This window comes from Bos mutus, chromosome 13, assembly GCF_027580195.1.
Source record: "Bos mutus isolate GX-2022 chromosome 13, NWIPB_WYAK_1.1, whole genome shotgun sequence".
In the NCBI taxonomy this organism is placed as follows: domain Eukaryota; kingdom Metazoa; phylum Chordata; class Mammalia; order Artiodactyla; family Bovidae; genus Bos; species Bos mutus.
Window position 1 is genome coordinate 37,977,004 of NC_091629.1, and position 72,089 is coordinate 38,049,092.

General features: G+C 42.9%; 1 protein-coding gene and 2 pseudogenes across 1 annotated transcript; 2 read left to right on the plus strand and 1 right to left on the minus strand.

Moving 5' to 3' along the window:
* Window positions 1-546: 546 nt before the first annotated feature.
* LOC102285368 (tyrosine-protein phosphatase non-receptor type substrate 1-like) lies at window positions 547-36,815 on the plus strand. The gene is made up of 6 exons (XM_070381343.1): window positions 547-693; window positions 18,424-18,780; window positions 24,364-24,684; window positions 25,482-25,811; window positions 29,295-29,400; window positions 30,035-36,815. Exons 1-5 carry the CDS (start codon window positions 624-626, stop codon window positions 29,396-29,398), a joined length of 1,182 nt encoding a protein of 393 aa, XP_070237444.1. The 5' UTR covers window positions 547-623; the 3' UTR covers window positions 29,399-29,400; window positions 30,035-36,815.
* Window positions 36,816-49,320: 12,505 nt separating this feature from the next.
* LOC102286792 (alpha/beta hydrolase domain-containing protein 17C-like) lies at window positions 49,321-52,062 on the plus strand (annotated as a pseudogene).
* Window positions 52,063-63,657: 11,595 nt separating this feature from the next.
* On the minus strand, window positions 63,658-64,651 carry LOC102285657 (melanocortin receptor 3-like; annotated as a pseudogene).
* Between the last annotated feature and the right edge of the window lie 7,438 nt (window positions 64,652-72,089).

Here is a 72,089-nt window from a genome sequence, read left to right on the forward strand (position 1 = left end):
AGTTGTGAGGTCCACATTGCACTGTTCATTTGGGCTAAGTTTTGCCAGTTACATTGATAAAATGTTGGAATAAGAAATCATTTCAAAAGTACATCTGGTTCCATCCCAAAGTTGAGAAGGCCCTGGTGAGCCCCCTTCCTTTATCCAGGTCAGTCAGTAGATCTTCACTGAGGCAGGTGCAGAATGAGACTGAAATCCAGCTACAACCTAGGGTCCTAGAATTGGGACTTCGGAACTCAGCCCCCAGCCACATATCCTTCCTGGGGTCTGTGAGTTTGCCTGGGGCTCCCATTTGGGAGTCACCATAAATGTGGAGAGGAACCCAGGGGAGGCAACAGAGGCCCGGGGTGGGGCCAGAGTTTTATTTCTGCTAGGCCTGTTCAGTCTCTGAAAATGTAAGATGAGTAACTAGCTATATTTTCTGCCTGATTTCTATTTCACATCTGAAGCAGGAACTGTCTTGAACCTAGAAATATATTGCAATCTCATAGCCATTTGACCCTATCATAGGCACTTCCTCTTATACCATAGTGGGTGGGGCTTCTTTCCTTTCCACAGAGCACAGAAGTTCATGTTCTCCTAGCTCACACATTTGGACAGAGCAGATTCCTCAGGCCTCCACGATGCCCATCCTTGCCTCCTCATTACACACTCCTCCTTGCCTGCTAATGATTCTACTGCTGGGATTCATAGGTGAGCATTTCTTGGGATAGAATCCCTTTCCCTGCCCTCTGGACCTCCCCACTGCCCTGCACTTTTAGAGTTTCCATGTAAACATGGGTGTGCCACCAAGGACAGCCGCAGAAGGCCAAAGACTGGGCATTATCTGAAAGCATGAAATCAGGGATTTGAGTGTTTTCTCTGCGGATCCATCACCTCCAGCTGCTTAGCAGAGGTATCCAAACGGATGATGCTTCAAATACCAGCAATGACAAATTTATGTGCATTAACTTGTATAATCCTCACAACATCCCATATGATAAATGACCATTACTCCTGATTTGCAGATGAGGAGATTGAGGCAGAGAGTAACTTGCCCGATATTAACTGACCTAAGGCATTGGCAGCATGAGATTCAAATCTAGAGTGTCCGGCTCAAGCTGATTCTTTTAATCATATCATGCAACTCAGCTTCTCAGAGAATCCTAATGGCAGAAAAATCAGAAGATACTGAGAAATAAACAATAGATTAGTCTTCACCCATCATGCTACTAAGAGAACAGAAGCATTCAAATCGTGCATTGTGTACTCCCAAGTTTTGGTCAATGATGTGTTGAATGGTTCCCATGCGTTGAAGTTTGCACTAAGTCTTTAACAGGTATTGTAATTTCATTTGATTCTCAAAACAACCTGTATACTACAATGCTAGGCTATTCTCTAATACATGTTTGTGGATGCATGTATTTATGTGTGTGTGTGTGTGAGTATGAGGAAGTCTTTTCAGACACATGGGATTTCAAAAAGACTTCTTTAATTTTTAAGTCTATATGAAATGATATAAATATATGTTAAGTTTTTGCTTTCAACAACAAAAAAAGTGTTTGCTTTCTACTTCTCTATAAACCTCTCTCACCCAAACTGTTACTTAAGACAAGAATACTTTTCTCCTGGTAAATGAGCAGAATTTTATGCATTGCTATCTTAGAGTCCCCTCTTTCGTGCTGGTTAAGGATGAGGAGGAATGGAGGCTAAAAAGAATTCAGAGACTCTTGCCTATATGATCTGTATATCCGTATCTATATCTGTAATTATAACCACATCCCTGTCTATAACTTTATCTATATCACCTAATGCTAGTTGAAGCTTCCATTCCTCAGGACATCTAATGAGTAATAACAATTCATTTTCTTAAACATACATCATGGGCCAGAGTTGGAAATTCCCATGGTTGCTAACTCATGTGATTATTATATCCAAGGTGGATCCTCTTGTCATCCCTACCTTACAGATAATAAAACTGAGCAAGGAGAAGTTCAAGAACACTCAGTGTTACCTGATATGGTTTGAACTCAAGACATCTGATAGTAGAGCACATAGGTTTAACCATTGCTCTTCTAGATACTGTGACCCTTCTTCCACCCAAGATACTTCTGTGGCTTCTGCCAGTGGGTCTGATGAAGGGGAAGGGTGGAGTAGAGGGTTTGTGGTTTTCTTCTCCTTGGCCCTTTTTTTTGCTTCCTCATACAAGCAAGTTCCTTTTTTTCACCAAGTTATTTACATGGAAAACTCAACTTCTGACATAATTTCTACGGAGATTAACTGCTTAAAATAGAGCTCATTGTCTTGGGGAGTTGTCACACTGGGCAGTTCACATATCATACATATATTACTTTGATATTTAGTATATGGCAGGAAGGAACTTGGGTTAAATTGTTGAATCAAAGAGACAAACTAATTGCCCTCATTGATGTTTATCTTAGTGAAAGAAATGACAATAAACAATAGACTTATAATTCAGCAAATAATACAGAATATTAGAAAATGCTACATGTTAGGAAAGAGTAGCTGACATGTAAAAAATGAAATTAGTTTGTTCTTTAACTTCATACCCAAAAATAAGCTCAAAATGCATTAAAGACCTAAATTTGAGACTTGAAACTATAAAGCTCCTAGAGAAAAATATAATCGGAACACTCTTTGACATAAATCAGAACAATATCTTTTTTGATCTATCTCCCAGAATGGAAATAAAAACAAAAATAAACAAATGAGACCTACTTAAACTCAAAAGTTTTTGCATAATAAAGAAACAACAAACAAAATGAAGGGCAATCCACAGATTGAGAGAAAATATTTGCAAATGATGTGACTGAAAATGGGCTAGTCTCCAAAATTTACAAACAGCTCATGACACTTAATAGAACCAAAGCAAAAAAAACACTCAAAAAATTAGCAGAAGACCTAAATAGACATCTCTCCAAAGAAGACATACAGTTGGCCAATAGGTACTTGAAAAGATGTCAATGTAATAAAATGCAAATCAAAACTAAAGTGAGATATCACTTCATATTGGTGAATGGCTTTCATCAAAAACCCACAAACAATAAATTCTGGAGCCAGTGTGGGGAGATGGGAACCCTCCTGCACTGTTGGTAGGAATGTAAATTGGCACCGCTACTACAGAGAACAGTATTCACTCAGTTGCTCAGTGATGTCTGGCTCTTTGTGACTCTTGGACTATAGCCCACCAGGCTCCTCTGTCCATGGAATTTTTCAGGCAAGAATACAGGAGTTGGTTGCCATTCCCTACTCATGGGATCTTCCTGACCCAGAGATTGAACCCATGTCTCTTGGGTCTCTTGTGTTGGCCTTTACCACTGTGCCACCTGGGAAGCCCCAGAGAACAGTATGGAGGTTCCTTAGAAAACTAAAAATAGAGCTACCACCCTGCAATCCCAGTCCTGGGCATATATCTGGACATGAGCTACCATATGACCCTGCAATCCCAGTCCTGGACATGATCTGAAAAGATACATGCACCCCAGTGTTCACTGCAGCACTGTTTACAATAGCCAAGACATGGAAGCAAGCTAAACATCCATCAGCAGAGGAATGGATAAAGATGTGGTATGTATATATGGTCGAATAGTCCTCAGCCATAAAAGGAATGAAATAATGCCATTTGGAACAACATGGATGGACCTAGAGAGTATCATACTGAATGAAGTAAGTCAGAGAAGGAGAAATATCATGACATCTCTTATATGTGGAATCCATAAAGACATGATACAAATGAACTACAAAACAGAAACATACAGACTTCAAGAATGAGCTTACGGTTGTGGGAAGAAGAATGAGGGGAAGGGATAGTGGTACAGTTTGGGATGGACATGTACAGTCTGCTGTACTTAAAACGTAAAATCAGCTGTATAGCACATGGAACTCTGCTCAATGTTATGGGAAGCCTGTATGAGAGGGGAGGTTGGAGGTGAATATATGCATATGCATATATGGTATATATACATATATATGCATATGTATGGCTGAGTCCCTTCACTGTTCACCTGAAACTATTACAGCATTGTTTTTTAATTGGCTGTACCCCAATACAAAATAAAAAATTAAAAAGAAAACAAAACAAAGAATAATTGGATAACTGAATTGGGAGAATTTGTTGGGTGGGATGTATTTTAAACCTGGTAGTCTTGCATGGGCATCACAGAGATGGGGCAGTTTGAAAGAAAGTTCTGGGATGAGCATTGTGGTTATCTCGGGGAGGAGCCTTCCTGACAGGGAGCAGCATGTGCAGAGGCCCTGAGAATAGAATCATCCTCCTGTGCTGAAGGATTTGGGCTTTTGCTCTGAGTGAAAGTATTGCCATTGTGGCTTTGAAGAGAGAAGTGACTTGATCTGACATGAGTTTTAATTTATTTGAGCATTTGATTGAGAATAGACACAGGGAGCTTCCCTGTAGCTCAGCTGGTGAAGAATCCACCCACAATGCAAGAGACTCTGGTTCAATTCCTGGGACAGAAGATCCCCTGGAGAAGGGACAGGCTACCCACTCCAGTATTCTTAGGCTTCCCTGGTGGCTCAGAAGGTAAAGAATCCACCTGCAATGAGGGAGCCCTGGGTTGGGAAGATGCCCTGGAAGGGCATGGCAACCTGCTCCAGTATTCTTGCCTGGAGAATCCCCATGGACAGAGGAACCTGGCGGGCTACAGTCAATAGGGTCGCAAAGAATTGACACAACTGAGCGATGAAGCACAGCACAGCACAGCAGAGACTATGCAGGACGTTGATAGAAGCAACTAGAGCATTTGAAGTCATAACATTCATTCAAAAAAAGTAAAAATGGCTTGCACTGAACAGTAGTTAGTAGAGATAAGAGAAAGAGGTCAGATACTGGATGCACACTAAAGAGGAGGCAATAGGATTTTCTGATGCATGGGACTTGGAATGGGAGAGAAAAACTTCAAGGTTTTGATAACTGGGCATCTGAAAGAAAAACTGTGGCTCAGCTGAAATATAGAGGGTAGGGGGGAAATTCACCTCAGTGTTAGACGTGTTAACTGTGAGATGTTTATTTCTGTCCAGAAAGTATGACAAGTTGATAGTTGGACATGCAAGTTCAGAGTTCTGGAAAAATGCCTGGACCAGAGAGGTAATTGGAGAGTTGCTGACATACAGTTGGCAGAATGTTTGCAATCTCCTGGCGCCTCTCACCCTTCTGACCCCTAGTCTCTTCTACCTCTTCCTGTCCCTCCATTTCTCCCTCCAAAGTTCTCTCACGTTTCTTCCCACTTTTGTCTTAGCAGTTCAACTTCCCCAACCTCACTTCTTCTCTCCAGACTTAACAATCTAAATCATCTGAAGCTGTTGGCACATCATAAGACCTGCCCTGTAATAGTATGTCCCCTCCTTGGGAGGTATGACTGGTTACAAGTAGTGCTGAGTGCATGGGTTTATCAGCTCAACTCTGCAAAGTTGAACTACAAAGGAATAGGGAAGAAATAGAAAAGAACCCAGGTTTGTTTTGGGGCCAAGCAGCCTGCTCCTCTTATTTACATCCCTGGAATGAAACCCATGCTTGCTTAATACAACATTTCAGATAAGAGGGATTGTGTTTGTATTTCTCTATATCTTCAGAAATTGGATAGTCAATGAGGCAGAGAAATCAAGTGGATAGCTTGAACCTGTAGTGAAATAATTGGCCCAATGGTGACTCCTGGCTATTCAACTCATAACTTGCTGTCCAATCATAATCAATCACCCAGATTCTTTTTTTAAACGTTTTGTTTTGTATTGGAATATACTCAATTAACAATACTATGATAGTTTCAGGTAGACAGTATAGGGACTTAGCCATATGTACATTTGTATCCATTCTCACACTAATTCTCCTCCCATCCAGACTGGTGTATAACATTGGCCAGAGTTCCTTGTGCTATACACTTGCATATATACAATGCAATACATTGCATTAACTCTATAAATTACTTTGGGTCAGTCAGTGAGTTCAGTCACTCAGTCATGTCCGACTCTTTCCAACCCCATGGATTGCAGCATTTGAGGCTTCCCTGTCCATCAACAACTCCCGGAGCTTGCATGAACTCATATCCATTGAGTTGGTGATGCCATCCATTTTATCTTCTGTTGTCCCCTTCTCCTCCTGCTTTCAATCTTTCCCAGCATCAGGGTCTTTCCAGTCAGTGAGTTTTTTGCATCAGGTGGCCAAAGTATTGGAGTTTCAGCTTCAGTATCAGTCCTTCCAATGAATATTCAGGACTGATTTCCTTTAGGATTGACTGCTTTGATCTCCTTGCAGTCCAAGGGACTCTCAAGAGTCTTCTCCCACACCACAGTTCAAAAGCATCAGTTCTTCCTCACTCAGCTTTCTTTATAGTCCAACTCTCACATCCATACGTGACCACTGGAAAAACCATAGCTTTGACTAGATGGACCTTTGTTGGTAAAGTAATGTCTCTGCTTTTTAATATGCTGTCTAGGCTTGTCATAGCTATTCTTGCAAGGAGCAAGCACCTTTTAATTTCATGGCTGCAGTCACCATCTGCAGTGATTTTGGAGCCCAAGAAAGTAAACTCTGTCACTGTTTCCATTGTTTCCCTATCTATTTGCCTAAAGTGATGGGACCAGTAGCCCTGATCTTAGTTTTTTGAATGTTGAGTTTTAAGTCAACTTTTTCACTCTCCTCTTTCATTTTCATCAAGAGGTTCTTTAGTTCTTCTTCACTTCTTGCCTTAAGGGTGATGTCTTCTGCCTATCTGAGATTATTGATATTTATCCCCGCTATTTTGGTTTCAGCTTGTGCTTCATCCAGCCTGGCATTTTGCATGATGTACTCTGCATATAAGTTAAATAAGCAGGGTGACAATATACAGCTTTGACGTGCTCTTTTCTCAATTTGGAACCAGTCTGTTGTTCCATATTCAGGTCTAACTATTGCTTCTTGACCTGCACACAGATTTCTCATGAGGCAGGTCAGGTGGTCTGGTATTCCCATCTCTTTCAGAATTTTCCACAGTTTATTGTGATCCGCACAGTCAAAAGGCTTGACATAGTCAATAAAGCAGAAGTAGATGTTTGTCTGGAACTCTTTTTCTTTTTGATGATCCACCAGATATTGGCAATTTGATCTCTGGTTACTCTGCCTTTTCTAAATCCAACTTGAACATCTATAAGTTCACAGTTCATGTACCATTGAAGCCTGGCTTGGAGAAGTTTGAGTATTACTTTGCTAGCATGTGAGATGTGGAGAAGGAAATGGCAACCTACTCCAGTGTTCTTGCCTGGAGAATCCCAGGAACAGGGGAGCCTGGTTGGCTGCCATCTATGGGGTCGCACAGAGTCGGACACGACTGAAGCGACTTAGCAGCAGCAGCAGCAGCGTGTGAGATGAGTGCAATTGTGTGGTAGTTCGAGCACTCTTTGTCATTGCCTTTCTTTGACATTGGAATGAAAACTGACCTTTTCCAGGCCTGTGGCCACTGCTGAGTTTTCCAAATTTGCTGGCATATTGAGTACAGCACTTTCACAGCATCATCTTTTAGGATTTGAAATAGCTCAACTGGAATTCCATCACCTCCACTAGCTTTGTTCATAGTGATGCTTCCTAAGGCCCACTTGACTTCACATTCCAGGATGTCTGGCTCTAGATGAGTGATCACACCATCGTGCTTATCTGGGTCATGAAGATCTTTTTTGTATAGTTCTTCTGTGTATTCTTGCCACCTCTTCTTAATATCTTCTGCTTCTGTTACGTCCATACCATTTCTATCCTTTATTGAGGTCATCTTTTCATGAAATGTTAACTTAGTATCTCTAATGATCTTGAAAAGATCTCTACAGTCTTTCTCATTCTGTTGTTGTCCTCTATTTCTTTGCATTGATCACTAAGGAAGGTTTTCTTATCTCTCCTTGATAGTCTTTGGAACTCTGCATTCAAATGGGTATATCTTTCCTGTTCTCCTTTGCCTTAAGCTTCTCTTCTTTTCTCAACTATCTGTAAGGCCTCCTCAGACAACCATTTTGCCTTATTTCATTTCTTTTTCTTGGGGATGGTCTTGATCACTGCTCCTTGTACAATGTCATGAAACTCTGTCCATAATTCTTCAGGCACTCTGCCTATCAGATCTTATCCCTGGAATCTATTTGTCACTTCCACTGTATAATTGTAAGGGATCTGATTTAGGTCATACCTGAATGGTCTAGTGGTTTTCCCTATTTTCTTCCATTTAAGTCTGAATCTAAGCGACAGTCAGCTCCCAGTCTTATTTTTGCTGACTGTATAGAGCTTCTCCATCTTTGGCTGCAAATAATATAATCAATCTGATTTCAATATTGACCATCTGGTGATGTCCATGTGTAGAGTCTTCTCTTGTGTTGTCGGAAGAAGGTGTTTGCTATGACCAGTGCATTCTCTTGGGAAAATTTTGTTAGCCTTTGCCCTCTTCATTTTGTACTCCAAGGCCAAATTTGCCTGTTACTCCAGGTATCTCTTGACTTCCTACTTTTGCATTCCAGTCTCCCATGATGACAAGGACATCTTTTTGGGGTGTTAGTTCTAGAAAGTCTTGTATTCAGACCTTAGTGGCTTTGTATTCAGACCTTTAGCATTAGTGTTTGGGACATAGACTTGGATTACTGTGATATTGAATGGCTTGCCTTGAGAATGAACAGAGATCATTCTGTCATTTTTGAGATTGCACCCAAGTACTGCATTTTGGCCTCTTTTGTTTACTCTAAGGGCTACTCCATTTCTTCTAAGATATTCTTGCCCACAGTAGTAGATATAATGATCATCTGAATTAGATTCACCTATTCCAGTCCATTTTAGTTCACTGGTTCCTCAAATGTCAATGTTCACTCTTGCCATCTCCTGTATGACCACTTCCAATTTACCTTGATTTGTGGACCTAACATACCAGGTTCCTATGCAATATTGTTCTTTATAGCATCAGACTTTACTTCCATCACCAGTCACATCCACAACTGTTCATTGTTTTTGCTTTGGCTCTGTCTTTTCTTTCTGGAGTTATTTCCCCACTCTTCTCCAGTAGCAATATTGGGCACCTACCAACTGGGGGAGTTCAGCTTTCAGTGTCATATCTTTTTGCCTTTTCATACTGTTCATGAAGTTCTCAAGGGACGAATACTGAAGTGGTTTGTCATTCCCTTCTCCAGTGGACCACATTTTGTCAGAACTCTCCACCATGACCCATCCACCTTGGATGGCCCTACATGGCATGGCTCATAGTTCACTGAGTTAGACAAAGCTATGGTCCATGTGATCAGTTTGATTAGTTTTCTGTGATTGTGGTTTTCATTCTGTCTGCCCTCTGAAGGATAAAGATAAGAACCTTATGGAAGCTTCCTGATGGGAGAACTGACTGTGGGGAAAAACTGGGTCTTGTTCTGATGGGTGGGGCCACGCTCAGTAAATCTTTAATCCAATTTTCTGTTGTTGTGCCCTCCCTGTTATTTGACCTGAGACCAAACTATGGTGGGAGTAATGAAGATAATGGTGACCTGCTTCAAAAGGTCTTTTGCAGGCACTGTTGTGTTCAGTGCCCCTGACGCTGCAGCAGGCCACTGTCAACTCACACCTCTGCTGGAAACTCTTCTACACTCACAGGCAAGTCTGGATCAGTCTCTTGTGGGGTCACTGCTCCTTTCTCCTGGGTTCTGGTGCATGCAAGGTTTTGTTTGTGCCAAAAGTCTGTTTCCCCAGTCCTGTGGAAGTTCTGTAATCAAATCCTGCTGGCCTCCAAAGTCAAATTCCCTGGGGATTCTCTGTCCCTTTGCCAGATCCCCAGGTTGGGAAATCTGTTGTGGGTCCTAGAACTTAACAGTGTGAGAATTTATTTAACATAATTTTTCTGCAGTTTGTGGGTCATCTGCTCAGTGGCTCTATGGTGGGGTTAAGGGTAGTATAGTCACTTAAACAATATTCATCCTTCCAATCTGAGAATGTGGTATATCTTTCCTTATGTGAAGAACCAGAGATCAAATTGCTAGCATTCATTGAATCATAGAGAAAGCAAGGAAATTCCAGAAAAACATCTACTTCTGTTTCATCAACTAGCCTAAAGCCATTGACTGTGTGGATCACAACAAACTGTGGAAAATTCTTAAAGGGATGGGAATACCATACACCTTAATTGTCCTCTGAGAAACCTGTATGTGTCTCCAGAAGCAACAGTTAGAACTGAACATGGAACAACAGACTGATTCCAAATTGGGAAAGGAGTACGTCAAGGCTGTATATTGTCACCCTGCTCATTTAACTTGTATGCAGAGTACATCATGTGAAATGCTGGGCTGGATGAATCACAAGCTGGAATCAAGACTGTTGGGAGAAATATCAACAGCCTCAGATATGCAGATAATAGCACTCTAATGGCAGAAAGTGAAAAGGAAGTAAAGAGCCTCTTGATGAGGGTAAAAGAGGAGAGTGAAAAAGCTGACTTGAAACTCTAAATTCAAAAAACTAAGATCATGACATCTGATCCCATCACTTCAGGACAAACACAATGGGAGAAAGGTGGAAGCAGTGATAGATTTTATTTTCTTGGGCTCCAAAGTCACCATGGATGGTGACAGCAACCATGACATTAAAATATGCTCTTTGGAAGAAAAGACAGCATATTAAAAACCAAAAGCATCATTTTGCTGACAAAGATCTGTATAGTCAAAGCTGTGACTTTTCCATTAGTCATGCACAGATGTGAGAGTTGGACCATAAAGAAGGCTGAGCACTGAAGAATTGATGCTTTGAATTGTGGTCCTGGAGAAGACTCTTGAGGGTCCCTTGGACTGCAAGGAGATCAAAGCAGTCAATCCTAAAGGAAATCAATTCTGAATATTCATTAAAAGGACTGATGCTGAAGCTGAAACTCCAGTCCTAGATCCTGATGCTGGGAAAGATTGAAGGCAAAAGAAGAAGGGGGCAGCAGAAGATGAGATAGTTAGCATCACTGACTCAATGGACATGAATTTGAGAAAACTCTGGGAGATAGTGAAAGGGGAGCTTGGCATGCTGCAGTCTGTGGGTTTGCAAAGAATTGGACACAAATTAGCATCTCAATGACATGTGCCTTCTTTGGTTTCTTTCAACAGCATCTTATAGTTTTCAGAGTACATGTCTTATATCTCCTTAAGAATGTTGATTTTTTGGTATTGTATTTTTTCTGATGTGATGTTAAATGGGATGGTTTCTTTCATTTTTCTTTCTGATCTTTTGTTGTTGTATAGAAATGTAACAGATTTCTATGTATTAATTTTATATCCTGCAACTTTACCAAATCCATTGATGAATTCTATTAGTTTTCTGGTGGCATCTTTTTGTTCATTTGTTTGTTGTTTTTTCACTTTAATGAAGAGAATTTATTACAGTGAGTTCATTAAAGAGTTATTGAAGGATAAAATGCAAACAAACAAAGCAGTAATATGTTGATCATGAATGAGTAAAGAAGCTAGTACACCAAGGGCTTGAGAAGTATAAATTGAACAGCTGAGCATTTAGGGCAAAGAGAATTTTACTGACCAGTATTGAGTCAGATGAGTATTGAGTAAGATGAACAGAAGACAGAAAATAGAGCAGTGATTTCACCCCAAAAGCAAAGTATGCAAGTGTGAGTTTGGATCAGAAACAATATTTTAATAGGCTAAGCTCTATAGTGAGGAGAGACTATATGAGGAATAATTATCAGAAATAATGGGGAAAACAAGTTGCCTATAGCTACAGTAGGCTTTTCATATCTTTACACCTCTGATCTCTTTAGGTTCTTCGGCATTTGCCCTTGATCACTTAGGGATCATGGCATACACACAAGTCACCTTTGAATGAAAGATCTGACTTAGATCAGAAGTTCTCAACCTTGTAGAGGTAGAAGCAACCTAAGTACTTTTAAAATCCTCATGCTCAGTATATATCCAAGTCTAATTAAATTGGAATCTTTGGTGGTGAGACTCAGTGGTCTATAAACTTTTTTTTTATAAACTTTTTAAAATTTATTTATTTATTTTAATTTGAGTCTGATTACTTTACAATATTGTAGTGGTTTTTGCCATACATTGACATGAATCAGCCATGGGTGTACATGTGTCCCCCATCCTGTACCCCCCTCCCACCTCCCTCCCCATCCCATCCCTCAGGGTTGTCCCAGTGCACTGGCTTTGAGTGCCCTTTTAATGCATCAACCTTGGACTGGTCATCTATTTCACATATGGTAATATACATGTTTCAATGCTGTTCTCCCAAATCATCCCACCCTCACCTTCTCCCACATAGTACAAAAGTCTGTTCTTTATATCTGTGTCTCTTTTGCTATCTCACATATAGGGTCATCATTACCATCTTTCTAAATTCCATATGTATATGCTAATATACTATATTGGTGTTTTTCTTTCTGACTTACTTCACTCTGTATAATAGACTCCAGTTTCATCCTCTGGTGGCATCTTTGCTGCTGCTGCTACTGCTGCTAAGTCGCTTCAGTCGTGTCCAACTTTGTGCGACCCCAGAGACAGCAGCCCACCAGGCTCCCCCGTCCCTGGGATTCTCCAGGCAAGAACACTGGAGTGGGTTGCCATTTCCTTCTCCATTTCCTTCTGCCATTTCCTTCTCCTTTTCCATCTTTAGATTTCCTATGTACAATATCATTTTTGTACTTTGTGATGTGCAAGTCTTTCATTTCCATTATGAAATTGACTCCTAGGTATTTTATACTTAGCTAATATGTAGCTATTATAAGTTCTTTTTTGGATTCATTGTCACTAGTATGTAGAAATGGAGAAGGCAATGGCACCCCACTCCAGTACTCTTGCCTGGAAAATCCCATGGACTGAGAAGCCTGGTGGGCTGCAGTCCATAGGGTTGCTAGGAGTCGGACACTACTGAGTGACTTCACTTTCACTTTTCACTTTCATGCATTGGAGAAGGAAATGGCAGCCCACTCCAGTGTTCTTGCCAGGAGAATCCCAGGGACAGGGCAGCTTGGTGGGCTGCCATCTGTGGGGTTGCACAGAGTTGGACACGACTGAAGTGACTTAGCAGTAGCAGTATGTAGAAAAAAAACCTGATTTTTGTGTGTTGACTTTGTACCTCAAAACTTTGCCGAATTTACTTGCTAGATTTACCAGTTTTTAATGTCAGAATCTTTAGAATTGCTACATGGAAATCATGTCACACACAAACAAGATCATTTCACTTCTTTCCATTTTGAATACATTTTATACATATTACTTAATTAATTGCTTTTCTCTGAATTTCCAGTATTGTGTTAACTAGAAGTGGCAAAAATGGGCATGCCTTGTTCCTGACTTTAGGGGAAGCTTTCAGAATTTTACCATAAATGAGGCTGTTAATGTGGGTTTTTCATATACAACTTCATTTATTGGGCAATTTTCCATCTATTCCTAGTTTATTGATTTCTTATCACAAAAAATATTAACTTTTGTTAAGTGCTTTTTCAGCATCAATTTTTTCCTCTTTATTCTATTAAAGTGGCAAAATACATGGTTTGATTTTCATATTGCTGTTTAGTTGCCACATCATGCCTGATTCTTTGTGACCCCATGGACTGCAACACACCAGTGCATATATTTTCATATGCTGAACCATTTTTATATTCCAGCAATATATCCCAGTTTGTCCTGGTGCATAATTCTTTTAATATGTTATTGAATTGGATTTTCTAACATTTTATTGAGGATTGCTGCATCAACAGTCATGTGAGTTATTGGTCTGTGTCCATTCTTCTATCAATAGAGATTTACATTACTTCCATGTCTTGGCTATTGTGGATAGTGCTACTATGAACACTGCAGCACATATATCCTTTTGGATCATGTTTTTCTGCAGATTTATGCCCAGAAGTGGATCATATGATAGCTCTATTTTTAGTTTTCCAAGGAACTTTCATACTATTCTCCACAGTGGCTGTACCAGTTTACATTCCCACCAGCAGTGTAGGAGGTTCCCTTCTCTCCACACCCTCTCCAGCATTTATTGTTTGTGGATTTTTTGATGATGACCATTCGAACTGATATGAGGTGATATCTCATTGTAGTTTTGATTTGCATTTCTCTAGCAATGTTGAGCAGCTTTTTATGTGCTTTTTGGTCATCTGTATGTCTTCTTTGGAGAAATGTCTATTTAGGTTTTTCTCCATTTTTTGTTTGGGTTGTTTGTTTGTTTTGGTTACTGAGCTGTATGACCTGTCTGTAAATTTTGGATTCTAATCCTTTTTTGGTCACATTATGTGCAATTATTTTCTTCCAAAATGTGGTTATCTTTTCATTTTGTTTATTGTTTCTTTGCTGCACAAAAGCTTTTGAGAGTGATTATGTCTAATTTGTTTATCTTTGTTTTTACTTCTTGGAGATGGATGGGAAAAGATATTGATGCTTTTAATTCAAGGAATGTTTTGTCTTTATTTTGCTGTGTTTTATTGTGTCTGGTATTAAATTTATGTCTTTAAACTAGTTTGAGTTTATTTTTGTTTATGGTATTAGAGAATGTTCTAATTTCATTTTTTTTAACATGTAGCTATCCTGTTTTCCCTGCACCATTTACTGAAGAGACTGTCTATCCTCCATTGTACAGTCTTAGTACATATATGCAATGGATCATTACTCATCCATTAAAAAGAATGAAATAATGCCATTTGAAGCAATATGAGTGGCCCAAGAAATTGTCATACTGAGTGAAGTGAGTCAGAGAGAGAAAGACAAATATAAGATAACACTAAAATATGGGATAAAATATGAGACAAATGAACTTATTTACAAAACATAAACCTTATGTTTCTTTCAGACTTAGAGAATAAATTTATGGTTATGAGGGCAGAAGGGTTAGGGAGAGGGATAGATAGGGAGCTTGGGACTGACATATACAGACTGTTGTGTCTAAAATGGATAACTAATGAAGAACTACTGTATAGCATATGAAAATCTGCTCAATATTATGTAGCAGCCTAAATGAGAAAAGAATTTGAAAAAGGGAGATATTGGTCTGTACTTTCTTGTTATGCCTTTATGTCACTGTGATATCTGGAAAATGCCAATAGAACTCTGAAAAAGTTGAGAAGTCCTCCCACCTCTTAAGACTTTTTTGAAGAGTTTGAAGAAGAATACTGTTAGTTTTCTTTAAAAGTTTGGAAGCATTCACTGGAGAAGACAAGTAATTTGGGGCCTTTCTTTGTTGGGAGGTTTTTTTTTTATTATTAATTGAATCTGATTGCTAGTTACAGGTCTACTCTAATTTTTTATTTCTTCATAATTCAGCTTCAGTATTGTGTCCTTACAAGAATTTGTCCAATTTATCTATGTTATCCAAATTTTTGGTGTTTAATCATTCATAGAACTGTTTTAAAAATCCCTTTTATTTCTTTGACATTATTAGTATGCTTTTTATTTCTGATTTTAATTATTTGGGTTGCCACACTCTGCTTTTTTCCCTTAGGCAATCTAGCTAAATTTGCTTAATTCTGTTGATCTTTTTGAAGAACCCCTCTTGGCTTGTGGATTTTCTCTGCTATACTATTCACATTTTACTTTTCTCTTCAATAATCTCAGCTATTTTCTTTCATTTGCAAACTTTCAGTTTAGGGTTTATTTTCCTCTTCTTTCTCTAGTTTCTTGCAGTGTAAAGTTCTTCAATGCCTGCATTTTCAGCTATAAATTTCCCATTAGGGCTGCTTTCTGTGCATCTCATATGTATTCATAGTATGTATTTGTTTTCATTTGTCTCCAAGTGTTTTTTAATTTCTCTTGTGATTTCTTCCTTGGCATGTTGATTTTTGAAGAGAATGTTGTTTGATTTCTATGTGCCTGTGACTATTTTATTTCCTCTTCTGTCACTGACCTAGTTTAATTTTACACAGTTTGAAGAGCATTTCTTTCAATTTCAATAAGTTGCCTTGTCATTCTTCGTGTGTGACAATGACACATATATAGATTTTTTGTTATGGCAACTGGTTTATGTAACTTGAGACACAAAATAGCCCCCTGACATAGGAGGAACATCAAAATTGCTGAGTGCTAGGATGTGAAGCTCACCTCCTCCCACAAATACATCAAAAACACATCTACATGTGGAATGATTCTCACAGAATGTCTACTGAATGCTGGCAGAGGATCTCAGACATCTGAAAGGGCAATAAAATCTCTTTGTATCTGGGTAAGACAAAAGAGAAGAAAAGAAGAAAGAAAGGAATCAGGATGGGACCTGTACACTTGGGAGGGAGCTATGAAAGAGGAAAGTTTCCTGTAACCTGGGAAGTACCCCCAATGGCAAGGAGATCAGCTGGGATATGGGGAACCTCAGAGCCTTGAAGGAGAGTGTAGCAACCAGTTTGCAGCAGCTAGAACATTGAGAGATACGCACAGATGGTCACTGCAACTGCCCTACGCTTCCCAGCCTGTTTGTCTGCTGGTAAGGACGGGGCAGGGTTTGAAGCTCACCCCCACTTTGGAACAGTTGTTTTGCCCCTGTCAATCCTGGACTCCAGGTGGAGTCATGAGCTGCTTCTACTCCCATCGAGTGCTCTGGGGGCACGCGTGAGCCACCACTGCCACCAAGAACTCCAAACTGGGTATCAGACACCACATGGGCACACCCCCATAAGGGAATAATAGCCAGCTCATGCTGAGGAAAGAGGTGACAGGTATATGTACTAAAAACAGCCCTTGCACCAGAAATATTAAACCCACACAATCTACACATGGATGTTCCCATGTATAAACAGCCCTCCAAGACCACAGGAGATAATTGTTTCTCCTAAACTTCCAGTAAAATAAGAAGCAGAGGAACCATGCCCAGTTAAAAGACAAGACCAAGAAAATTCACCTGAGAAAGAAAATTAAATAGACCTCTTTAGTCTAATAGACAATAATTTCAAAAAGAAGATATTGAAAATGCTGAAGAAAACAAGAGAGAACTCAAATAAACAAAATAAGAAATGAAAAAGGAGACATAAGACCAGTATTACACAAGTATAAGAAAAAATAAGGAAATCTATGAACAGTTAAATTTGAACAAATTCAACAACCTAAAAGAAATGGAAGTTTCTAGAAAAATGCAGTCGACAAGCTGCATATTGTGGCCAAAGAGAGATAGAGAGACAGGTGTACCTATGTATGAGACAGAAACAGATTCACGGACAAAGAGAACGGAGTTTGAGTTGTCCAGGTAGGTGGGGTAGAGGTTAGGTAAGCTGTTATATATGGAAAGGATAAAAAACAAGATCCTGCTGTACAGCACAGAGAAGTATATTCAGTATCACATGATAAAAATAACAGAAGAGAATATATTAAAAATGTGTATGTATAACTGAGTCACTTTCTATACTGCAAAATTAACACAGCATGGTAAATCAATACACTTCAATTAAAGCAAGTTATAAATCAAGTAAACAAAACATAGACCACCAAAGAGCTCTATGTCCTAATACTCACCAGTGAATGTTTTACTTTACATGGCAAAAAAATTTTGTAAAAGCGATTAAGAATCTTGCTATGGGAAGAATATTCTTAATTATCAATGTAAGCCTAGTATAATCTTATAAGAAGGAGGCAGGAAAGCCAAAGTTAAAGGACAAGTGACAATGGAAGCACAATTGGAGCCATAAGAAGATAGAAACCTTGAGAAAAAGAATGTAGATAGTCTCAAGAATTTGGAGAGACAATGATCAGAGCCTCTAGATGGAATGTAGCCCAGTTGACTCCTTGATTTTAGTCCAGTAATTCTGTTTTTGGTCCCTTCATATCCAGAATCAAAAGACAGTAAAACTGTCATTTTTAGTCACTAAATTTTCTATAATTTATTACAGCTGCCTTAGGTAACTAATATAACATGACTGTGTCATGGGAAAAAAATCCCAAGGAGTTGAAACAAAGTTTTACTTTCTTCATAAGCTAAGCATTCATTGTATGTTGGGAGCTCTGAACATCACTGCCACTCAAGTATCCAGGCTGTTGGAGCAATTTTATCATAAGTATGTGGATCTCTGGGAAGGAGAGAAGCTGGCCCATAAAGGTACTTGCAGTTTAATGAATAACATACAAAATACATGCATCACTTCTCCTCACAACTCGGTGATCTAAGAGGTCACGTGGTCCCACCTAATGCAAAGGACAGAATGCAGCACTCCCTGAAGGCACAGTGAACACCCAGGAATATTGGGTCAATCATGACACTTTCAGAGAGGGCTCAAGTATTCAGTCCCAGTCTCTGCCACATCACTGACCTCTGTGCCTCGGTTCCCCTCTTGGATTAGTGTCTTACATTACAGGCTCATTGTGCAAGCTTCATGCAATGTACATGCAGTGTGCTGAGTTTAAGGCCCATTCATGGTGCATTCAGACAATGAAAGCTATTATTGATCGTTGATAAACATTTGAGAGAACCTACAGGATCACATGAGGATGAATAAATAACTACTTTGTGTTTTCCTCCAGGAGCGGCAGGTGACGGGGAGCTGCAGGTGATTCAGCCTGAGAGGTCAGTGTCAGTTGCAGCAGGAGAGACGGCCACTCTGCACTGCACCGTGACCTCCCTGAGCCCTGTGGGGCCCATCAAGTGGTTCAGGGGAACTGGGCCAGGTCGGGAGTTAATCCACAGTTCAAAAGAAGCCCCCTTCCCCAGAGCAACAAGTGTTTCAGATGCCACAAAGAGAAACAACATGGACTTTTCCATCCGCATCAGTAACATCACCCCAGCAGACACTGGTGTCTACTACTGTGTGAAGTTCCGGAAAGGAGAAGGTGTCGACGTGGAGTTTAAGTCTGGACCAGGCACTCATCTCACTGTGAGCGGTGAGTATGGCCAGGGTGTCCTTCGTCTCCCGGTCTCTGACAAGTCAACAAGAATGCCCTTCACTCTTTGAGCAAAAAAAGGAATCTGGTACAACAGTGATCTGGACATGATCTGATTTTACTCTCTTCTACAAATCAGAGTATTTGAGGCCATGACCGTTGTGCTATTTGCTCCAGGCCCCACAGCTGGTAAATGTGGGAAAAGTCTGGATCCCCCATCTACCTGGTTCCACAGCCGTTGACTTTTCCATCACATTCAGTCCTTTGATTCCAGGGATAAGGGAAATGAAAGTCTGAGTGACTTGATCCTTTAATGGCCAAGCCTCACTTCTTATCTCTGGACAGTGCACCCTCAGTGTGGCTGAGTCTTCTCTTTATTCAGCACTTATTGAACACCTCCTGTGTGCCAGGCCCTGCCCTGGATGCTGTGGAAGCAGCAGTGAACAAAGCAGGCGAGCGCTCCTCTCCCGTGAAGCTTATGTCCTCTTCCTCCCAAAGAGGAGAAGTCCATCCAGGGCAGGGAGGGGTTTCTTTATTTTCTATTCAGACTATCGCACTGAAAAGAGATTCTAAGAGACACAGTTTCAGTGTTTATTCTGATGGCCCTGATTGAAGACTATGCCGAGAGGTTCGGTGTTTCCAGAGGATCTGTTGAAAAAATTCTTCGGTCATTCACGCATTGACTCACATAATCACTGAAGTCTCCCAGCATCTCGGAATGTCCCTCCTCAAGGAAACAATTCTCCATGTGGGTGACTTAGGAGCTGGAGCAGCCCTATAGAGGCAGAAAAGGTGTTTATTTAGATTTTTTCTGACAAAGACCCTGAATCCTGGACTCTCAGAACAGGATGGGTCTCTAGATACCATCCTCCCAAACCCCCATGTATAGATGGTGGCTGAGGCCAGGAGATGACAGCGGTCCAGACCACAGTCACATAGACAATGAGAGGATCCATTAAGAACCCAAACTGATTCCAAGCCAGTCTCTTTCCTGCACCAGCATTGGAACTCCTTTCATGAAAGAGACTTGCACACACAAGTTGCAGAATAAAAGTTCCTTGAGTTAACCATGAAACAGGCTCTTTTCATTGCTTTCCCAAAGGTCCAGAAGGTCCCTCACATTCAGACCCTGAGCCTGAGGTGACTGGAAAACTGTCCATACTTTCACCCGCATGATCCCAAATCCCTCATTCCGTATCAGCACCTAGAGCTGCCCTGGTTTTCAACAGCTACTTAACACTCAGCATATGGCAACACCATCATTCATCTTAGAGTCTTCTGTTGATGGACATTAAGTTGTTCCTAACCTTGGGCTACTGAAACAGTGCTGAAGGGATAACTTTCCACGTGTCACTCTCCTCAGAGAAGAAATATCCACTGGAAATGGCATTGCTAGTTTAGACAGTATAAGGATTTTAATTTGTGTGACAGTATTGCCAACTTTCCCTTCTAGTCATGGTAGCAAATGAATCTCCCCAAACCTCCAGACATCAGCAGGCCAGGTGGCTTTATCATGATTTTGCAGATATTACTAAACTTCCCAGATGGTGGGTCCCCTGCTCAGTCTCAATACAGCTAGTAAGTGGCTCCCCCACCTCTCAGATCTGCTGGCTCCCAGAGTTGTTCATCCTCTTCTCAGGCTGCCTGCCAGATGATTCTCTGGATGAGAAAGGAGGGAGGGGAGGGGAGGAGCAGCCTGTCAGATGGTGAATCCTCCTTAGGCATTTACTCATTTTAAACAGTGTTTAGAAGGAAAGGTTGTCTGTTTTCCATTTTACAGATGAGGACCCTGAGGTTCAGAGAGGGGACTTGATTTGTGAATAGCTAAAGGAGCCAAGATTGAACCCTAAACACTCACAGTGTCATGGCCCTGCTCTCTGCACACCCCACTGTGCTTGTCAAAGTATGGAGGAAGCTCCAACCTCATCCTCTTAAAATCTTGCTTTGTCCTCTCCTTTAGAAATAAACATTTTAACAAGTCCTGTAAGAGAGGCAAGTCCAGTTTTACAACCCAGATGAGATAGATCATTCAGTGTTGTGTGATGTGCTAAAATGTTCCTCAGTGACAGGGATAAACACCCTTAAAAGCATCAGGAGATTTTTTCCACATTGTTGTGATGTTGCCCCTTCACTAGGCCCCTGTGGAGCAGGTCCGGGAAGGGTGGTGTGGACAGAGCCCAGAGGGGCCACTGCAACCCCAGCAGTGCCAGACATGCCCATTCCTGGTTCTGCAGACTGAGGATGAGGAGAGGGAGGTGTTCCCTAGAGGAGGTGGGGCCCCGTGTGAGCAAGAGTTGCTAGTCTAGACTTTAGGTGTCAGGAGTCCATGTCTTCCCTGTGGCTTCAGGGTCCCCAGGCCTGGGCCCTCAGAGGCCTCTCCTCCCTGTAGTCTTTCGAAGTCAAGAATCTGAGGGAAAGGGGAGGGTGGTGGTCAGTCTGGGGGCTCCTGAAGATGGGCACCTGCTCTGTTAATGAACCTGAAGCATGATTCCAGTTCACTTTCATGGAAAGTGAAAGTCGCTCAGCTGTGTCCAACTGTTGCGACCCCATGGACTATACAATCCATGGAATTCTTCAGGCCAGTGGGTAGCCTTCCCCCTCTCCAGGTGATCTTTTCAACCCAGGGATCGAACCCAGGTCTCCCTCATTGCAGGTGGATTCTTTACCAGCGGAGCTACAAGTGAAGCATGGAGGTGACAGGAAATTCTGGGACACAGTGGGGAGTGAGAGGAGACAGTCTCTTCATTTCTCTCAGCGTCAGTTTTCTCTTCATAGAATAGTGGTCCTCGTGGTCTCCTTTCAGGAGAATTAGAAGTGTTTGAGGTGCTCTGTCTAAATCACCAGCACAGAGTAGGTTCTCCTAATTGAGGTGTTATTTCAAAGCTGAGACCCAGTTCCCTGTGCTTGTCCCCGTTCCTCACCTGTAGAAAAAGGATAATCACACAACCTTTGCAGGGTGTCCTGAGGGCACAATGACCTGGTGACCACACCACCCCTCAGAGGGTGATGGTGCTGCCCATCCCAGGAGGGCAGTGGGATCCTGGGAAAGTCTCAGTTTCCCTATCTGTGAAATAGTTGTAATTACATTACCATTCAAGAATCTGTGATGACTGGAGAGGGTCTAGAAAGCCCTGGGCTCAGGGCACTGTGGTTGAGAGCCTGGACCATACCCCTGCCTGGGCCCCCATCCCAGCTCTGCCCCGTCCCGGCTCTGGGACCTCTGATGAGTCCTTCCCCACACTGCATCAGAGTCCTTGTCCCTCAGTGACAGCCCCATCCTAACAGAGTAGCTGCAGGGATTGAATGAGGGACGCATGTCAAGTGATTAGAGCAGAGCCTGGCATGTCTTCCACCAACATGAGCTCTGACATGCCAAAACCAGAGGATGTTCTATGGGCCACTTTCCCTCTCAGACTAAGTACAACTAGGGTTGGTGTGGAACCAGGTGCCTTTCAACTTCAACCATTCATGGCATCACCAGGAAATGGTGAAAAGATCCAGACCCAGGCTTCACCCTAGAAATTCTGATTTGAGTGCACAGACATGGCCTAAGCAGCTGAGTGTCTTAATTCCTGCAGAGGATGCTGGTGCCCAGTCAGGGCACAGGAGCCCAGAGCTACGTGTTTTCTGGGGTCACAGAGGGAGAGCTGCAGTATTTCCCTGATGGACATGGACCCTTCTGGTGCCTGGATTGAAAGAACAGCTGTCCCGGGGTGGGTGCTTCAGAATAGGCTGTGATGTTGACAGATCTTAGGAGGCCCAAGAAAATCAGCCCAAGTGGAGTGACAGGAACAAATCCCACCTCCAACCAAGCTCTCCTGATCTGAGAGGATATTCTTCCCCACTCAGATCACCCTGTGCAGACCTGAGCTTCATCCCTGGGGAAACCTTCCCGACTTTAAACACAGGAGTCTAAACAGGTGCTGGAATCCCTGCAAACACTCTGCTCAGCCAGGAGCCCTCCTGCCTCAAACACCAGAGAGGATCTGATGAAATCCATCCTCCTTCCTTTCAACTTGCTTGCAGATTCTGTAATGAGTTGATCTGCAGGAAAAGTGCCTGTGGTCTCTTATGTGTTTTGAAAGCCAATTTCCCAAACTTACCTCTTGAGGGAATTATGTTTTTTAAAGGGGTCAGACTCATAATTTGGTGTTCCTACTATTTCTTTTCATGTTGATTTTTGCAAGGCAGCTGTAGGGAGCAAGACTTGAGACTCTCTTTGGTGCTTCTATTGTGCTTTTGTTTTGCTTTCTTTTGCCTAAAAATGTAGTTTCAGAACTAGAACTATCAGATCATAGGATAACAATCACAGGTGTTACTAATTAAGCCTACTGTATGCTAGGCTCTATATCTTACATACATCCTCACTCATCTTACAGATGGTGTTTGTACCCACTTTGTCCAGGAACAGTGAGGCTCCAGGATAAAAAAACAACAACACTAAAATCAGTATGTCCTGTGTACAGTGAGGTGAGCTCTGACCTTACCTGCTGGGTGCCCTAAGCCAGCTGCATCCTTCCTGAGCCTCATCCCACATATAGGGCCACTCTCAGGCCCCTCCTCAGGGCTGGTGGGAAGATTAGAGAGCTGAGGGTGGTCAAGAGTTCAGCCCATCTTTAAGCTCTGAACAACTCTGGACAAGTGGCATCTGATCACAGTACTTTAAGGGGCATCCATGATGCTGGTGTTTGTTGGATTTGACATATTAAGGTAACTCCTAACTATGTCCTCAAATGTTTGAGTTTTAGGAAGCAAGTTAGATGTTTAGAAATGAAAATGTTTGTTACATTTGCTGTCTGACAACATATAAGGGGATGTTGCATAATAATGAACAATTAGAGACACCCTACAGCACCTATCAACAGAGAAACCACCCTCACATTTGATTTGCTGATTTGTGTATATACAGATTTAATAACAGTTTAAAAATTAACCAGGCTTCCCTGGATGCTCAGACAGTAAAGAATTTGCCTGCAGTGCAGGAGACTGGGCTTCCATCCCTGGGTCAGGAAGATCCCCTGCAAAGGAAATGGCTACCTACTCCAGTATTCTTGCCTGGAGAATTACATGGACAGAGGAGCCGGGCAGGCTACAGTCCATGGGGTCATAAAGAATCAGAGACAACTGAGCAACTAACACACACACATATATGAGAAATTAACCACCACTGGTTTCTCAGCACTCAGTAATCTTTCTTTGCAATCCAGTACTAACCCAACATAAAAATCGAGACTCAGAAAAAACACCTTTTTGCACCATTCCTTTGAAATTCAGGGATTTATACATTGGTCCTATTGGAATATTCATGGAAAGAAAGACAACTGTGAAGGAAACTCATAAATTCCTGAGAGGAGATTTCTGCATATAAATACATTCTGGGTTAAACAGAGGTCTGTGTTTCTTTAGTTTTGTGAAGCACCTGACATTTTTCTCCCTGAAAAAAAATGCTTCCAGTGCATTTAACCTTCACTGCAACCATGAATTTAAAAATAATGTATTTGCAATTTCTTAACATTGTCACGAGTTTTTTGTAATGATGATAATCACAATCATGTTCTTCATTTATAAATGTTTCTTTTGTAGCCAAGCCCTCTCCTCCGGTGGTATCCGGCCCTGCAGTGAGGGCTACACCTGAGCAGACAGTGAGCTTCACCTGCACATCCCACGGCTTCTCCCCCAGAAACATCTCCCTGAAATGGTTCAAAAATGGCAATGAGCTCTCAGCCTCCCAAACCAGTGTGGACCCAGAGGACGACAACGTTTCCTACAGTATCAACAGCACAACCAAGGTGCTGCTGGCCACGGGAGACATTCACTCCCAGGTCATCTGTGAGGTGGCCCATGTCACCCTGCAGGGGGGCCCTCCTCTCCGTGGGACTGCCAACTTGTCCGAGACCATCCGAGGTAGATGTCCCTTATGTCAGCCCAAGCCCACGCCTGCCTCCCAAGACCCCAGCCTACTCCTCCTTCCCCCCAGTCTGCTCCTCCTCCCTGCCTTTTGCTTCAGGCCTTGAATTGCCTGAAATCTACTTCCTGACAGTCCTGTCCAATCTAGCCCTTCTAGAAAGGTCTCCTAGAAGAGGTGGTCACTCTATTTTAATGAAAGTGCCAAATGTACAACTGCCATGTGCCAAGCACTATGATAAGTAGTTTTCTTTATTAATGAAAGTGAAAATGAAGTCACTCAGTTGTGTCCGATTCTTTGCAACCCCATGGACTGTAGCCTACCAGGCTCCTCCGTCCATGGAATTTTCCAGGCAAGAGTACTGGAGTAGGTAGCCATTTCCTTCTCCAGGGGATCTTCCTGACCCAGGGATCGAACCCAGGTCTCCTGCATTGCAACCAGACACTTTACCATCTGAGTATCTCCAATTACTGAGCACCTATGCTAAGCCCAGGACCCTATGTGCTTGGTGATTTCGTTTATTTTGCTGCAGTCTTATATTCCAACTGCATGCCAGAGGCTGAGCTTGTTGATTTCACACATTATAACCCTAATAGGAGGTCCCTGTCCTTGAGCAGTGTACTTTCACTGTATTCAGTGACTTCATTCATATGCAAATAGACCCTCAGTGTTTGAGCACCTACTGCATGCCTGGCTCTGTCCTGGGTGACCCCTGCTGTGCTGGGAGCTGTTCTCCAGCCCCTCTCCCATGGTGATGTGTGTTATAAGGTCAGAGCTTCTTCCTGTGCTGTTTCAGTTCCACCCACCCTGGAGATTACTGCATACCCCACAACGGACAACCAGGTGAACGTCACCTGCCAGGTGAACAAGTTCTACCCCCGGCACCTACAGCTGACCTGGCTGGAGAACGGAAACATGTTCCGAACAGAAGCAGCCTCAGTCCTCGTAGAGAACAAGGACGGGACCTTTAACCAGACGAGCTGGCTCCTGGTGAACTCCTTTGCCCACAGGGATGCTGTGGTGCTCACCTGCCAGGTGGAGCACGACGGGCAGCCGGCGGTCTCCAGAAACCATACCCTGGAGGTCTCTGCTCCCCAGAAGGATCAGGGCACCCATGAACTTCCTGGTGAGGCTTCCATTACATCTCACAGGGCTTTTCAAATTTTATCTTTTTTACTTATTAAGAATAGTAATTCAAGTTTATTATAAAAGAGTGTAAAAGTCTATAAATAAAAAGTAGAATTTTGAAGTGAGCGCCTCTCCCCCAGATTTCATACTCCAACAGTCACAATTTAAAACAGGTTGGTACATTGTTTATATGACTTTTGACATAAATATAATTAAAGAATGAAATAAGATATGGAAGGAGATCATCTCATTCATACTGTCCTGCTTCTCGCTTTCTTCAGCTATTAGTAATTATGTTCACCATTCCATGTTCGCCCACTTCCCTCCTCCCTGTCCTTTCTAACCTCTGCCTAGTCTGTCTCCCGCCTAGACTTTCCATCCACATCAGGAACATCATCCCAGTAGACGTCGGCATCTACTACTCTGTGAAATTCTGGAAGAGGAGCCCTGAGGACACGAAGTTTGAGTCTGGTTTTGGCACACAGTTGACCGTGAGTGGTCATTGCGCAGGGCTCCTTTGTCCTTTGGTTTCTGACAGTGGACCAGCAGTGATCACAGTCACTCACTGCACGTTTACTAAATGTAGCTCTCAGTTCATTTCCTGCTTTAGCCACCCAAAGCGTTTGGACTTTACAGAAGGGACTCATGGAGAAGTAGGGAGGGGGTGATGTTGTTGAAAATGTGTCACTTTTAGTCCAGATGACTGGGCTAAGACAATCAAGGTGAATCTGAGTCTCTGAGGACAGGGACCACCAGTCTATATAATAAATATGTGCTAATTAGAGACAGGTTCCCCCCTCAGCTGGGGCTTGTCTCAAGGACAGTTCCCCTTTCTATCAATAAAACATCTTGTAGGCTTTCAGGTAACATCAAGAGAGGGTCAAGTCAGGTTCCAGGAATTGTTACTCCAGAAGACCTAACAAAGGCCCACTTTTCTTCCGACATACTCTATGGTGTTGTCCTCATCTGCTGGGTCAATACTGGGTCACCGAGTGTCCATGTGCCTGCCTGCTGGAAGGATAAAGAGAGGTAGGGGAGAATAAAAAACTTCCCTTGAATAATAGATATAGAACAGTTTCATAATAACATCCACTTTAACTTAGTCCTGTGTGCACAACCAGTCAATGGTGTCCACAATAGTGTGGTTATCTGGTGAAGTATATTGACTTTCTATAAAAATCATACAAGTGCACACTTAATATAATCAATTCTAATTGACTAACACCATTTCAAATGGAGCATAAATTCAAATTCCAAAATACTATTATTGTTGTTTTCTGTGCACCAAAATTATTTTCATTTGTAAGTTCTTGGCAAAATTTTGCCATGAAACCATCTGGCCTTGAGAATCTTTTGAAAATTAATTTGAATCAAATATTTAAGAGTATTCAGATTATTCATTTCATATTGAATGAGCTGAGGTATTTTTTTTTTTTGAGGTATTTGTTCCATCATCTCTGAGTTGTCAAATGTCTTTCTGTACAGTTGTTCATGACATTTTTTTTATCCTTTTGTCTCCAGTATCTGTAGTGACATCCTTGGTTTCATCCTAATACTGGAAATGTGCCATTACTCCTTTTTTATTTGTCAGTTGTACTGGAAATTTTTCAATGTTATTGGTCTTTTAAAAAGAACACCCTCTTTCTTCCAGTGATTTTTCTTTATTGCTTCTCTGTTTCCAATTTCATTGGCTTTTCTTTATTTATTATTTTCTTCCTTCCACTTGCCTTGGGTTTATTTTGCTCCTCCTTTTCTCATTTCTTGAGGCAGGAATTTAGGTAATTGGTTTAGACTTCTTTTTTCTAGTGCCACTCCTGAGTCTCCTCTTGTACTGCGGAGTTAGGAAGAGTGAGCCTGGATAACTGACTACTGTGTTCTTCCTCCAGATCTCAGATCCCTAGACAGTCTTCCTCCTCTCCCACCTCAGAGTCCTCCTATGCTTGTTTCTTGTGCTCTTTCTAGGGTTCAAGTTGTACTTAACAGGGAGCATAGGAGAGAAAAGCCCATGCCATTTTGTCTGCAGTGGCTTGGAAATGCTTTTAGTCTTCAATCTCCTGATGGGCTCAACCAGGGCTGCTGTAGGGTGCCTGACTCAGCAGGCCTGCTAGTGTGTTTTTTGGGGCATCTAGGTTATCAGGCTGAAGAGAAGGGTAAGATGCTGATGTTACTTTCCTACTGAGACCCAAAACCTACCCTGGGCATCTGAGGACTCCAACCGCTGCAGTGCTGGGTCCAGTCAGTCTGGTGGGAGGATGGACATCTTATTGTTTGTTTTTATGGTATTGGGGTGTTTTACAATAAATTCCTATCCTAATGGACTTCTCTTCCCACAGTGTAGAACAAACCATACAGTAATGGAGTTTTTGGCTGGTTGGCTGGTTGGTTTGATAGAAAAAGGTTCTGAGTCTTCTAATTCTTTGGTTCTCTTTTATCTTTCAGGAACCAGTATCTGAAATCCCTTCTCCCTACCCTTTTCTTTTTCTCTTTACCACTCAATTGCCAAATAGCACTTCTTTTCTCTTTCTGCCTTTTCTACACAGAGGGTATGCATTTTAAATCATGCCTGTCCATAGAGTCAAATCTGTCTTCCTTAAATTATGTTCCTATAGTCACTGTGAGTAATTAATATGTTTAGTGATACAAGATAAATATATTATCATATAGTTGTAGAGGTCAGACATTATAATGGGTGAATAGGCTGTGTTCCTTCTGAAGATTCTAGAGAAGAATCCATTTCCTTGCCTTTTCCAGCTTCCAAGGGTGCCCACACTCCTTGGTAAAGGGCCCCACATTACTCTGACCTCTGCTTCTGATCACATCCGCTTCTCCAAATGACCTGCCTCCAGCTTTTACTTACAAGAATCTTCATAACTACATTGGCTCTGCTTGGAAAATCTAATTTAGTGTGCCCATCTCAAGATCCTTAACAAATCACTACTGCTAATCCTTCTTGACATGTAAGGTAACATATGCATAGAACCTGGGAATTCTATGCCAATCCTTTAAAATCAGGCTTACCTTGAATCCCTTTCCTATAGTCTGTGCTCTTAGGAAATTTTCCCAATATTTTCAAAGTTTAGATATATTTAATATTGATGATAATAATTCCAAATAACTCTAGGCACCTGTTCTAGCTGCCTTGCCTGTTTCTCCTGCATTTTCCTGATGATTTGCCAAGGATGGAATTACAGCCTAATGAGAGATTGTGCACAAAGATTTGCTGAATTTTTCTTGTCTCACAGTTATTTTCAATCCTGGTATTTTCTTTTCAAATAATAGGACCGTTGAAGCCTGAGAAAAGAAAGAGGAAAAATGAGGGGATTCTGTACCCTAATTTCTGCCTTGAGCCTTAGCTCAGGTTGCAGGTCAAAGCCATAGCATGTTGATGGGCCTAGGCAGCCTCAGATGGAGTAAGTGGAGGCCCCTGGGAATGGCTCCTGTGTGGCGCATCTAACCACTCCCCTTGTCCCCTGATTTCCAGGTCCAGAGCTGTCTTCTCTTTGGGCAGTTGCCTTCCTAGTCCCTAAGGTGCTGCTACTGCTCAGTGTCTCTGTCATCTTTGTCCACAGGAAGTGTCGAGCCTGACTGTAAGTTATGGATGAGGGAGGGACAAAATCTAGAAGACACACGGTCATTAGGGGGGCCACCCACAGGCCACACAGGGGCAGGGCTCACACGCAGTTAAGAGAAGGAGGCACACCTCCCTCGGTACCCTCAGGAGTATCATGTTTCCCTCTAAGAGGTGCCCAGCTCCCAGGAGATGGTGAGGTCCTGGAGGGGGTGGACTGCATCAGGGATTTCGAACGGTTTCTCCTGGTGTTTCTGTGGAGGAGGTAGGCAGAGTGTGCTGAATGAGGAGCAGCTGGGTGGGTGGCTCCCTTGGAGACCATTTCTAGATCACTGAACTCAGGCGCTCTCTGGGACAACAGGTATCCACACTTAAGGTAATATTGATTAGTCCCAGATCAGCTCCTCTGAAGGCTGCTCCAACTGTGACCTCTGTGTGACAGAGTGGAAGGCCTGAGGAGGGAGTATGAGGACCTGGGGAGGAGGCTGAGGGGTCACAGTCCTAACTCAGGGGCTGTCCATCCCTTCAGGCCTGGCATCCCAGGAAGAGAATACCTGGGCATGTGGGAAGCATGCAGAGAACTTTTCCTGAATGATGAGCAGATAATTAAGTATGAAAATGTTTCCCACAGCTCCTTCCTTCCTCCCTGCTAGGTGTCACCGCCAGCCTCTATTGTCTCCTTCCCTCACTGAGGGCCCAGCCCACAAGAAGGACCCAGCTGAAAGTTTCCACAACTCTGCTCCAAAAGTCTTCTGTCCATGGAGATCTGCCTGCCCACATGTTCATGAAACCCCCAGAGCTGAATCTTCATATGTGATCCTGAGCAGAGATCATGGGGAGTAGCTCTGGAGACTGACTCACAACATCTCCCTTGGACATGAGAATTCAGTTCAGTTCAGTCACTCAGTCATGTCTGACTCTTTGCAACCCCAGGAACTGCAGCACACCAAGCCTCCCTGTCCATCACCAACTCCCAGAGTCGACCCAAACCCACGTCCATTGAGTTGGTGATGCCATCCAACCATCTCATCCTCTGTTGTCCCCTTCTCCTCCTGCCCCCAATCTTTCCCAGCATCAGGGTCTTTTCAGATGAGTCAGCTCTTCCCATCAGGTGGCCAAATATTGGAGTTTCAGCTTCAACATCAGTCCTACCAATGAACACCCAGGACTGATTTCCTTTAGGATGGACTGGTTGGATCTCCTTGAGTCCAACTAATACAGATCATCCATCACCTTGGACTTAGCCATGGACTATACACTGATACCCTGTGGAGAAATTATTCTGTCTTCTGGATTCTTGCCTTCACTTAACTCCCCACCATTGAAGTGCCTCTTTAGTTTTAAACCAAGTGCCATCTTGGTTTTAAGAAAAAATTTTCTCCTTCTCCATTTGTCTAGATAGCCTACTTCTCAAACCCAGAAATTAGTGTTTTGTTCTCTTTCTGCAATGGAAAGAGTAGTTTTCCATCAACTTGAATCTTTCACAATCCTTATGAATTGCTCATGGGAAATATGCTGTGTCCAGAAGCTTTGAATTCATCCTTGATTTCTCTTTCTTTTATGCTGTTGTTGTTGTTCAATCATTCAATCATATCTGACTCTTTCCAAACCCATGGACTGCAGCATGCCAGGCATCCCTGTCCTTCACTGTCTCCCAGAGTTTGCTCAAACTCATGTCCATTGATTTGATGATGTCAACTAACTCATCCTCTGTCACCCCCTTCTCCAGCTGCCCTTAATCTTTTCCAGCATCAGGGTCTTTTCCAATGAGTCAGCTCCCCACAATAGGTAGTCAAAGTTTTGGAGCTTCAGCAACAGCACAGTCCTTCCAATTAATAATTAGGGTTGATTTCTTTTAGGAATGACTGGTTTGATCTCTTCGCTGTCCAGGGACTCTCAAGAGTCTTCTCCAGCACCACAGCTCAGAAGCATCAATTCTTCGGCACTAAGCCTTTTTTACGGTCCAGCTCTCACATTGGTACATGACTACTGGAAAAGCCATAGGTTTGACTAGTAGGATCTTTGCTGGAAAAGAGATGTCTCCACTTCTTAATATGCTGTCTAGGTTGGTTATAGCTTTTCTTCCAAGGAGCAAAAATCTTTTAATTCTCTGATTGCAGTCTCTGTCCACATTGATTTTGGAGCCCAAAAAAGTAAAGTCTGTCACTGTTTCCATTTTTATCCCATCTATTTGCCATGCAGTGATGTGACCGGATGCCATGATCTTCATTTTTTGAATGTTGAGTTTTAAGTCAGAGTTTTCACTTTCCTCTTTCACCTTCATCAGGAGGCTCCTTAGTTCCTCTTTACTTTCTGCCATTAGGGTGGTGTCATCTGCATATCTAAGGTTGTTGATATTTCTCTTGGCAATATCTTGATTCCAGCTAGTGCTTCAGCCATTTCACATGATTTTTCTCTGCATATAAGTTAAATAAGCAAGGTGACAATATACAGCTTTAATGTACTCCTTTCCCAGTTTGGAACCAGTCTGTTGTTCCATGTCCAGTTCTAACTGTTGCTTCTTGACCTGCATACAGATTTCTCAGGAGGTAGGTAATATGGTCTGATATTTACATCTCATTAAGAATTTTCCACAGTTTATAACTCATTTTTCAATTCTGCCTTCAAAATGGTAAAGTCCAGTGGTGAGATAGTAAACCTTTAACAACTGATTCTTTTTTTAAATTAATTAATATATTTTAATAGGAGGCTAATTACTTTACAATATTGTAGTGTTTTTTGCCATACATTGACATGAATCAGCCATGGGTGTACATGTGTTCCCCATCCTGAACCCCCTCCCACCTCCCTCCCCATCCCATCCCTCAGGGTCATCCCAGTGCTCCAGCCCTGAGCACCCTGTCTCATGCATCGAATCTGGACTGGCGATCTATTTCACATATGATAATATACATGTTTCAATGCTATTCTCTCAAATCATCCCACCCAACAACTGACTCCAAAAAAAGAAAGAAAAGCCTGATTGGTAATACATGCCAATTCTTTCTGTAAATACCCCCAATGTGGTCAATTTTAGGTTACCATCAGTTTAACAACTTGCTTGCAAAATTCCTCAAAATATCAATTCTCATGAGCCAGTCCAAGCCTCTTCCAGCACACCACTGAACTCTCCATAATGTGCACATTCTCATCCCACCATCACTCCCTCGTCTCAGCCATCATCATCTCTTCCTGTATCATTGCTATGATCTCTAACTGGCTTTCCTGTTTCAGGCACAGTGAATTTTGGGGAATGTCAGTCAAATCTTACCACTCCTCTGCTCCCCACCCCCACACATATGCACCTCTCTCTCTCTTCTTTCCAACCTCTGCTCAAATTTCACTTTATCCAAGGCACCTTTCATACACTACCCTGTATAAAATGTCAGTGGTTCTCTTACCCTGGCATTCCACGAGCCCTTAACCTGGTTGATTTGTTTCTTAAGTACTTATTGTCTTGATGGTCTGTACAGAAGTTGGAAAAGAATTTCTAAACACAGAATATTTCAGAAAGGAATGAGTTGACTAAGAATAAAGATCAGAGATAATGAGAATACTGGAAGCAAAGGGGCCAACTTCCTGACAGACCACAGAGAGATGACTGTTAAAACAGTGGGCCGGCTCAAGGAGAGCCATGCCTTTCATGGGTCAGTAGTCAACTTTTAACAGCCTCAGGGAAAATAAAATTCCTGCTGAAAGGATGGCAGTAGGTGATTGGTTAGGATAGGTATTTTTACCTAATGTGGGGTCAGGGAGAAGGCCAGTTTAGATCAGGAGTGGGGATGGGAGTCAAGGTAAAGGTTGGCAAGAGGGTCAGTCGGTTCTAGAGACGACTTTTATGCTGGGTTCTGCATCTGTGGCATTGGTACAAGACCTCCCACCTGCAATACTGGTATATGGCTCCCTGCATATTACCATCTGACGTACAAAGCGTATGCAGTCCTCACTTTGCATGGTAGAAAAGGACTATAAAAATTACTGAATAAACTGACAGTGAGCTCAGTAATCAATAGGAAAGATAATGTTCATTCTATGATGTTTTAAATTTGTTTCAAAACATTATAAACTCTCTGTCAGCTATTACTACTTGTACTTTGACAAATTAGAAACATTGAGAATTTAAGTAATTTATTAACATTTCTTTGTAAAAACATATAAAAAATGCTAGCACCCTATTTACATTCTTCTTGTATAATTTACAACATTGTTGGTGTTGTTCAGTTGCTATTTGTGTCCAACTCTTTTCAACCCCTTGAACTGCAGCATGCCAGACTTCTCTGTCCTTCACTCTCTCCTGGAGTTTGCTTAAACTCATGTCCACCGAGTTAGTGATGCCATCAAACTATCTCAGTCTTTGTCACCCCCTTCTCATCCTGCCTTCAATCTTTCCCAGCATCAGGGTTTTCAGCATCAGGGTCTCTTCCAATGAGTTGGCTCTTCCCATCATGTGGCCAAAGAATTGGAGCTTCAGCTGCAGCATCAGTCTATCCAAACAATATTCAGGATTTATTTCCTTTAGGATTGACTGGTTTGATCTCCTTGCTGTCCAAGGGACTCTCAAGAGTCTTCTCCAACACCACAGGTTGAAAGCATCATTTCTTTGGGGCTCACCCTTCTTAATGATCCAACTCTCACATCTATACATGACTACTGGAAAAACCATAGCTTTGACTATATGGCCTTTGTAGGCAAAGTGATATCTCTGCTTTTTAATACACTGTCTGGGTTTGTCATTGAAAGAAAGTTACGTGGCTCAAAATAGCCTGGAGTTAAAACTCCCCTCCAGGTCCTCCCCACCATTCTATGCAAAACAAAGAACTCTCTCACCCAAAGGGGAAAAAAAAAACTGGATTTTTTTACTTTTTGAGGTTGATTACACCCAGTTCCCAGGCAGTCCAACCTCTGGCCGATCTCCAGAATTCCTTGCCCCAGCCATTTAAGAGATAACTACTCTGAACAACCTTGGAGAAGAACAGGCCCCCTTCAGACAATAGCTTTCCACATACATGCCTATATATACTTACTCTTTTCTTGGGTTAGTGCAGCAGCTCACTAATCTGACTGCTGCCCTTTCTCACTTCATTAAGGGTGCTCTGTTCCTGTAAAGTGCCAGTCTCGTTCTTTTTCCAAACCTCGCTTTCTCTAACTCCCTAACAGTCATACCTTTTCTTTCAAGGAGCAAGTGCCTTTTAATTTTGTGGCTATAGTCACTGTCTGCATTGATTTAGGAGCCCAAGAAAATAAAATCTGTCACTGTTTCCATTTTTCCCCCATCTATTCATCATGAGGTGATGGAACCAGATGCCATGATCTTTGTTTTTTGAATGCTGAGTTTCACTTTCCTCTTTCACCTTCATCAAGAGGCTCTTTAGTTCCTCTGAGCATTCTGCCATTAAATTGGTATCATCTGCATATCTGAGGTTGCTGATATTTCCCCTGGCAAACTTGATTCCAGCTTCTAGGTCATCCATCCCAGCATTTCATGCATGTAAGTTAAATTAATAGGGTGACAATACACAACCTTAACGTACTGCCTTCCCAATTTTGAATCAGTCTGTTGTTCCTTGTCCAGTTCTAAATATTGCTTCTTGCCCTACATACAGGATTCTCAGGAGACAGGTAATGTGGTTCAATAGTCCCATCTCTTTAAGAATTTTCTACAGTTTTTTGTGATCCACACAGTCAAAGGCTTTAGCATATTCAAGGAAGCAGAAGTAGATGTATGGGTTTGTTTTCTTTTTCAATTCCCTTGGTTTTTCTATGATCCAGCGTATGTTGGCAATTTAAAATTCAAGAAGGCAAAATGGTTGTCTGAGGAGGCCTTACAAATAACTGAGAAAACAAGAGAAGTGAAAGGCAAAAGAGAAAGGGAAAGATATACTCAACTGAATGCAGAGTTGCAGAGAATAGCATGGAGAGAAAAAACAGCTTTCTTAAATGAACAGTGCAAAGAAACAGAGGAAAACAATAGAATGGGAAAGACTAGATATCTCTTCAAGAAAATTAGAGATATCAAGGGAACATTTCATGCAAAGATAGGCACAATAAAGGACAAAAATGGCAAGGACCTAACAGAAGCAGAAGAGGTTAAGAAGTGGCAAGAATACATAGAAAAACTGTACAAAAAAGCTCTTAATGATCCAGATCACCATGATGGTGTGGTCATTCACCTAGATCCAGATATCCTGGATTGTGAAGTCAAGTGGGCCTTAGGAAGCATTACTATGAACAAAGCTAGAGGAGGTGATGGAATTCCAGCTGAGCTATTTCAAATCCTAAAAGATGATGGTGTTAAAGTGCTGCACTCAATATGGCAGCAAATTTGGAAAACTCCGCAGTGGCCACAGGCCTGGAAAAGTTCAGTTTTCATTCCAATCCCAAAGAAAGGCAATGTCAGAGAATGTTCAAATTACCATGCAATTGCACTCATTTCACATGCTAGCAAGATTATGCTCAAAATCCCTCAAGCTAGGCTTCAGCAGTATGTGAACCGAGGACTTCCAGGTGTACAAGCTGTATGTTAAAAAGGCAGATTAATTTACAATATAAGAGCATCTTTTTTACAACCCGGTGACTTATGCTCCTTTGGATCAGTTTCCAACATTTTATGCCTTGTACTCTCAATGTTGTGAAATCTTTTCAAAACTTTCTTTAATTTGAAGTATTTGCTGCTGTCACTTCTTCTGAGAAAACTTCACCCTTTTCCTCACCACCACTTTCCTCATTTATGTTATAAGTTTGCCTTCACTAAGTTCTTCTGATTGTATATCTGGAATCTTTCCAACAGTATCAAGTTACCACTCCATGGTCAGCTATTTCTTCTGTAATCCATTTATTTTCTTCTTGAATATAACTTCCAGTCCCATCATTGTTTCCCAATACACTTTCATCCTTGATGCCAATTCCCTATTATAATTACTCATTTTGTAAATGTCATGTGGGTTCATCACTGGAAGAGAGGAGACAACACAACTACACATCCTGCTGTTTCTGCCTAAACTGAGTAACAGAGTCACAGTGACCAAACTATAGACTTTCAGAGAATTGATATGAATGTTTATTGATCATGATGAGCATCTGTTATTACACAGTGATTTGTGGGCTAAAGTAGAGTAAGCAGCTTTATGCAATTATTAGTCATACTTTATGCAATTATTCAGTTTTCTGTGGTAACTGAAATCTGAACTGTGTGTTGCAAGACTGATGTTATTTAACTAGACTGAAAGTCTTGCGTGATGAAAAATGAACCCCGATGTATGTGTTGTCTCTTCCTCAAACAAGATGCAAATTCTATCAGTTCTATGAGAAGAGGCTGAATCCGCAGTTGCCAGATCACTTACTGCCACATATCAGGCCATTAATGTTTAATTTAATCAGTGAGTGAATTAGTCTTTACTAAATGCTTTATTTCAAAATAAAAATGATTTAATTCAATCACCTGGCTCTTCTGTTCTAAAGGCCTTTCATTAAAGGCTAATCTTTCTTCTTTGTGTTTAGAAATCCTATCAAAAATTCAATATCCTTCAGAAAATAAGGAAGTGAAAAACTAAAAGAAAAAAAATGAAAAAGCGAAAACCATTGATAGGAGTTTGTCAAAGAGGCTCAGGAACCAACAGAAAGATCTCCCAATGGAGAAAGCTGAAACAATTTGAGCAACAAATATATCAAATGTTAGAGATATATTTTTATACACACACACATATGTACATATATTTCTGAATGTTTTTGTCCCTTCAAAATTCACATTTCAGAATATTAATGCTCAAGATGACCATGTTAGAAGTTGGAGCATTTGGAACACTACTAGTTCATGGGGAATTTTCTGTTATGAATGGGATTAGTACCCTTGCAAAAGAGAACCCCAAGATCTTCCTAGTTCCTTCTGCCATGTGAGATTACATGAAATTAATGAGGTTACATAAGAAATCTACAGTCCAAAACAAGACCCTCACACCATCATGCTGCCACAGTCATAGTGGAATTCAAGCCTCCAGAACTGTGAGCAATAAATTTCCAAGTCACCCAGTCTGTGATATTTTGTTATAGCATCCCAAATAGACCAAGACAGATTATAACCTCAAATAAAATAAATATCTATGACTTCCTATTGATGTAAACAAGTAACTGAATACATTAATAAATGGAGGAGAATATGTAAATATCTTTTGTACGGGAAAGTTCCAAATAATTTGTATAGACAGTTCACTCTAAAGAAGGGGAAACCCAGTTCAACACTCCTGAACTAAGGGCTGCACACTGTGACCCCCTTCCAGAGAGGACAAAATGGAAGAAGGAAAAGAGAGTAACTTTACAGTGGAGAAACCTGACAAATACAAGTGAGCCACTTTTTCAATAACCATAAACCAACATTATTAGGCATAAATTATTCTGTTGATGTGATGAACATGGAACTTTCCCTCTAAGACCATTTTTCCCAAAATATCCATAACTTCACTTTAGTTACTGGAAGAGCATCAGAAAAACTATAATCTAGGGACATACTAAAATATACTGGTATTCATCAAATTTGTTGAAATCATCAAAAGCAAGGAAAATCAGAGAAAATTCACAGCTGAGAGGAGCCTTAGGAGACATGGCAAGTAAATGTACGCAGTATCCCGCGTGGGATCTTGGAAAGGACAAGAACTTTGTATAAAACTTAAGGAAGTCTGTCGTGGAATGAATGTTTGCGTTCCTCCAAACTTCATCTGTTCAAGTTTAATCTCCGAAGTGATGATATTTGGAGGGGGTCTTTGGGAAGAAATCAGGTCATGAGGGCAGAGCCTTTTCCCAGAATGTCACATAGATGGAATTATGCAGCATGTAGATTTTTGCTTTCAATTATTAGTAGCATTTAAGATTCCTCCACATTTTCTCAGTGCTTGAGAGCTCCTTTCATTTTAGTTTTGAACAGTATTTGACTACCTGCATCTAGCAGTTTCTTTTCCAGTTCACCTACTGAAGGTCATTGTGGTTGTTTTCAAGTTTTTGCAAGAATAAATAAAGGTGCTATGAACTTCAGGAGAATCTTTTCCAGGCCTCTCTCCCAGCTCCTGATACCTCAAATATTCCTTGGATTATAGATGGCATTCTCCTGTGTCTTCACACCATCTTCTTTCTGTGAATGACAGCTAAATTAAGCTGGGCCTTAACTCCTGATTCATGCACAAAGTTTGAAATAACAGACTTGTTTGTTTTTTTTTTTTTAATCCCCTAATACATTATTCAGCAATAGAATACAAATGCACCAAGTTTGAGAAATCTGTCAGGAGAAATTCCTCCATAGATTTTAAGTCCTGCCCCAAGGCCACAAATGTGAGGTCTAGTACAAAGGCCACAGAAGTAGAGCCCAGAACCAAGGTCACCTCTGAAGCTGACTGAAATCCTTTGTAACCATTACCAAAATCCTCCTGATAATCACCAGCAGGCTTCCTGACCCAAATTAGGCAAAAATGTTCCTTCAGTAGTCACTCAATAGTGCCCTAACCAATCATCTAGCGCCAACATTCCAGCAGGAATTTTCTTGTCTTGAGACTATAACAATTGGCTGCTGCTGATGCTGCTGCTGCTAAGTCGCTTCAGTCGTGTCCGACTCTGTGCGACCCCAGAGACGGCCACCAGGCTCCCCCGTCCCTGGGATTCTCCAAGTAAGAACACTGGAGTGGGTTGCCATTTCCTGGCTAACAATCCACAAAAACTGTTGACTCTCCCTGATCTGTCAAGAGGTTGGCCTGCTACACTCACAGCGCCTACATTGTCTCTACTTTTTGCTCTTACTAAACTCATTCCCATCTGAAAAGCTCTGTGTCTGGCAATTCTTTTCCAGCTGGCACTCGAACAGCCTCAACATTTGGTGGCCCATTCAGGGACTCTTATGGGGCTCTCCCTCTCTCTCTTTTCCTCTCTTGCTTCTTTTTCCCGAACTCTCTGTGAACAGGCAAGTGATTATGGAACCAATTGAGAAACTCTGGCCAGGGTTACTCTCTGGCATGTTGCAAAGGCCCTACATCACACTGCACCCCAATAACTGGCACCCAAGTGGATGAGGGTGCCTTTCCTCCTTGTCTTTTAAGCTGAGGACCAGACCAATTAAAATTGCATGTTCATTGTACTGTGCTGTGCTCAGTCATGTCTAACTCTCTGCAGCTTCATGGACTGTAGCCCACCAGGCTCCTCTGTCCATGGGAATTCTCCAGGCAAGAATACTGGAGTGGATTGCCAGGCCCTCCTCCAGGGGATCATCCCGCCCCAGGGATCAAAACCAGTTCTCCCACATTGTAGGTGGATTCTTTACCGGCTGAGCCACCAAAGAAGTTGTCAGGAACTTAAAAGCTGTTAGGGTGACCACCACTTATCCCATGACAGGATAAGGGGATTATGGAATGGGCCAGGCTATTAGAAGGTCTGTTACTAGCAAGAAAACTTCTGTGCAATGTCAGACGCATATTGGTTCAAGCAAGCACTGAGCCCACTTCCCTTGGCCATTGCCTTCCAGGTAGGACTACAAGGCAGATTCCTCAGCCTGTCTTCCCGCTACTTTCACTTTGCCTTCCTCATTCCAAATTTAGCCTAGGAGTTGTTTCTGAGTCATCGCAAAGAGTGCCTTCCACATTTCAGGAAATCACCATACACCAAGTCACGCTGGTCTGGGAACCTCTTTTCTGTCCTTGCCTGCCCCACCCCGCAGATGCATTTTCACACTGTTTGTGCCTAGGGGTGTGCCTAGTCTAGTTTGTGCCGCTCCCTGTCGTATGCTCGGGCAGCACCTCTCACTGTGCCGCTCCCTGTCGTATGCTCGGGCAGCACCTCTCACGTCGGATGTGACTGTTGGGACGGTTGGTCATTTGTGCCATTAGACGTACAGGGTCTCAGTTGCACACAGAGGGTATATTGGGACAGTTGGGACGTCTTCTGTGGCCAGTGAACTCTCAGTACCCCCATCTTAAGAATGGGCTTAGGTACATCTCAAGAACCTCCCTCAGGCTCCCCTCTAGGCTGTATTCTCAGGAACTGGAAAAAAATTGACCCTGAAAGTCTTAAAAAGAAGAGACTTGTAGTCTTTTGCAATGAAACTTGGAGTCGGTACAATTGGGAACCAAGAAAAATGGACTCTTAAATTACAACACAATCCTCCAACTTGATTTCTTCTGTCATTCCTTATGCTCAAACCCTATGACACTCAGTCAGAATCCAAATCTGAGGGACTCACGTTGCCTGTGTCTTTCTATTGCCACCCTATCCCCTCAACCCTCCTTCTTTCTCCCTCTCCTTCATCCCTTTGGCCCAGGACTTTTTCCTGTAATCAAAAGCCTGAAAAAACTCTCCTAAACATTCTAAAAAATCCCCTTCTAACTTCCCTATCTCTCAGGGAGGTAGAGGGATAGAAAATGGGAAGAAAACCAAGCTTCCCCAACTTTTGCAAGTTCCCTTATTCCTTCAGAGTCTTCTGATCAAACTAAGACCTCAGTTCCCGCAAGGGACAATCTCTGCTGGGACATCTTATCAGTCAGTCTGTCCTTGTCATCAAAGCCAATTTGAGCACTATTTGGTCTATATTTTAGCTATAGAACTATGAATATAAAAAAGGGAGATGAATTATTTGACACTGGATGGCCATGACGCTCTTTAGATTCGGGAGAAAACTGGTAAAAATGAAATCCTTTTAAAATTGCAAAACCTGTTCTTTTTGCTTGTGCAGTTAGAAAAAGCTGACTTGTTAAATTCTTTTCTGGACTAGGAAATAGCCTGAAATTGACTCATCGTATCCTTGAGATACCCAACCCACTCTGCCCGAGTCTTCAGCCTTGGGCAAATTGGTAGAACTTCAAGCCAAGAAACAAAAAATAAAAACAAAGGGACATTTTAAATCTCAAGTGGAAAACTACGTGATATCTGTCTATCCGGATTTATATATGTCTCAGCGTGTGTCTTTGTCTTTGGATACTACTGCTAAGGTTAATTTGTAGACAAGCTCTAATTTAATTGACCTAAAGAAAGTAAGCACTTGCAAATCAAACAATTCTAAATTCAAGAGAAATTAAACTAAATGAATTTCAGGTTCACATGAACTGGGAAATAATCAGTATTAAATTAATACCTGGTATTAATGCTTGTCTGTTAATCTAATTAATATAGACATGTCTTAAGGTTCATCAACATTGAGTAATACTTTTATTGTGCTTAGGTTTAATGTAGACTAAATATGATCTTATTGTATCTGTTACAAATTTGTCAGCAAAGGAAGTAACTCAGTGTGAAGCAACTTTTAAAGAAAGAAAATGTAAATGAGATAAGAACTTTGGGTGATTTTTGTTTCCCAATCTACAGAGTGCTGGCATAAAGGACAGTTCATGTTTGCTTAAGGAAAGTAAGATGTATGTTTTTAATAAAGAGGTATAAGAAATGGAGTTACATTTTATTAAGGGCAAAGGAAGTAAGTCTCACAGGTGGCTGTCTCTGAATGGACAAAGTGGTGGATACAGAAAGTGAAAAAAAAGTTTGTGGAATGTGGACCCCGAGAAAAGTTTTCTAATATATTGAACTGCCTTTGAATATTTTTATTGCAAATAACTACTATTTCACTGTGAATATAAGCTTGTAACAGACTGGAATTTGGTTTTCTCTCTTTGTTAAGAGAACAAAATTTTCTTGGAATGCAGCTTTTGATAATAGACTATGTGAATTTCTTTGCCTTTAAGTGATTTCTATTTGTTTTTTTAAATCTTTTGTTTGGTAAAATAAATATCATTTCATAATGATCTATGAATACTATGGCACAGATAAAACTCATTCTGCTTCTACAAACATTAACCCCTCTTTGTCAGTCTTTTGCTATCCTGATATCCTTGAAACATGGCCACAGTCTGTTCCTAAATCAGGGAATTTAGAATCAATAAAAAATGGCTGTGATTAAATAGTCAGGGCTATTGTTGTAGCCACACGTTCTGGGAAACAAACTCACTCAGAAGGACAATGCAGATACTGGAGTGCAGTTTATTACACAGGCAGGGCCAAGGCAGAGTCTCCTCTTAGCCAAGGACCCCGACCAGCATTTGTGAAAATCTTTTATACCCCATGTGTACGTGTCTGAACCCACCACTCCAAATTCCTTGAGACTTACATAAACCAAGGAAAATACAATCCCAATAACCCCATCATTCACGTGCTATGTGCTCATGTGCTCAGTCAAACAGTTAGCCAATAATCAATAAACCCGAGGTTACACTCCGATTGACACAGAAAAATTTATTGCCTGTCTGGAGGAAGGTGTGATTAATGTACGTTTTCTCTTAGGCGATGAGTAACTTAGATACGATCTTCAAGGTTCCCCTGTCTGGAGGGGGTCTTATCCTTCCTTCTGTCGTTGTTTTCATAGGCACTAAACACAGAGTTCAGAGTCCATTGGAAAGGTGGCTGAGCATGATCAGCATGAACAGGCCTAAGATGGAGTCCAGGCCCTATGAATTCCTTCTTCACTATCGGAAATCCAAGAAAGTTATTTGGCTTTCCCTAGCTCCCTGACAAACTTCATTTTTTTATTTGATGAAATAAAGCCTTTCCTGACTTCAGGATGTCATAAAAGAAAACATGTTAATAACTATTTGTGATACATCAGCAGAGTGGAGGCATTTTTGCCTTTAAGCCATGAAGTTATTCTTTAGAGCTGACACCCATGGGGGAGTTTACTCTGTGCCCTGCTGGGTGGAAAAACCACAGGCTTAGGTTGCAGATAGATCCAGATTCAAATCCTGTCTCCAAGTTACTGTGTGGCCTTGGGAAACTTACCTAAGCTCTCTGAGTCTCAGTTTTCTTAACTGCTGAGTGTAAGAAGTAACAACTATCACGAAGAATTATGAGGGTTTGCTGAGATATGTTACGGAGTCCAAGTTCATACCACTCACTGCATGTTGTTCAGTCACTAAGTTGTATCTGACTCTTGTGACCCCATGGACTGCAGCACACCCAGGTTCCTCTGTCTTCTACTATCTCCCAGAGTTATCTCAAGTTCATATCTGTTGAGTTGGTGATGCTATTCAACCATATCATTTCTCATCCTTCCCTGTCGGAATGGCAGGCCAATAAATAGATGAGTACTGGGGCAAGGAATAGCAACTTTATTCAGAAAGCCAGCAGATCAAGGAGAGGGCAGACTCCTATCCCAAAGAACTATCTTGTCTGAATTAGAATTCAGACTTCTTTTATACTCAGAGGGGAGGCGCTAAAGTTGAAAATTTCCGGGTTCCAGTTACCTCCTATGTGTGTGCGTATGTTAGTTGCTCATTTGTGTCCGACTTTTGCAACCCCGTGGACTGTAGCCTGCCAGGCTCCTCTGTCCATGGAGTTCTCCACGCAAGAATACTGCAGTGGGTAGTCATTTGGGCTGTGTTAATTTCTTCCTTCCGGCAGCTATTCACAAGTAGGCCTGGTCAAGATGTTTCCTATGAGTTAAACAAAGGTATTTTAGCTTAATGCTCATTCCTTTGGAGGCAGGGTTCCCAGAGATGTGCCATTATGCATAATTTAAGCTTACAGACCATATCCCTTTAATGATTAACTTGTAATAGAATACAAAGATTCTTCCTGTTACAGGTATTACACTTAAAGCTTCCAGTCCAGTGTCCCCAGCTTTCCTTTTACCTTTCCCTCTTTTCTTTAAGGTCATCAGCTCTTGCTGAATTCCTAGTCTTCTGCTCTGTTATTGTCTGGTAACAGGAAATGTATGTTACAAAAGCATCTCCTTCCTATGCTCCACAGGGGCCTTGGAAAAGATGGTCAGGCAGAGGAGTTCTGAGTTTTCTCCTGCTGAATAAGAGTCTGCCTTTGTTCTGCTGGTCCTTTATTAATTTCAACAATTTCTATCGAATGCCTGTTCTAGACCAGGCTCTTTACCAGGCTCTGGGCTACAGTGGGAACAGGGCACCCAGGTTGATTCTTGGAGGTGTGTCAGCTAGGGTTCCTGTTCGCTGGGCTGGGTATCTTCCATTTCCCCTCCAGATCCATCTTCATCTCTCTGTCTGTTCTGAAAGGCTGACCACATCACAGGCTCCCTTGCTGTCTGGCATCTTATTGGACTCAGCTGTTGGCCCACTGGGGAGAGTTCAGAGACAGGGAGATGAGTGAGGTTGGAGGTTTGGATTCTTCTGGACTGCCTCCCACCCCCCAGAAAGCCACAGCTCCTTATAAATCATCTTTCTCTAATTTCTGCACTTTTAACCATTTGAGCCTCATCTCCTCTTGGGTTTAGGGTCTTGAGTTACTGCACCATCCCCTGTGCTTTCTTCACATCTACACTTTTGAATAAAACCTTTTCAAGTACCTCCCATTGATATTTGAGTCATCGTGATTTGAGAAGTCCCTCTGTTTTCTGCTGGAGTCTGACTCAGTTGCAAATAATAAACATCCACGCTGGCTCTGATGTACATTAAGAAAGGAGAATTGCTCACATTCAAAACATTCACTGAATTTCTATTCTGTGTGAAATTCATGGTGGTATCTATTGAGAGTTGAATTGTAGTTAAAGGTTTCTCCATGTTGATTACATTCAAAAGAATTTTTTCCAATATAAAGTCTCTGATATACCATGAGGTGTATAACTTTTTTTTTTGAAAAAGGTTGTCCATGGTGATTACATTCATAAGGTTTCTGCCCTGTATGAATGCTATGACACTCATGAGATGTGACTTCTGGCTCTAGGCTTCTCACTTTGATGGTGTTCACAGGACTTCTCATTCTGGTATGGATCCTTGTTTGGTTAAGAGGTGAGCTATCATTGATTCCTCCCCAACCCCAGATTCATTACGTTCAGAGCAGATGTCTTCACAGGGAATTCCAAGGTGTATGATGAAGTTTGAATTTTGACTGGAAGCTCTCACTCAGTGGGTATATTCAGGGTTTTAATCCAACATGAATGAACCAGGACAGAACCATCTTTCATCTTTGTTACAAGCAGATGACTTCATCCACGTATAATTTGCCTCATGATCCACCACATCTAGATTATGATTCAAATTCATTCTAAGTGCATCACATTGATGGGGGATTTATTTTTTAGAGAAGTAAGTATGGAGGTTAAACCAACAGGTGCATGCGTGTGTGCTCAGTCACTTCAGTTGTGTCTGACTCTTTACAACCCTATATGCCAGAGTCCAGCTCCAGCAGCCAGGGATTCAACCTGAAGGGGTAAGCGGTGTCGGCGAGAGAGAAACTGAGGCAGCCTCTCAGTTTTCTTGGACTGCCTGTTTATTTCAAGCTTATGATTCTCTTTTATACTTTTACAAAAGCATTAGGTCAGAGGTTTGATATTTTAGTTCCCATGGACCTAGATTTATTTTTCTCCAAAAATCATTGTTGCCCCTCAAAAGGAGTTCCTTCCTCAGTGATTCCCTTATCTACTTTTTCTCATGTGTCCTTGTGAATACACTGTAACTCATGCCAATGTCTGGGCTGCATACCACATTCCTCAGTTTAATTCTTGTCTTTCTAAGTCCTGTTTGCCCCTAGTATCCTAAGCTCACTATTTCTTAGAAGGGGCTTCTACCTAATAATATCTCTAAAGTCCCTAATTTCTATAAGCTATAGTAGAATATGCTAACACTACAGCAATCCTTAAATCTTTAGCTTCTAACTATTTTAATTATTCCTAAGCCCTAAATTCAGCAAACTCCTTTGCCACAAACTTTTCTCACAAATGGGCTTCAGATAGCAATCCCTCCCATAGCCTCAAGCTGCGGCCTGTGTGCTCACCCTGGAACACTTTTTTGTAAAAGTCCTTGAACAAATGTCAGTGATTAACTTTATGGATAATTCTTTGAGCACAGCTGCAGAAGGCTTTATGCCTTCTCATGCTCCTCTCAAAAACAATAAGCACCTTAATATTCTCTTCAGTCAACTCAGCCGAGGAAAGGGAAAAACAAGTCAGAATCACAAAGCCTAACTCCTTCATTCCGGGTCCGTGCCTACAGAACAAAGGGAGAGGGTTTAGGGCCGTGCCTCTATTTTGTCAGTAATGCCTAACGCGGCTCCCAACACCTATGGACTGTAGCCTTCCAGGCTCCTCAGTCCATGGGATTCTCCAGGCAAGAATACTGGAATGGATTACTATGCCCCTCTTCAGGGGATCTTCCCAACCCAGGAATTGAACCTGCATCTCTTGCATTGCAGGCAGATTCTTTACTAACTGAGCCACCAGGGAAGCCCTCACACCAACATGTTTTCCAACATTCTCACCTTGGTCTGGATTTTCCTGTAAGAGAACATTTCTGGGGTGGAAAGCTCACCTGTTCTATTGTCAGTCTGTCAAGTCATCATCTTTTCAAAAAAAGTCATAAGCTGTTCTTTATGAGTCTTTCAATGTTATGAAGGAATAGACACATCTTCATAAACGTTTTACCAGAAGGTGGGCTCCTTAGTTTTGCCATAAGGTGAGCTCTTTATATTACAGAAATCTCACATACAAATCTTTTCCCTCTCAGGTTCTGGGAGGGAACCTGCCAGTTAGCACCTACCTCACATTTCTCAGTCCTTTGTCCATAGCTCTCCTCCTTGTTTCAACTTACAGATCACATCTGGTTTGCTGTTTTTTTGTTTGTTTGTTTTTTGGATGAGCCACTTGACTTGCAGGATGTTAGTTCCCCCGACCAGGGATCGAACCTGTGCCCCTGCATGGAGTTCTAACCACTGGATCACCAGGAAAGTCCTTGGTTTGCTATCTTGGTGCTCAGTGGAGAGTAGGGTCTATAAGTCCCCAGCATCGTGCCCCTGTGGTCAGCCATCTGTCAGTCCCTGCTGCCCCAGGTAAAATTCATGGCCACTTCTGTAAATGTTGCCAATGCCTTCTATTTGGTCCTTTCAAAGTCTTCTTGGGAAAAATCAGAGAAGGTGGATTATTTTGCAATTTATTTATTTTTGCTTATCTTGTAGTTCTTTCTGTGTTAGTTCACATTTCTTATTAATGACTATGGGCATTTCATAGCATTGATATGTCATAATTTATTCAAGCACTTGCTGTGGTATCTCAATCACTTCATAATAAAAAACAATCATTTTATAATAAAAATAATCTGTTAAGGATTTTAAAGTTTAAGCCATTTCCAAAGGAAAAGCTAGCATTTGTTTTTAAAAAAAGAAAATTACTAATCCTCAAAGTCTAAAACGTTTAAGAATAGATTTTGATAAGATGGACATACCTCTTTAATGGAAAAATCCAAACTTCTGAAAATCTAAAATTTCTTTTTCTGAAAAGAAAAAGACCAAAGTCTGTCTGAGTGTACATTTCTATGACTGGATAATAATTAGATGCTCAGTACACCAAAAACTTAACTAATGAAATTAAATGGGACAAGACATGATTGTTGCTGTCTGGGGAAAAAATTCCGGTAATTATTCATTCTCCACCCAAACAAAAGGTCAGGCTGTCCTACACTGTGAAGCCATCACATGGGCCATTAGCTTAACATTAAGCCAGAGAAGTTCTGCCTTCAGTGTTTTGATCCATTTCAAAAGCTACTCTGAGCACCTGGCACCTTCTTCTGCCACGTCCTGTACACACTATGCAGGGAATGGACCTCAGGAGCGTACAAACCAATGGAGCAAGTGAGCCCTTTATGAGTAAAGATGCGAAATCTGAAACACATGGTCCTTTTATCACTTGGAATCTGCAGCTTCCGCCTCTTGTCAGGTGCCTGAAAAGCTGCCTGAAGCAAAACTTGCCAACTGAAAGCGTTCTTGGAGATGGGTTTAAGTGAAACTGGTCCTCTGTCCCTGACACCAATGAAAGTGTAGGTGCTCCAGTATCTTCTGGGGGTGCTTTAGACTCTCGCTCATCCAGGTGGCTGGGTCGTTGGGCAGTGCACCTGGGACGGTGTGCATCACACCCTATTTACACGTCTATTCTTTTTGCAGGCTTCCCGTTTTCAACAACTTTGTTGTTGTTTAGTCACTAAGTCATGTCCGACTCTTTGCAACCCCATGGACTGTAGCCCACCAGGCTTCTCTGTCCATGGAATTTCCCAGGCAAGAATACTGGAGTGGATTGCCATTTCCCTCTCCAGGGGATCTTCCCCACCCAAGGACTGAACCCACATCTCTTGCATTGGCAGGCAGATTCTTTACTGCTGAGCCATCAGGGAAACCAGTTTTAACAATTTTATCTAGATAAAATCTACATACCATAAAATTCACCCATTCTAAGTGGGTCACTGAGTTTTAGTCATTTTGCTGAGTTGTGCAATGAGCTGTTTTTACTTGTAACAGATACGTGGGTTTTCTCCCCACACCAATCAGTTCTCCCACTTACTAGAAACCAATCAGTTCAGTCGCTTAGTCGTGTCGGCGGACTCTTTGCGACTCCATGGACTGCAGCACACCAGGCCTCCCTGTCCATCACCAACTCCGGAGTTTACTCAAAGTCACGTCCATTGAGTCGGTGATGCCATCCAACCATTTCATTCTCTGTCGTCCCCTTCCCCTCCTGCCTTCAATCTTTCCCAGCATCAGAGTCTTTTCAAATGAGTCAGTTCTTCACATCAGCTGGCCAAAGTATTGGAGTTTCAGCTTCAGCGTCAGTCCTTCCAATGAATATTCAGGACTGATTTCCTTTAGGATGGACTGGTTGGATCTCCTTGCAGTCCAAGGGACTCTCAAGAGTCTTCTCCAGCACCACAGTTCAAAAGCATCAATCCTTCGGCGCTCAGCGCCAATAGGGTGTCCTGCAAATCAATTCAATTTGTAGTTTGGCGCCTCGCCCGGCCCGCTGGGCCACTGCTGACCTACCCCGGCTCCTAGCGCCACGCCCGCCGGGCCAGCCCCGCCTCCCCGCACCCCCGCGCGCCCCGGGCCTGCCCCCGCCTCCTCCAGCCGCGCGCGCCCGCCCTCCCTCGCTTCCCAGCTGGGCCTGCCTGCCTGCCTGCTATGCAGGCGGCGGCGCGCTCCAGCCGCCCCAATGCCGGAGCCAGGCCCTAGAATGAACGGCTTTTCGCTGGGCTAGCTGTGCTGGCTCTTCTGCTGCCCGCCCTGCCCGAGCCCCATCGCCGCCAAGCTGGCCTTCCTGCCGCCCGAGCAGAGCGGCCCCGGCACTCCCGCTCCCGCCTCGGCCGCTTCCACTCCTCCACCTCCGCCGCGGGCAGCAGTTCGAGGAGGAGGGCGCGGGGCCCGGCGCGTGCAGCCTGCACCTGAGCAAGCGAGCCGACTGCTCGCAGCGCTAGCTGGAAGCGGTCGAGGTCTTCTCGTGCACCGCCGGGAACAACCAGCTAAGCTGCATGTTCGTGCGCTGCGCGCTCTCCAGCCACTACACGCTGCTCTTCTCGCACGGCAACGCCGTGGACCTGAGCCAGATGTGCAACTTCTACATCGGTCTGGGCTCGTGCATCAACTGCAACATCTCCTACTACCTACTCCGGCTACGGCGTCAGCTCCGTCAAGCCCCCCGAAGAAGAACCTTTATGCCGACATCGACGCCACGTGGCAGGCGCTGCGCACCCGGAAAAATCTGCATCATTGAAATGCACAAAACTTAGCTGTCTGCCTCCCAGCAACATCTTCTTGCTGTCTTTATCAGCCTGTGATGAGCTAGCTGCAGACACTAGCTTTTCCTGGTGTGCTCTGGTATCTTACTATCTTTGGAGCATGGATTGCCATATACGGCGTTAAGTCCCGAGAACGTCATCTTGTACGGCCAGAGCGTTGGGACGGCCCCCACGGTAGACCTGGCCTCCAGGTACGAGTATGCTGCCGTGATTCTCCATTCGCCTCTGCATGGCGTGTGGCTTTTCCCGACGGCAGGAAAACGTACTGCTTTGACGCGTTCCCCAGCATTGAAAAGATCTCCAAAGTCACCTCTCCCGTGTTAGTTATTCACGGCACAGAGGACGAGGTCATTGACTTCTCCCACCGCCTGGCCATGTACGAGCTCTGTCCCCAGGCCGTGGAGCCGCCCGGGGTCGAACGGGCCGGGCATAGTGACATAGAGCTTTACGCACAGTACCTAGGGAGACTAAAACTTCATTTCTCACAAACTTCCCAATTCCTGAAGACGACGACTTGACATTACCTCATTGACTGTAAGCACGAGTCCTCCGTGTTACATATACTTTCACTGGACGGCGGTCATGGCATGATCACCACAAGGAAGCACCCAGCTTTTCCGGCATCCTCATCAGACAGCCGAGGACTTCTCGGTCTTTCGTATCCAGAGAGTCTACCGACTCACACATCATGTTAAACGGAATAGTTGTAACTTCCAGCTTCATTGCCTTGCAGGGCGGGAATGAGAGCTGAGTGGGGGGACCACTTTCTCATGCTGTAAGAAAGGATGCTCACACCCCTTTCTCCACCTTAGCCGTCATGTAGAATTCATTTATGCAGGACTCAACCTCTCTCCTTGGTGGCTCTCCCTGGTGGCTCAGAGGAGAAAGCATCTGCCTGCAATGCAAGAAACCCGGGTTCGATCCCTGGGTTGGGAAGATCCCCTGGAGAAGGAAATGGCAACCCACTTCAGTATTCTTGCCTGGAGAATCCCATGGACAGAGGAGCCTGGCGGGCTACAGTCCACGGGGTCGCAAAGAGTCGAACACAACTGAGCAACTTCACTTTTTCACTTTCAACCTCTCGCCTCCCGTGTTCTCAGTATTTGACCTGCAGCTCTCTTTCAGCCACTGGATTCATGGGTTCAGTCTATTTGTGAAGCTGTGATTAGTTTAACTGGAAACCATTGTGATGAAAATTCCTTCATTTTTATTGACATGCCAATCTTTTCCCCCAAACAAATCAATTAAAGGGTAATTTACTGGAACTATGGTGATTGGCCATGGTTCTTTCAGCCACTGGATCCATGGGTTCACGGGGTCACAAAGAGTCGGACACGACTGAGCGACTTCACTTTTTCACTTTCAACCTCTCGCCTCCCGTGTTCTCAGTATTTGACCTGCAGCTGTCTTTCAGCCACTGGATTAATGGGTTCAGTCTATTTGTGAAGCTGTGATTAGTTTAACTGGAAACCATTGTGATGAAAATTCCTTCATTTTTATTGACATGCCAATCTTCCCCCAAACAAATCAATTAAAGGGTAATTTACTGGAACTATGGTGATTGGCTTCATCAACTGGAACCATATAAATATAACTGGAATATTCTTAAACAAAATGAAACTTTTTTAAAGTGTGAGTTTAATACACTAGTCCACAGTTTTAATATTTGGATTGTCTGGTTGGTTTAACAAAGAACCTAGCCAACTTTCCTCTTTTGTAGGCTTTTTTAAAGTACTGTACATATTTGCAATCACATTGTGCATAGATTCCTATTGAGTAATTTTCTTCTGTCAGGCCACAGAATCTGTGACTGCAGATTCCTTGTTTGTAATGTAAGTGATTGAATACATTTTGTTAATATGTTTTTATTCCTGTGTTTTGCTGTTAAATTTTTTATAACATTTCCAAGACAAAAAAAAATGACAAGTTTATGCTTTGAAAAATTTATGTAATTAAAATTTCACAAAACTAATCTTTTTAATTTAGGAGTTATTTGGGTTTTGACACTGGGGTTGCACCACCAGAAATGTAAGATGCTTAAAATTGTTACACTACTTCTGTTGGTTGGGGATTTGGGTTTGAGAGTTCTTCGGTTTTATTTAAAAACCTTTTTTTTTCCCCCCAAATTTAAAAGCCTTAAATGTACTGTAAGCCTCCGATTGTTGTACAGCTGGGTTGCGGGTGACTGCCTGTTTGTGTGGTGTTGCCTGGATGCAACACAGTGGTTGGTCATGGAATAAAGGATACATGGATCTGAAATAAAAAAAAAAAAATTTGTAAGAGTTTGTGCAGACCCCACAGATGCCAGGGCTCAGCCCCACAGACAGTCCTCATGTCAGACATCAGTCTCAAATCTCAGGTTGTCACTTGTACTTCTCACTGACAAGCTATACTTTGGGACTTCCAGAGAACACAGGAAAATACTTACTATGACTGGTTTATGGTAAAGGGTGCAACTCAGGAGCGATCATGTGGGCATAGGGGCAAGGTATGCAGGAGGGGTGCTGAGTTCCCAACCTCTCTCTGGGCATGTCACTCTCTCAACATCTTGGTGTTTTCACCAGTCTGGAAGCTCCCTGAGCCTTGACATTTGGGGTTTTATGGAGCATCCATTACGTAGTTCTGATCGAGTAAATCAATAGCCAGTACTAACTCACTGTTAGCTCCTCTGTCCTCTCTGGAGGTCAGCACAACCCTCTAGTCATGCTTACTAGCCTCCTTCATAAAGCCATCTAGGGGCCCCCAACATGAGTCATTTGGCTACTGGACTCCTTCCTGAAGCCATGTAGACCTCTCATCACCCCAGAGACTCCAAGGATTTTAGGAATCATGTCCCAGGAACCAGGGATGAAGACCAAATATTGATTTCTTATATCATATCCAATAACACCACAATCCAGTGTTAGGGTATTTCTGTCACCCCAGTGAGATCTCTTGTGTCTTTTACAGTTAATCCTCATCCCTAGCTCCAGCTCCAGGTAACCATGGATCTACTTTCCATCTCTATGAATTTTCCTTTTCTGGATATTTTTGTATTAATGGAGTAATACAAAATCTCATGTTTTGTGTCTGGCTTCTTTCACTTGGTATACTATTTTTGAGGTCATCCATGTTATAAATGTAGTTCATCCCTTATTATGGCTAATATTTCATTGTGTGAATGGGCTGCATTTTTGTTTATCCCTCTATTAGTTGATGGACATTTGGGTTTTTCCACTTTTTGTTGTTGTTCAGTCCCCCAGTCAATGTCCAACTCTTTGTGACCCTATGGACTGCAGCAAGCCAGGCCTCTCTGTGCCTCACCATCTCCCAAAGTTTGCCCAAGTTCATGTCCATTACATCGGTGATGCCATCCAGCCACCTCTTCCTCTGATGCCCTTTTCTCCTTCTGCCCTTGATCTTTCCCAGCATCAGGGACTTATCCAGTGAATCAGCTATTCGAATCATATGATCAAAATACTAGAGTTTCAGGTCCAGCATCAGTTCTTCCAGAGAGTATTCACAGTTGACTGAATCCAGAGACTGACTGGTTTGAGCTCCTTGCTGTCCAAGGGACTCTCCAGCACCACAGTTTGAAGGCGTCAATTCTTTGGCACTCTGCCTTCTTTATGGTCCAGCTTTCACAACCGTACATGACCACTGGGAAGACCATAGCTTGACTATACAGACCTTTGTCAGCAGAGTAATGTCACTGCTTTTCAACACACTGTCTAGGTTTGTTATAGCTTTCCTACAAAGAGGCAAATGTCTTCTGATTTCATGACTACAGTCACCATCTGCAGTGATTTTAGAGCCCAAGAAGAGAAAACCTGTCATTACTTCTACTTTCCCCCCTCTATTTGCCATGAAGTAATGAGACTGGATGCCATGATATTAGTTGTTTTTTTTTTAATATTTAGTTTTAAGCCAGCTCTTTCACTCTCCTCCTTCACCTTCATCAAGAAGCTCTTTAGTTCCTCTTCGCTTTCTGCCATTAGAGTGATATCATACACATAACTGAGGTTGTTGATGTTTCTCCTGCCTACCTTTATTCTAGCTTATAACTCATTCAGCCCAGCATTTCTCATGATGTACTCAGCATATAGATTAAACAAACAGGGTGACAACAGACAGCCCTGTTATACTCCTTTCTCAATCTTGAAGCAATTAGTTGTTCCATACAGGATTCTAATTGGTTCTTTTCCACTTTTGGGCTACACTAAACAAGGCTGCTAGAATATTTACATGAATAATATTTATTTTTAATAATAATAATCTGTACAGAGGAGAAAAGTTTCAAATGAAAGTGATATTTAGGTCATGATTCTTTGTTTTTTTTTAATTATTTTAATTGGAGAATGTTGTGGTCCTTTAATGGACCGGAACCTGGTGGTCCGGAGTTGACGGTAAGAAAGCAAAAGAGAGAAAGAGGCTAATATTCCCTGGGTTATGCACAGAACCAATAAAGCCCTAGGACAGGGCTTGTACCACTCACGTAGGCACAGGGTGTCCTCTTGAAGAGGTCTTGAAAGCCCGGGCAGGAAAGTGAGCTCAGCAGGCTTCCACGCTCCAGAGAATTAGCCAGAGGGTGAGAGAGAGAGACAAAGAGAGAAAGAATGACACAGGGACCCAAGTCTCTGGTGGAGCCAGGGCACTTTAATGATCTTTCAGTATGTATATATAGGCTGTTGTACAAGGAATTTCTTTTGACAATGATAGAGATCAGAAAACCAAATGTACAGCAACTGCTACCAAGGAATTAACAATGGTCATAAGGTCAGAAGACAATCCATACCTCAGGAAAGAGGGTCATGGCTAGGCAGTTTTGTCATAAGGAGAAGTTTACTGAAGGAAATCCATGCATGCATTCCATCCCATGACCTCAGTCCTGGGAGCAGCGTGCAGCTCCACTCATTCCTGTTACCAGGAACTGATAAGGAACAGAGGATTTGTGAGAGACAGATAACAGCACACAGGAATCCTCCTGTTAAACGTTCCCTGACAGGAGAATCATTACTTTACAATATTGTGACAGTTTTTGCAATATATCAGCATGAATCAGCCACAGGTATATATGTGTCCCCCCTATCCTGAGCCCCCCTCTCGCTTCCTTCCCTACCCTATCCCTCTGGGTTGTCCCTGAGTGCTGACTTGGCTTGCTCTGCTTGATGTGTCAGTTCACACTACTGTTTTAAGTGTTAAGATGCTATTTACATATATTTCTGTCTGATTCATAATACTCATCCACTCCGTTAGTTCTTAGGAGGGCCATGGCCCAGAAAATTCAAAGCTGCCCCCTCTTGGTAATACGAAACCAAAGACAAGACTAGGGATAAGAGACAAGCAATTCAGCAAATTAGCTTATGCAAGCCCTGAATGTTAGAAGCAAAGGACTAGAAAAAGCAAACTGTAGGTTGGCCTGATACAAAATGAAGTCTCTTTTCTGGCATGTATATTTGTGTTTTTGCATAAGGTCTTTTAAGGATATTTGAGAAGTTTAGAATGAATGTGCTAAGAGTCACTTGAAAATGTGTTGCTGTTGTTTAGTCACTAAGTCATGTCAGACTCTTTTGTGACCCCATCAACTGTAGCCCACCAGGCTCCTCTGTCCATGGGATTTCCCAAGCAACAATACTGGAGAAGGGCCATTTCCTTCTCCAGGGGACCTTCTGGACCCAGGGATTGAACCTGTGTCTCCTACATTGCAAGTGGACTCTTTACCACTGAGCCACCTGGGAATGGCAACCGACTCCAGTAGTCTTGCCTGGAGAATCCCATAGACAGAGGAGCCTAGTGGGCTACAGTCTATGAGGTCACAAAGAGTTGGACATGACTGAGTGACTAGGCAGGCAGGCATATAGGCACCTGGGAAGCCCAGAAATGTATTGAGTTACCTAGAAATGATCAAGTATGTATATATTTAAAACATTTATTTGGCTGTGCTGGGTCTTAGTTGTGGCATGCAGGATCTTTATTTGCAGCATGGAGACTCTTAGCTGCAGCATGTGGGATCCAGTTCCTTAACCAGGGTTTGAACCCAAGATTCCTACAGTGGGAGTGTGGAACCCCAGCCACTGGACCACCAGGAAAATCTCTGTCAAGTGTATCTTAAGGGAAGGACAAGAATCCAGGAAACTGGCAAGAATGAGTGGATTCTGCAAATCAAGCCTACAAAAGTACTGGGGACAGGGCTGGAGGGTGAGTGGGGAGTGGACAGTGCCTGATTTTGGAAACAGCACTCAGGCGTCCGGTGTGGGACCTCCTCCCGCACTCTCACCTCCTACACAGCTGATGGCCCTGCCCCAGCTCCCAGGTGGGAGTTTCATCCAAGCCTGAGCACATGCAGTTGCCACAGTGATTAGCTTAGAGATGGGGTGGGCCTATAATTTAATTTAGCTGGTCTGAAGTTTTTCTCTTTTGAGTGGTGGCGCATGGATAGGGAGAGGATTGGGACAGAGAAGCCGGTTTTCTACTGGAGTCAGTGATTTGATAGAAGTCTGGTGCTATTGGGTCCACACTGTGGAAGAAAAAAAAAAAAAGCTGCCCAAGAAAGAAGCCAAAGGTGAGGAAATTAGTCTCATGAGACAGAGATTTCTGATGGTACCTCTTCAGTCCCCAGATGTAGGAGGACAAATATTAATAAATTCTTCCCTCTTTTTTTAAAAAAGCCAGTTAGAGATGGGTTTTTGTTGTCAGCAATTCAGTCTTGACTCTCCTCTTGCTTGGAATACATTGAGGTCATCAGAATTCGATTTAAAAACACGGGAGTAACAAGCTGTCTCTTGTTCCTAAGAGAGGTGAAGCAGATTCTTATTTGTTCAAGTGTTTTCTAGCTGAGTCTTTGAATGCAGGGAGAGGTTTGTTTGTCTTTTCCCTGGATCTTTGCTTCCTTCTCTCTTCCTCTGCTGAAGAGGTGAACTGAGGTTGGGATGGAAGTCCGAGCAATTTAAAATCTACTTGGTGAAGAGTTCCTTACCCCCTCACGGAAGCTGATAAGAACAAGACCCCCTCCTGTAACACAGATGAGAAAAACTGGCTTGGGATAGTGAGATAATTAGATCAAAGAGACACTGAAAAGATCGATCTGCCCAGAGCTATCTGTTTCTTTCCCTGCAGTCTGTTTCTTTCCCTGCAGTCTCTCACTTTGAAAGGAGATCCAGACCTTGCTTGTCCAGGGCAGTCTCTTCACCTGCCCCCTAGGCTTCCTGAGGACGTGGCCTCCCCTGCCCCTGGCATACAGTATGTGGTCTACATTAAACACTGGACAGATACTTGTGATGACAGAAGAGAAGACTGAGGAAGTGAGATGTGAAGAAGAAAAGGTAGACTTTGAAGCGAGTACATATTTTATGTGCTGAGTGGGATATTTGAGGCCTAACATCTTTTTTAAAATTAATTTTATTTGTTTATTGTGGGCTGTGCTGCATGGCCTACATCTAGCTGCCCATCATCCGCTGACAAAGGCACATCTTTCCCTCCGGACGAGACTACCCAGAAAACCCAAATTGTGTTAGCATCCTTGCATTCTCTAGTTATGGAATCAGACCAAAGTGCTCAATCTGGGTTCATCTAAAGATCAAGGGGTCAAGGAGGGGGTGAGCGACACACAGCACTGGAAATGTTGATTTCGTTGTCTAGATTTCTGCTTCTTTTCATACCCTAATTAAGAAACATTTCCAGGGAGTTCTGCTTGCCTTATCCTCAGTAGAACAGGAAGGCAAATCTCAAGTTCCCTTGAATTATCTCCTCTAGTGGTTTTTGTTTTCACTTCTAGCTAATTCTTTTTGATGTTAACATAACATCTTATATGTAAACCCAATATGTAAGCCAAATCATAGGAGAATCTGTCTCCCTGAGCTCGAAGCCCTTCTCTCTTCTCAGTCTCTGCCCCTCTTTTCTCCCCTTCCCCACCCGCCTCCCCCTCGTGTTCCACCCCACCCGCATGGACCTCTGTATTTGTCACGATGATATTGTTTACAAATGACAGTAGCTCCTAACAGAAAGTCCAGGCATAGGACTAGCTTCAGGCATAGCTGGAGGCAGGTGCGCAAATGAGAACAGCTGGCATCCTGTCTCTTTCGTCTGCCTCCTGCTTTCTCTGATGATGGCTTCATCCTCAGATACCACTCCTACAGCCCCGCGGAACTTGGTACCCAGTGGTCCATGGGAAGGGTGACCGCTCTTTCTCAGTAGTTCAAGTTCTGAGAGTCTCCCTGGGCTGCTTTGGGTCACATGTGGCTGCTGTTCCCCAGATGTGGAGGACTCATGGACCAGGCACCTCCCTGTGGCTGATGTTGAGAGGGGTCTGAGTCACCTGATTCGCAGTCCTGAGGCAGCAGTCACCTGGGACCGCCATGGACAGGGGCAAAGCTGAAAACCTCCCATCGAGTCCAGTTCTGCTAGCTGCAGGGATACATGACTGAAGCCCAGAGACGGTGACAGACTTGCTCACGGCCACACCAGACTAGAGACACACTGGGTCCCAAGCACTGAATTCCAGCTCCGTTTCCTCCGCTGACGCCCCCAGTGTTTTCAGAGAGGGACAAACCATTTTATTTCCTGATAAACAGAGATCTTCAAAGCACCTCTTGTGGCATCCACCCTAAGAGACCATCAGTGACATTGCTATTCTGTTCCGTCTGAGGATGCATGAGAGTGCCAACCTTTTAAAACCCAGCGCATGTCCCACATGAATGGAATACGCATAGGGAAGGATTCTGTCCCTCCTGCACTTAGAAACCAAGAAAGAATCTTCCTTTCTTCTTTGTTTCTCAGTATCTATTTTTCAGGTCAGACCTGTGCTCTATATAACATTCAGGGAAATGAGCCAATTATCCAGGTGTTTCATGGGAAATGCATTTCTTTGGCTTGAGCAACTCACATCATTAGTTGCTTTCCACTTCCACTCAACTGCTGGCTCTGGGGGTAAAGAGGCTTTCTGTGTCACCTGATGAAAAGATGGCAAAAAGGAGAATTTGTAAGGATTTTTCTGTATATTCATTATTAATACTTCCATTAGAAAGTACACAAAGTTCTCTATTGGGTCTGAGAGCTGCTGGCGTCCCTTTAAACCTGAAGAGTATCACCACAGGCCACATGCTTCATCACACAACGGGTACCCGGGCGACCCATGGACCTAGGAGCCTGACTGTGGGCTGAGTCCCAGCTCTGCTCCTCGAATTCTGAGTAGCTCGAGTCTGGATGATTAACCTACTTTTTAATAAGTTTCTTTTTCTACAGGACAAGATTTTAATGGTTCTTATTACCTCATAGGGTTTTCATGAGAATTCAATGAGTTAATATACCTAAGTGCTTAGTCCAATGTCTGGCACATAATAATATCAGGTAAGGCATTTTATTATTATTGTCACTTATTTGATTCTCACTTAAGTGTTCTTATGTGAGAAAGGTTGAGTTCTTCATTTGAAGGGTTTGCTTATTTTCTGCGTTTTGTCAACTGTTTCTTTCCAGTTTCTGGATTTATGTTGGTTCTGGGATGTTGTTGCTGTTGTTTAGTTGTTAAGTCATGTCTGACTCTTTGCGACCCCAAGCCCTATAGAAAGTCAACACAATTAAGCTGAAAAGTTCAACTTAAATAAGGACCACAGGTGATGATTTCTAGGGGTGCCATAAGTCAACACCTGCTGTGATTCTGCCTTGGCGAAAGAGGGTGCAAGTGAGCCCAACAAATGAATGAAAATCACAATGTACTTTTATTTCCAAAAATTAAGCATTTTTTGAACCTGACTGTCCCCTTGTTTAAAATGCACAGTGGATTTCCTCATGAAGGTCTGGGAAAGTGGTCATGGAGGAGACAGTGGCAGCATGATGTCCAGGATCATTCACTCCAGAAAAGGTTGCACTCCCAGGGCTACCCACAGACTTTGGAAGAGCAGAGCAAGTAAAATGATGAATTGTTTTCTTGGTTTCTATGACAGCTTGATGGAAGCTCTGTTATGAACATATGGACTCCTGGTTGTAGAAATAGTCCTTAAAGCCTCCCTCCACAGCAGCAATGACCCTCTGGGGCCATTGGGCCACAGTTCAATGATGCTGTTTTCAGGAGAGGTGCTAGGGTGTCCAGGTTGGACTTGGGGATGTGGGTAGGCACCTCAAGTTTGAATCTCCACTTCTCCACTTGTAGCTGAGTTTCTGTAGACTCCTGATGCCTCATCTGTAAAATAAGGATGAACCTCATGTTTGCCTCAAGAGGTCATGCAGAGATCAAAGAAGTGAGTGCCTGCAAGGAACTTAGCCCAATTCCTGGCATGGGGTCAGCCCTGCATGCAGATGTGTATTTTTGGCTGTGCACTATACTTATTTATAAGTGCTCTGTGTCCCTGCTATTTAAAAGGAGGTCCCCAGACGAGCAGCCATATCCTATGGGAGCTTGTCAGAGTCAGAAATTCAGAATCTAGAATAGCATTGACGTATATACACTACCACATGTACAATAGCTAGTGGGAAGCTGCTGTCTAGCACAAGGATGGCACTCTGTGATGACCTGGAGGGCTGGGATGGGAGGGGATGGGGGGAGGCTCAAGAGGGAGGATATAAATATGCTTATAGCGGATTCACGTTGTTGTACAGCAGAAACTAACACAACATCATATAGCAGTTATATTCCAATTAAAAATAAAGGATAAAAAAGAAATTCAGAATCTTAGGCTCCACTCCCAACCCATTGAATGAGCTTCAGCACTTGAACAAGATCCAGGGTGATTCCAGCAGGCATTCCTGTTCAGAAGCACTGTTCTCAGCTAAAATGTATATAGAAAGGGCAGCTGGGTCCGTTTTGATTATGGAAACCTGTTGGCAGCATCATGTTGGTGCAAAAAGACATCAGCTCCAGGGCACAAAATATACAGTGACCCTGACTTAGCTGGGCATTTTGGGGCAGTCACATAACCCCTCTGGGATGAAGTTTCTTCATCTGTGAGGTGACTCACCTATGTTGGAGACTTTAATGTGAAAACTAACATAAAAGACTGCAAAGTATGTTATTTTATCTTGTTTACATAGAAAAAAGGCATCATAATCCATATGGCTGTCAATACCATTTTCAAAGAATTCAGTTCCCATTTTCCACGTTAATTTGCTGAGTGGCAAAGACCTATTATTTGGTGTCTCGATTATAATAGTGCAGAGTGGCCCAGGAATTTCAGCCTCGTATGTTTGGAAACTAAATGGGAAAGTTTTGTAGTTTGGCTAAAAAGCATTACCCTAGAAAAGATCAGCAGTGTGGTCAATGGGATGTTTGCACCATTGACAAAATAGTCATGGAATTGCAACGTCACGAACAATGGCCACAAGCAGAAGCCAGGAGGACGCTTCCAGGTGGTACGGTTCAATATGACACATGTTTATCAGCCACGAAAGCCTTTCATTATTTCCAAACATCACAACCAAAGCGAGACACAAATCATATTGTTCACATTAGCACAGATAAAATACAAAAACCCCAAAACATTACAGCACAAGAAAAATACAGAGTTGTATACTGAAGACACAGCATAATGTAAGAATTCATGGGAGAGGGGAATGTGGGGACATCCAGAAAGTACAGTCCAAAGTCCCCTGGGGTGGAAGGGGGTCTGATGGATGCATGCAGCACACAGCTTTGGACAGCGTTCATCAGCAAAGCTTGTCCTGAGTTCACAGGAGTGAATCACTTTACTTGATACAGTATAGACCTTGATAACAGGGTCACCCAACTTCCACATCATGTCGAACAAAAGGAACTGTGAATTAGAAACCATCCTCCTTCATCAGATCAGATCAGTCACTCAGTCGTGTCCAACTCTTTGTGACCCCATGAATCGCAGCACGCCAGGCCTCCCTGTCCATTACCAACTCCCGGAGTTCACTCAGATTCATGTCCATCGAGTCAGTGATGCCATCCAGCCATCTCATCCTCTGTCATCCCCTTCTCCTCCTGCCTTCAATCCTTCCCAGCATCAGGGTCTTTTCCAATGAGTCAACTCTTCGCATGAGGTGGCCAAAGTACTGGAGTTTCAGCTTTAGCATCATTCCTTCCAAAGAACACCCAGGGCTGATCTCCTTCAGAATGGACTGGTTGGATCTCCTTGCAGTCCAAGGGACTCTCAAGAGTCTTCTCCAACACCACAGTTCAAAAGCATCAATTCTTCGGTGCTCAGCCTTCTTCACAGTCCAACTCTCACATCCATACATGACCACAGGAAAAACCATAGCCTTGACTAGACGAACCTTTGTTGGCAAAGTAATGTTTCTGCTTTTGAATATGCTATCTAGGTTGGTCATAACTTTCCTTCCAAGGAGTAAGCGTCTTTTAATTTCATGGCTGCAGTCACCATCTGAAGTGATTTTGGAGCCCAGAAAAATAAAGTCTGACACTGTTTCCACTGTTTCCCCATCTGTTTCCCATGAAGTGATGGGACCGGATGCCATGATCTTCATTTTCTGAATGTTGAGCTTTAAGCCAACTTTTTCACTCTCCACTTTCACTTTAATCAAGAGGCTTTTTAGTTCCTCTTCACTTTCTGCCATAAGGGTGGTATCATCTGCATATCTGAGGTTATTGATATTTCTCCTGGCAAATAGAAAACCTGTGCTAGAGACTCAGTTCTTATGAACAAAACAGCTTCCAAGAAAACTACAGGCAGCTCAGAGTCTAACTTCCTGAAACTACAGTCCAGCAGTTTCTTGAAACACATGTCCTCCCACCCATGATTCCCTCTCGTTTTAAAGACAGAAAAGGAATCATAGGAAAAATCGCCTTTTTGAAATAGGGAAATGTATGCCTTAAAATAGCAAGATATCAAAATACTTTGTACACGGGTATGTTCTGATTCTCCAAAGCACTTTATTTCTCTTTCATTAGAGTCTTGCAAGCTGCCCTGTGTTGAATGATTATAAACCCAACAACAACAAAAACAGTAACACAAAAATAGAAGTGGGTTCCATTCCCATGCTATTTGGAGGGGAGGGGGGCGGATGGAGTCAAGAAGAGGGGTAAACAGCATAGTATTACTTCTTCCACAAAGAGGTTGCTGTTTTTAGGAAGTTGTTTTACTGTAAATAGAGTAATAGACAAGAAACTCAGTCTCTTAAGAGATGAGGGCAAAGCCATTTGAGCAGCCAGCAGCTAGGTGTTGGTATCTGTAACAGGTTTGCTTGAGGGAGATTCCAGCCACTCTTACTGTTACTGCAAATCCTTCAGTCTGTCTGACCTGAAACATGAAGGAGTGAGTAGGAACCATCACAGACTCTGGATGCATGAAAATGAATTCAGACAGCACCCGAGTGGTCCCCATAGGTCCTCCCCCCTACCAGTGACTATTCAAGAAATCAGAGTTTGTGACTTACCCATGGTTAAGCCGGTAAAGAATCTGCCTGCAATGCAGGAGACACAGGAGACACAGGTTCAATCCCTGGGTCAGGAAGATCCCCTGGAGGAGGAAATGGCAACCCACTCCAGTATTCTTGCCTGAAAAAGCCCATGGACAGAGAAGCCGGGTGGACTATAGTCCACAGGGTCACAAAAGAGTCGGACATGACTGAAGTGACTTAACACAATCGCTCAGCACGTGGGCATCCTTTCAGAGAGCCTGTTATATCCATGTTTCCCTTTCAAAATGCTCTCTGCAAGCTTAAAAACAAAAGACACAGAGGATCATGGCTAATAACACATTTTTTATGTCTTTTAAGTAGTTTTCTCCCTTCCTGCTAAACACCTGGGCTGGCTGGAGGGTCAAAGGTGACCAGACTGAGTACTCTTCCCATGGCCCCATGTCTTATCCCACATTCATGCCATTGCAGCTGCAGAGCATCTCCTTGAAGGTGTTGTGCAGCTCCAGGCTCCGGAAAGCATAGATCACTAGGTTGATGATGGCAGCGCACATGATGAGGACCAGGTGGGAGTTGGAGTGGGCGGTGTAGCAGACTCAGTGGGGTTGGTGGGGCAGGTTATGATGAGGACGAGGTGGAGGAAGAAGGGGGCCCAGCAGAAGATGGAGACCCCCAGCAGGCTGGTGATGGCAACTGCCCCCTTCATACACAAGTGCTGCTGGCCAATGGGCCACCCCATCGGCGGGCAGCTGTGCAGTGATGTGCTCAATGTGAAGCAGGATGAAGAGGAGCATGTGCACATAGAGGGTGCCCATGAGCAGCAGCATGGCAAGGAATGGTGATCAGGCACACGATGACCATCTTGCTCTCGGAGTAGATAATGAACACCACACTGCAGACCCTGCAGCCCCGTCAGATGGCCACAATCAGGGCCAGCACCTTCCACATGGTCATGATGCTGTGGTAGTGAAGTATGTAGAAGACGGTGGTGTACCTGTTGACTGCAATGGCCAGGAGGTTGCAGATGGGGGCCACCAGGGAGATGCAGATCATGGAGTCAAAGACATTGTCCATGTGCTGGATGAACTGGTCCTTGAAGGTCTGGTAGTCGCTGTTGACCACGGGGATCATGAGAGTCTCCAGGGCATTGGACATGCCCTGATAGACATGCATATCAGCCATGGCCAGGCTGCAGAGGAAGATGTACATGAGGGAGTGCAGGTTGCCATTCCTGACCACAGCCAGGATGACCAGAATATTTTCCAGAAGGCTGATGATGCCCAGGGCCAGGAAGACCTCAGGCTTGAGGAAGACCTGTTCGCAGAAGCTGCTGCTGCTCTGATTGCTGAAGTTAGGGACTGTGAGATGCTCTGAGCTGGTAGGCAGCAATGGTTGGGCAGAGTGCAGATAGCATGAAGTATTCATTGCTCACAGACGGCTGGCTGATCAAAGAGGGGGCTCCAGCAGGGTCCCCAGGCCGCAGTTGCTGCTGATTCCAGAAAAGAAAAAAATTCCTTCCATATCCTTCTTTTAGATGCTTTTCCAGTGCACTCTTGGATTTTGTTCTTCCCCAGAACAAAAGGATGGAGAGAGGGAGAGAGAAAGAGAAGGATAGGGAGAGAGAGGAAAAAGTCAGCTTGGAGACATACAGAGTACTTTCCTCTGCTTCTCCAAGATGAGATAATAGAAACTCTTCTCTCTCTCCCTTCTTACCTTCCTTCCATCTCTCTCTCTTTTCCCCTCTCACATCCCCATCTGGGAACAGAAACCCAGCCAATGGCTGGTACAGTTACGGCAGTTTTCATGGTAAGTCATGGGATGTGGTACCTGTTGTTAGGAGTTTGAACCCTCAGTTTATATACATTGGCTGGAGGCAAACACCTCCTACTTAATCTTCAGTGCTGCGAAATGACCAGTGAGCATTGGGCACCTCTCTGACTGACAGCAGTGCTGACTCCCAGGGCTTGAACCTGGAGATTCAAAAGCAGCCTGGTGCCCTCTACAGGCCAGACTGCTCATCTCTCCATTGGCTGGGCTGAGCAGTTTCTGTCTTGAAAACGGCCACAGCCATCTTTTCATCCATTTATTTGCTTTTTTTTTTTTTTGATAGCAAACATTTACTAAATGCCTACCATGTGTCGAGTTTCTGCCCCATGCAGGAACATCCTTGTTTCTTCCAAACTCAGAGTCTGGGGTGGAAGAGACTTGGGTGGAAGAAATCCAGTGGTTTTATTATAGGGGGATACATACTTGAATCAGGGAATGCCAGGGGCTGGGGGAGTTCAGAGGGGACCCCCTCACCTGAGAAGTCAAGGGAAGTTCCTGGAGGAAGAAGCCTCTTAGCTATGACTTCGAAGAACAGAGGGGATGCCCAGTGGTGAGGCGGGGGCTGGGGTTGAAGGAGGCAGAAGAGGATTCCCGGCAGAGGGAATAACATGCTTACAGCCTGCAGGCTAAAAGCAGTGTTTCTGCACCCTGGACAAAGAAATCGTCTGTAGGATGTGGTCACGGGGATTGCATCTGACCTCCTGAATCAGAATCACCCAGGGGCAGGAGGTGGGTAAGTGCGTCTTCACTTTTTAGCGGGTGAGGGAAGACATAGCCAAGAAGGTTGAGATCTATGGAAAAGAAAGCTTGGTGCTTCTGAAGGACTTTAGTTTTCTCTGGCCAGAGTGTGGAGCCAGGAGACATAATTTGAGAAGTGAGCCTGCAGTTTTTTCTTTTCCTAAGTAGAGAAAGGCCAGGATCCTGAAAGGCAGTCTCAGCTGAGTGTGGGAGTTTTTGACTGTATCCAGAAGCCAACAGGGGGCTGTGGAAGAGAGGAAGTGGGGTTTGCAATTTAGAAAGATTCCTCATTGCCTGATGGGGACTGCCTCAGGAGAGGATGAGTCAGGAGCCTGGGGGGCCAGGGCTGCAGAGATTCACAGTGAGACGACGGTGGCCTGAAGCAAGGAGGTAGCCACGGGGCCATGGAAGGAGTGGACAGAGATGCTTGGGGTGGTAGGTTCTGGAGATGTGAGCGTGATGGATTGGGACAGCGCAGGGAACACCTCTGCTTCCTTCTTAAGTAAGAGGAAGACCAGAGATGGAAAATGTATTGGTTGGCCAAAAAGTTCATTCAGGTTTTCTGTACATCTCATGGAAAAACCTGAACGAACTTTGTGGCCAACCCAATAGAAGGCAGAATTTAGCAGCTGACTTTGATACTTAGTTCATGTCAGATGTGATGCTGGACAGGAGGATGACGTAAACTCTGGACACAATGAGTCTGCTTCCCCGGCCCTCCTGGCCCAGTACCTGCATATCAATTACAGGTAGACTGATGTTCTGATTATCCAACTGTCAGCTAACTGTGTATGTGAATGTGACTGTGTGCATATGAAGAAGAAATGTGCATATGAAATAGAAGATAACTTAGAATACTTATGAAACTGCGGGGGTGGAGAGGTCTTAACAAGATAGGCAACCAGATGGGGGAAGGGATAGTTAGGGAATTGGGGATGGACAGGTACCCACTGCTATATTTTAAATGGATAACCAACAAGGACCTACCATAAAGCACAAGGAACTCTGCTCAGTCACATGTGGCAAACTGGATGGGAGAGGAGTTTGGAGGAGAATGGCTACATGTACATAGATGAATGCGTCCCTTTGCTGTCCACCTGAAAATATCACAACATTGTTAATCAGCTATATCCCAACACAAAATAAAAAGTGGTTTTTTTAAAGAAAAAAAAAAAAGGCAACTGGTAATTAAGTGTGAAAATGTCACCAAAGTCAGAAGACAAACAGGAAGAAAAGACTTTCCATAGGCAAAGATTACTGTCTCTTCAATACAAAGGATACTCTCACATTAATAAGAAAGAGATGATTTACCTCTTAGAACACGGGGCAAAAAACAGGGATAGGAATTCACTGAAGAGGAAGTGCAAGTGGCTAATAAACCTATGAAAAGATATTCAGTCTTCTGGGGAATCCAAGAAATGCAAATCAAACTTCAGATTGACAAGGGTGGAAAAGATATCAAATTCAGCACAGAGTGTTGGGAGAAGAACACTCTCGTGTATTTCCAGTGTTTCTGGATAGTCTCATCATTTTCAGTTTCTACTAAAATAAAAAGAAATGCAGCTGAGTGTGGATCTCAGTCTGTGAACTGAGGGGCATGAGAAATACTTCTACTGATTTTCAGCAAAGTGACTTCATTTCTGATGCTAAACCTCTCATGTTCCAGGTTGCAGAAAACATAGTCCTAATCCTTGTGGAGGTTTCTCTTCCTCACCCCCTGGGTCACATCCAGAGGTGTATTTATACTGTCCTGTCTGTGGTTTCAGGGGCCCGCATCTTACCTGTGGGAGAAGGCAATGGCACCCCACTCCAGTGTTCTTGCCTGGAGAATCCCATGGACAGAGGAGCCTGGTGGGCTGCAGTCCATGGGGTCGCTAAGGGTCCGACACAACTGAGCAACTTCACTTTCACTTTTCACTTTCATGCATTGGAGAAGGAATTGGCAACCCACTCCAGTGTTCTTGCCTGGAGAAGCCCAGGGATGGGGGAGCCTGGTGGGCTGCCGTGTATGGAGTCGCAGAGAGTCGGACACGGCTGAAGCGACTTTAGCAGCAGCAGCAGCAGCAGCAGCATCTTACCTGTAAAGATCAGACTACTAGATTTTTGCCCTGCTCTGTGTTTGGCCTGGGCTGAGCACCGACCATCTTTCTCTGCTTCTGTTCTCTGTTTATGAGCATCGTTGAGAGTGAGCAGGAGGGACCCGCACCCTCACACCTAAAGAGTGTTGATTTGGTCTCCTCTAAGCTCCACTCTCCGCTTTCCTGGGGGAGTAGCACAGACACAGCTACTTTTAAACTTAAACTGTAGTTTGTTTTCTACTTCTGTGACTCTACTTCTATTTTGTAAATAAGTTCATTTGCACCCATTTTTTTAGATTCCACGTATAAGCAATATCATATATTTGTCCAAATATTTGAATCCCATGACTTGAAGAAACTTTTATTACATAACTGCTTTTAAGATTTACTTATTTATTTTGTTTTTATTTTGTTTTTGTCCATACCACGCAGCATATGGGACCTTAGTTCCCTCATCAGGGATTGAACCCACAGCCCCTGCAGTGGAAGTGCAGTATCTCAACCATTGGAATGTCAGGGAATTCCCTAAGATTCATTTTTACTTATACTCAAGGTTCCTAATATTTTTATGCCTGTAAATTTTGCTTTACCTTTTTAAAATTGAGCTATAGGTACCAGAAAATTCATGATTTTGAAATATACAATTCAGTGGGTTTTTGTTTGTTTGTTTTTTGGCATCTTCACGAAGTTGCCCAGCCAACACCACTATCTAATTCCAGGACATTTTTATCACTTCATCCCCATTAGCAGTCACTCCTCGTTTGCTACTTCCCTCAGTCTCTAACAACTGCTAATCTACTTTCTATCTCTATGTGACAGTAAAAAATATGCTCATCGAGGCTGTGTTTAACTTTTGGATCACAAAACCCTCCATTTTCTGACTTTCTCATGTTTCAAATTCTAAAACAAACAAACAAAACCAATAGCTGTAGGTGAAAATGTAAACTGAACCAGCCAACTCTATGGAAAACAAAGTGGAGGATCCCTAAAAAACTAAAAACAGAGTTACTGTATGATCCAGCAATCTCACTCCCGCCTGGGCATATATCTGGAAAAGATGAAAACTCTAATTTGAAAATATACACTTACCCTAGTGTTCATAGCAACACTATTTAGTAAAAACATGGAAACAATCCAATGCCCAACAACGGATGACTGGCTTAAGAAGATGTTTATATACAATGGAATATTACTCAGCCATCAAAAGGAACAAAATATTATCATTTGCAGAATGTGACTAGACCTAGAAATCATCATACTAAGTGAAGTCAGTCAGCAAGAGAGAGACAAATATTATAAGATATTCCATAAATGTAGAATCTAAAAAATAATACAAATGACTCTACAAAACAGAAACAGACTCACAAACATAAAAAACAAACTTACGGTTACCAAAGCATAAAGGGAGCAGGGAGGGATAAATTAGGAGTATGGGATTAACAGATACAGATACTGGATACAGATACAGATACTGGATACAGATACAGATACTGATACTGGATACAGATATAGATACAGATACAGTATACAGATACAGATTAACAGATACAGATACAGATTAACATATACTATTATACCTAAAATGGATAAGCAAAAAGGATTTACTATGTAGCACATCAAACGATCTTCAATATCTTATAATGACCTATACTGGAAAATAATCTGAAAATATATATAATTGAATCACTTTGCTGTACACCTGAAACTAATACAATATTACAAACTAACTATACTTCAAAAAACAAACAAAAAGCCACAACAAAAACCCAACTATAAATTCTTCTGTATTAAAATTCAGTATAAAATGGTAAAGTAAGAACAATCAAAACAACGAAACACAAACCTCTTCCTCTTACTCTCTTGAATTTCAAGATCTTATGAATAGAGAGTGAGTTATTCTGTTTTCTGAACACTTCAGTGCAAGGAACAGATCAAGATACTTTTTGTGTGTGGTTTTTAAAAAGACCTTGAAGAAGGAAATGGCAACCCACTCTGGTACTCTTGTCTGGAAAATCCCATGGACGGAGAAGCCTGATAGGCTACAGTTGATGGGGTCACAAAGAGTTGGACACGACTGAGTGACTTCACTTTCACTCACTTTTTTAAAAAGAACATTCGTTCTTTGCTCTCTGCTGAAACCTCTTTTGGAAACTTAGGGTAAAGTTTTGCTTCTCCAAGTCCGTTTTCCTATGGTTAGTTTGACAATTGTAGCAACTGAGTCAAATTAAGCATAAAAAGCAGTTTTCTGAGGTAGAAAAACAAAAGATCCATGTTGTTCCCAGTTCTTCTGGTTAAAGGACCAGATATGATGAATTAAAGCCCTCCATGGTATACAGACAAAATCTCTCTATATTTTTGGTTGAAAAAAATCAGTCTTAGCACTTTGTAGTTATACTATTTTTTCAATCATAGAATTAAGTGCCCTTAACGTTCCTCACCTCCTCTTGTTACCTTTGCCTGTTTAGCACCTGAGTCCTATGTTCTGAGTGTTGTGTTTCTCGGTGAGGAGGGACATTGCTCTGATGACATTACAGGGCTGGGGACTATGCCACTGAGTTGTCTCACACCAGGACAGATGCTCTCAGACTAGAGCTTCTCAACCTTTGCTGTGCATCTGAATCACCCAGGCAATGCTGATGCTGTTCCACGGACTGTACTGTGAGTAGGAAGGAAAGTGATCTAATCATTTGCAGACATAGATGGAGAAGCTGTGCTAGGAGAGCCAGCTATGTGTGGAGTTCACTCTATTGGTGTGGAAAAGGAGCACCCCATTCTCAAAGGCCCAGTGGATAGGATGCCCCAGTTGCTGGACTTGGTGTGTGACCAGTGTCGGTCACATAGGGGGTTGCCCAGAAGCATAACTCAGGCATCGTTCCTGTTGTGTGGCCTCTTAGCTCAATGTTCTGACCTCCCCAGAAAGGTTGTGAGCCACTCAATATCATTTAGTAAATTTCTCTTCTGTTTTTAGCCAGAGTGGGTTTCATTACTTAGAACCAAGAATCTGACCCACTCTTGCAATCCAATTGGGGTCAATAGGTATTGACTACCTGGAGGGCTGGGTAGTGAAGAATCCACGGCTTCATCCCACTTGGAAAAAGAGTTCTGGGATATACTGGTGATGAAGACCCTGATGCTGGGAAAGACTGAAGGCAAAAGGAGAAGAGGGTGGCAGAGGATGAGATGGTTACATAGCATCACTGACTCAGAGGACATGAATTTGAGCAAATTCCAGGAGATGGTGAAGACAGAGAAGCCTGGCATGGTGCAGTCCATGGGGTTGCAAGGAGTCAGACATGACTCGGCAACTGAACAACCAGAGCTGATACAGGACTGGAAGCCCGCACACTGTGCTCTGACATCCCTGTATCACAGTCTGTATGAGCTTCCTTTTCCTGCTCTAACAAGCCATCCCAAACTTAGCAGCTTAAAATATCAGAAATGTATTCTCTCCTAGTTCTGGATCAAAAATCCAAAAGAGGTTGGCAGGGCTGCATTCCTTCTGGAGGTGACAGGAGAGAAGCTGTTTTCTTGCATGCCCCAGCTTCTAGAGGCCACCTGCATGTCCCGGCTCATAGCCCTTTCCCCCTGTTTCAAAGCCCACCTTGTCATGTCTTTAAATCTCCCTCTGACTCTGACCTCTGTCATTACATCTCCTTTTGTAACTCCTGACACTACTGCTTCCCTCACTACAGGAACCCCTGTGATTACACTGGGTCCACTAGGGTAATCTAGGATCACTTCCCATCTCTAGACCCATAAGCTTTTTTCCTTTTAAGTTTTTTATTTATTTAATATCTTATTTTATTAAAACATTTTTATTGGAGTATAGTTGATTTAAAATGTTGTTAGTTTCTGGCTGTATAGTAAAGTGAATCAGTTATACAAATACATATAGCTACTCTTTTTTTTAGATTATTTTCCCAGATAGGTCATTACAGAGTATTGAGTAGAGTTCCCTGTGCTATACAGTAGATCCTTATTAGTTATTTATTTAAATATAGTAGTATATCGGAGAAAGCAATGGCACCCCACTCCAGTACTCTTGCCTGGAAAATCCCATGGGCGGAGGAGCCTGGTAGGCTGCAGTCCATGCTAAGGGTCAGACATGACTGAGCGACTTCACTTTAACTTTTCACTTGCATGCATTGGAGAAGGAAATGGCAATCCACTCCAGTATTCTTGCCTGGAGAATCCCAGGGACGGGGGAGCCTGCTGGGCTGCCATCTATGGGGTCG

Excerpts from the sequence above, each read along its gene's own strand:
- LOC102285368 (XM_070381343.1), top strand. The coding sequence starts at position 624 with ATGCCCATCCTTGCCTCCTCATTACACACTCCTCCTTGCCTGCTAATG. Across the intron at positions 24,685-25,481 it reads CTTGTCCGAGACCATCCGAG|TTCCACCCACCCTGGAGATT; the intron begins GTAGATGTCCCT and ends GTGCTGTTTCAG. Across the intron at positions 25,812-29,294 it reads GGGCACCCATGAACTTCCTG|GTCCAGAGCTGTCTTCTCTT; the intron begins GTGAGGCTTCCA and ends CCTGATTTCCAG.